The sequence below is a fragment of the Eretmochelys imbricata genome, chromosome 11 (assembly GCF_965152235.1).
Source record: "Eretmochelys imbricata isolate rEreImb1 chromosome 11, rEreImb1.hap1, whole genome shotgun sequence".
NCBI classification, from domain to species: Eukaryota; Metazoa; Chordata; order Testudines; family Cheloniidae; genus Eretmochelys; species Eretmochelys imbricata.
Genome location: NC_135582.1, coordinates 54,096,397 through 54,168,485, shown reverse-complemented (window position 1 = coordinate 54,168,485; position 72,089 = coordinate 54,096,397).

Genomic DNA, 72,089 nt, shown 5'->3' with positions numbered 1-72,089 from the left:
GTTGAAGAATAAAAGACCTTCAGGTTCATCAGATGTTGCTATTAAAAGCAAAGACTATTAGACACACAAACTTCCATGTAAGTAATGTAAATTTTGACACATGCCAATAAAGTAAGGAAATTCCAAGTTAAAGATCTTGTTCCATTGAATCAATGTATGTCTCAGACCATTGTCTGGGGGTCTGTCCATATTTTCTGGAATCAGTAGCAACATGTAACACGTCCAAATATGGCAGGAATGTCATCCTTAACTTTGAATGTTCTGCCTATGGTCACTGTATCTGACAAAAATACAGCTGAGACTATGGAAAAAAATTGTTTGAGTTCATTCTGAAGCTTTTCTATAGTTTTAAAATGTCTTTTTTTTAGCCTCATTAATGTGGAAATTGGCTTTTGAAATGACAGTAAAAGGAAGTTTTAGGAATTCAAAAAGAAAAGTGGGTATTTTTCTCAGATATAGGGAATAAAGAATGGTGGTGAATACTAATTCCTTGCAAGTACCTTTAAAACTATAAAAGCTATGTTTCTGTTTGGAAAAGCCTATGTGACCATGGTCTATCACTAATAACGTTTTCACTGAGACTACCTGAGGACTTTAGTCTTTTACTGTTCATCTGGTACCTGATACAATTACCTACTTAAAATCACTATTTTAAAGAAAAAATAAAACTTGTATAGCTTTAACAGCTGCAGGAATTCATTCCTCAAAAAAGAAGTGGGAACCAAAGGATTTCTTCAGTTAGCCTTATGGGTCCATTACCCTTTTCAACTGATAGCATTTCAGATGGTGTTTTGCCAAATAAGTGGTCACAGGTAACTTCCCCTGGATTTTAATAGTTGTCCTTTTGAAATGATAGCTTAGAAAAGCATGACAAGGGTCGGAAGTGAAGGTGAGTAACATGATTTTAGTGTATTAACTGCATTGTGCATGGATGGGTATAAAACATCATTTTAAATAAATGGTGCGCCTACTTTGAATGAAATTGACGGGCAATATGCCGGAATCAATATCCTTTCTCTGAAGGTTTATATATACTAAGATACAATGCAAGCTCCTAATGGAGAAATATTTATTTCAGACTCATGTAATATAAATTCCAATGAATAAAGTTTCTCAATGCAATACTGTACTCCACAACTTTCATGTACTGTAGTTCACTGAGAATAAATTTACTATTTTGCAGCCATACAGCTACTTAATCATCTATCCTATTAAATGCTTATTCTAATAATTGAAACCCAACAATAGCTCCTAATGATAATTAAGGGGTATTAAATAAGACTTTTTAAAGTATATTTTAATATGAAGTTAACATTCAAAAAAGGTGTTGGATTCATAACACTGTCTTTTACTGAGCCGCATAATGAGAAATCACATGGAGAGGGCAGTGCCATCTTCCTCACCATATATACTGTAGTTCTCGGACACCTATATTGCTAGGGAAGAGTGAGTGGGTAGCCTTCAAGCATATTCAATCCTTGGTTTCACTGCAGAGTATTTTAGGAAAAAAATAACCTATTTGGAGCCTGAATTTTTAAACAGCATAAGTATACCAATGCACCAAATTTCCACACCTTGTTGGCACAATAACTGGTAACTTGAGCATGCAATAATGGTAACTGTGTTCACAAATTAAACATCAATCTATGCACAATTAGTTGTATATACACACTTTAGAAAATCGTGTGCTTAATGTATATGTTTGCGTTCTATGTCCATTGCCTTAGAAAAAGTGCACTTACCCCCTTGTCAAATGTTTCGTGGTGTTGTGATATAGCCATAATTATTATTTACTGCATCATTGTTTTCTGCATCAAGTATAAGAGACATGATTGTAAAATTCTGGCAACTGCTGCTATCTGGGGATCCACACTCCTGGGACTGAGAATCACTGTGACAATACTATATTGCTACTGAAGGAGCATCTGCAGTGTCAGATACCCTGGTCCAGCTGAGCTGTGCTTAGTCCAAGACTGATAGAAGTGGAGGGGGGCGGGCACGTGGAGAGGACAAATGTGTCTTTTAAACTACTATTACACTCCCCCAATTCTGGAGCCTGCTAGGGTTTGGGCTGATCTCTGGTGTAAATTAAAGCAGTCTCAAGGCTTCTCAACTGATTGCTAGCAGCCAGGAATCACAGGGACATAGAGATGCCCATCCCATACTCCTTTTCCTCAGCTCCTTCCCCTATCACGGGGGTTAAGTAGGAACCCTACAGCAGCTCTACACCATCTGTCCCTCTATATCAAAGAAATCCCAGGGGGGCAGATCCTCCAGCTTTAACCTGACCAGAGCCTATGATCTGGCTCTTTATCTTTGTCAGTTTTTCTTTACTGATCAGTAGCTGTTCCATTTTAAATGGATTGAGCCTAAACCAGGAGCCATTCTGGATCTGGGGAGAGCTTAAGGGAATTTATCCCTCGAGTACTGAAAACTTCCATTTAAGTTCATTTTTTTTACTTGGCTCAGGACAAATAAATATAAGAAGGAATTTAAGTAACTAATTTCACTTATAAAATGAGCAGGAAAAAAATCTGTAATCAGTGTCCAACATTTAAATGAAAAAGGCACTCCTGAAGAGAATGACATGGGAAAGATTTGTTGACTTTAATGCAAATAATAACCAAGATTATGAAATTAAGTAAATCATACTCATTTCCTTATTCCTGCGCCTATTTCTGTGTATTCTGGAGAGCCTTAATTATCTCTCTAAATATTGGCCAGCACATCCAAAACAGCAGAAACGTAATAAACCAATAAAAGTTCTATAATTCTCCTCCTCCTTGTCTGGAGTGTAAAAGTGAAAAAATACAAATACAACTACAATACTTGTTCCCTAAGACCAAAGTGAAAATCAAATTTCTATTGCATCATGTTGGATATTAGCACTTAGACTACAAAAATACTTGTAAGAAGATAGCAAAACTATTAAGGAATTAAAAAAAAACCAAACAAAAAAACATTGATCAACCCAAGAAAACAGGAGAACCACCAAATAATAATACTGGGGATGTCTGATTTTCATTTTGCTTCAGGAAACTTTTACCCTTGATCAGATTTTCATGAAAGTCAAAAAAGAGAATATGTAGTTTTACTGGCAACAATAGCCCTAAAAATGAGGTAGAGCAGAAGGAAAATAGGATTTATGTATCATGGGTTTCAGTGAACTCCAAAAAGGTGTAATAGTTTAAAAGCAAAATCACAATGCATAGCATATAGGTAATGGCAGCAAAAGCTTTTTCAAGCAATTCCATTAAATGCTACTCAACCACCTGCCTCTACAATTGAGCTGCCAGAACAACTGCAGCTATGTATTTTTCCCATCTTGGTGCTTATCACTTAGATGCATCTGTTGTCAAAGCCAGAGAAACTGTAGGACTCTTGTGGAAAACTCTTGTTCCATTACAAGAAGAAACCAAAAACAATAAAGCCACTTGTGTTTTAGCCAGTGTCATGATCCAGAAGTGAATTAAAGAGACATTAGATAAGTTTGATAAGAGCTTAACTGAACTCCACAAGAGGAAAGGAAAGTCTGGGCTTCAACCAGAATTTCAAGAGGCTATCAAGTGACAGTATACTCAGCCAACAAGCCTCATCATCAGGAAAAATAAATAAATAAAAACTATTTTCACTGGCTGGTTTTACTCAGAAGGAAAGAGATTGTTTCTAGCAGCTGCAGAGAGCTGCCTCTTTCTGAATTAAAGCATCCATGAATGTGTCATACTGCACACAGGCCTTCACAAAGACATGTGCTGTTCTACATACAGAAGAACATTTGAAAAAGAATAGCACTCCGAGCAGTTGGCAGGACATATTTAACCCTAAGAATATATTTAATTGTAATGATATTCCAAGAACTGGACATATTTATTGTCCTAAAACCGGAAAGGTTGTCAGTACTTTTGCAGCAAGAAATCATCTTCCCAAAACAGTCCTGCAAACAGCAGCAGGATAAAAAAGTGTTTATAAGATTCTTGCGGTAATACAATAGAATGAGGAAGTTAGAGCGTTTTAGTTCTTGTCTCCAACAATACTTCATAACCCAAAGGACATGGTTTTAATCAGTAGGTCTGAAATGTAAATGAAGTGAAATTCTGACAGCCTTAGATCAAAGGCAGAGAGAAGGATGGAAAGTTTCAGTTAAGAGAGCAGTCAGAGTTAGAGAAACAGAACAAAAGTAAAATATATTCACATCACAAAGTTTACTAAATTTAGCTCTGATAGAACCCAGAGGTTGCCTTAAGCCAATGTAATTAACTGGTTAAGAACGTAGCAGTGGGCTAATGCATTTGACATTATGATAGCAGACTTTATGCCCACTGAAAACTTTGCTAATAAGGTGTGGGCTAAAGAGATGACACCATGAAAGGGATTTTGAACACTTTGATGGGCTCAAGAGATGTAGTTCCTAAATGATATTCAGTTACTTAGTGACTGGTAATTCAGAAGAAGCAGGTTAATACTTCTATCTCTGAAAAGACTGAATTAGAGATGGGTGACTTATGATTCATTAAAAAAGCAATGAGCTTGGATTCTGACTTTAGAACATTGATTATATGGAAAGCAAGGATAGGGATGTTAGGGTGCTAATTCCATTGCAGTTTTTTGCCCAGAAATGGATAGCAATTAATTTACCATTAAGTATCAGGTTAAATATGGTGTCTGAATCTCAATCTTAAAAAGGGTATTTAATAAAATTGCCTAGATCTGTGGGTCAGAGTAAAACAAACAACCAAATGGCATGGCCTGGCATACTCCATTCATTTCAACTAGTTTACATTAAGTATGAAATTGGAGCAAATTATTTAGTGACAATCAAGATCATTACTACTTCTCTCGGTTTATTGGGCCAGAAGGAAGGAAACATTTTGGAATTTACAAAACAGACTTAAGAAAATCAATTCTCAAATTTAAATTTTAAAATTGTCATTTACTATAGGTATAAAAGGAATTTCGATTAGACTCCAGAATATACTCCAGTTATAAAGTATATCCTTAGTGACTTTCTACCATACTGCATTTTTGTATCATGATCTTTAGTATCATAATGAAAATGTTTTAATTTCGTTAGGTACTCATACTCAATTTCTTATATTTATATCCACTGCACCCCTGTGATGTGAGTCTCAGTAGATCTCAGAAGCTAAGAAAGGGCAGCTTAGTCCAGTAGTTTGTAGAGAATCCCCTGCCCCAGCCCACTGTTGCTGAAGGTTCCAGCTCCAAGAGGGATATAAATCAAGGTCATTGTGGCTACTTTAGGTCATTAAAGATCCCATGGCACTCTCACGAGTTAAGAAACATTACCCATAGTTACATAGACACATTTAACTTAGGTATTATGGTTACAAGGCTGCTTGCTCTGTATACCCTTTCTGATCTCTCTGAGTGCAGCCCCTGACACGTCAGGCTTAATATCTTGCAGTGGAATTTCACAGTTCTCCCATTCTTGTCTACATTACCTGCTGGATCGACAGCCAGCGATCTATCCAGCAGGGGTCAATTTATCGCATCTAGTCTAGATGCGATAAATCAACCGCTGAGCGCTTTCCTGTCGACTCCTGTACTCCACTGGAGCAATAGGCGCAAGCGGAGTCAACGGGGGAGCATCAGCTGTTGACTTACCACAGTGAAGACACCGCAGTGAGTAGATCTATGTAAGTTGACTTCAGCTACGTTATTGCCCCCCACCCCACCTCCAGTGTAGACCAGGCCTCAGATTGGGATCTGTGTATAACACTAGTCTATGCCAACCACATATTACCATGCAGGTTCAAGAGTTTCTTCCCTTTAGAAGTCTGTGACCAGTGCTATCCAGTGATGAATAACATTCTTAAAACAAATATATTTATTTAGCAAAGAGAACAAAGTTTTTGATTTTTTTTTTTTAAATTAGATATTTAGACCCATCTAATCTTACACTTCACAATAAGCTAAGTTAAAAAGACTTCCCTTTCTAGTTACAGGAACAGAACAGGCCCAACTTACACTCTCTTTCTGTCAGCGGGGAAATGGCTAGTTTTTTTTAATTGTTTATTTCAGTGGTTGGATTTTTTAGAAGATATAAATTATTTTCCCAAGAAAGTTCAATATTGGTTTAAAGTGCCATTGAGAAAAACATTTTAAATCTTAAATCTTTTTAATGGATGGTTTTTGTTTGTGAATAAATTGTAGTTTACATATCAAATAGTAGAATACTTCCTTCAGGATGAAAGGTGATACATCAACAACATTATTAATTAATAATTTCAAAAACTCATTTGTGAGCCTCCCTGAACATTTGAAAATCCCATTATTTTTCAGATAAAGATGCATTTCTGTTTTTTTTAAAGAGTCACTGGATAATGCTGTATTGGAGCAAAATATGAAAAGCATTCGGATTTCAGACTGAGACTACTCCACGTGTTAAAATTGTTTGAGCTGAAGACACACCTTTTGCAGCATATCTGACTATTTTTACTGGGTTTATTAGAAAAGCAAAGGGCTCTCACAGAAATAACCCAAATAATCCATCATTAAACTAAATAGTGGATGATTAGTCTAGAAATTTTTTTAAATGTACATTTATGAGAAAACCGTCAAAAGAGTAACAATAATGGGATGCCTTCTCTTTGACCCTGGTCCAAAATCATTGAAGACAGTGGAAATCCCCATAGATTTCAGTGCGATTTGAATCAGGCCATACGTTACCTTATAGAGAATCCTGTTTAAACAATTGATAAGTTTTAAAGAGAGAAACATGTTTAAGTGTGTAATATAGTTTTACTGTGCCTTTAAAATGATTTTGGGAGGGGAGGTTTCTAAGCTATTGAGGGCTCCCATTGATGTTAGTGGAAGAATGAAGTGCCACTTTTATATCATAAGTACAGATATAGGCCCCAATGCTGCCACAGAATAAGCTGTCAATTTCAGTATGTGAGTAGTTCCATCAACTTCAATGGACCAGATGCACATTGCAAGTTAGGCATGTTCATAAATGTTTACAGATCAAGGCTTTAAGTTGTTAAGTGTAGGCACGCACACTTGAAGCTACATTCTACTTCTTTTGCGAGGTGGGCAGGGGAATCAATTTTGAGGCAACAAGTGTAATGTGATTTAAAATGTCTGGCCCAGAGTCTTCAGATTACCGTTGCTGTGCCATGGACAATAATTTCTCCATGGCAGCTGGATCACAATGTATATACATTTTCCCTTTGTATTTTAATCTGTTTAGCTGAGTCCTTTTCATAACTGATTCTGCATTTATCTGCTAGAAGGCATGTGTCATTAACATACCAGAGCCCACAACTGGGAATATTATATATATATATTTAGCTTTATATTTAAAATCCCTAGTACCCAGGCTATTTGCAGTGCTTTTTTGGTTTGGTGTGTTTGTTTGTTCAGTCTTGTAAATCCACTAATAGTTTTGCCCACCATAAAGACACTCGATCTTTCCTTATGACAGTTGCACTGTGTATGCCCTTTCAATATGTAAGGAAGGATCTTCTCTAGATCTTTTAGTCTTCAGCTTTGGCGAACTGGAAACTAATATATTATCTTTCAAAATAAATGGACTCGCCTTAATTTATGGAAGAAAGAAAACCCTATACGCCCAGCTTTTGCTTGCTCCTTCTCCAAGTGAAGAGAATGGAATATATAATTCACATCAAGGGGATAAAAACAGACAGAACAACCTGGTACAATCACAGGGTGATGATAACTTGAATCTCTTATTTAGAGCTAGATTTAGTCTTTAGCACAGGCAAATGCAAGGATAGCACATAGCTCTGTCTCCCCAGGAGGAATCCAGAGCCGCGCTGTTCCCCACTTGCTTCTGAGGGAAGTAATTTGTTCCTGCTTCTTACCAGTAACACATGTCTTCCCCACCTCAATCAATGGTTCAGCTACTCCCATATCACCTGCATGGAGCAACAGTGACTATGCAGAGTTTGCTCTTCTCCTAGCACCTGAAGCAACAACCTGGGGAGGCTCTGTGTGTGTGTGTGTGTGTGTGTATTTAAGCCCACATGTGGTGTAATAAGACTGGACCACCACGTAGCCCATTGTCTTCCTGCACAGTAGAGTGGTTCAAGTGAGATTCCACCTGGAAACAGATACTAATGTATCAAGCCCACCCAAGGGCAACTAAATAATCTGATTTACCAGAATCCATGCAACAAACAATGTGGCATGAATAGAGTCCATATATAATTCTTTGTAGCCCTTGTATATTAAGTTATTAAAAGACATGTTAAACTGTAGTTAACATCCTTGATCACTACTTCTTACCGTTCCAGACATGTCACGTTTTTTACTACAGTTTTATCTTAATTTACAATATGTTGAACTTTAGTTTGGTTAGTACTCAACTACAGAGCTAAAAGAAATATAAAAAAATCAGAGGCAAAGATTAAACTTGAGGATTTATTCCCAGTTTTATGTTGTGGAATGTTAAAAGCAGTAAACAGAAGGGAGGAAAAATAAAAACTATAAAGCATTCATGCTTCATCTTTACCATTTGTGAGCATCATATATTTCAGGCAAGTTCATAATATTAAACTGGGTCAGGAACTACAAATATACAGTTAGAAGGAAACCTGAATTTCCAGGGACTGGAGGGTACTTAATATAGGTCCTGTCCACCTCTCACTTCTATGAGTATAGCTATTCTAAAAATATTAGAATTGGGAGCAGCTTAGGATCAAAAAGTCATTTTTACATGAGTGAAAATATTTACTCTTTATTAAGCAATAGCACATTTCTCTTTTGTTTCTTTGTTTTTAGTATGCTCCAAATGTGTTTAGTTTTTAACTGAGAAAAATATCCAGCTGTCGTCAACATTTTTCCATTCTGAGCTGTTGTCTCATAAATGGTAAGAGAATGATTTTCCAGGATTTGGCTAATTAATTATTGTTAATTAAACATCACCCTACTAAAAAACAGCACTTTTTCCTCATTAGAGTTTTGTAGCAAAATGTTTCCCTGGATGTTGGTGGTAGAATCATGGCAGCTTAAACACACAGGATGGAAATTGAATGTGCAGCAACTGGAGAATTCATTAAATGCATTGTGAGAACTGCAATGCCTCTTGACAAGCGGGATGGCAACTAAAAATACTTTCCTCCTAGGCTGAGTTAATAGACTGTTCATATGAGATATTCTGTTGGTGGGCAAAGGTAACATCATGTGCCGAGCTGGAAAAACAATGTCACCACGTAACCCTGTTCTTCAACTTCTTACTGCTTCAATCTGTGAATTTTCTGATATTTGTTACATCAAACTGATGAACAAGTATAACCCACATGCCTCCTGGGTGTTCTGTCCCATCTAGTGGCACCAAGACCACTTAGAGAGATGAATGAGACTGCTCTACCTTAGCTAATAGTTGTATGGCCTTTAGCTCATGCAGTAGAGGCTCATGCACTAAGCTCCAGAGGTCCCAGGTTTGATCCCACCTGCCAAAGACTGGAGCCTGTCAGTGTTACACAAACAATTTGTTCCTTTTTCCCTTTTAAATCTAAAACTGCAGATAGGTGTGGGAAGCAGTTGAGAAGCAAAATTCCCTATCATCTCAGTCACTGGCAGCCCCCCATCCATGTGAAAAATATGCAGGTGGTGCCTTGGTCCATTTCTGGGGGGATGCACATGCATATGGGGAGGGAGGGGAGTTGGCAAGCAACCACTCTAAGGGTGTTAACTTCTATACCAAATTCCATGTATTTTATGGCAGAAAATATTGCATGTCTTAACGCTCTTTGCAGCATCAAAGGTTCCATGGTGTCTATTGTTTTTAGAGTACATAATGCACAGCTGTGGACCAAGGGATTAGCACTGTCAAATAATAACTATGCTTCCCGTGAGGAATGCAGAGCAGGACATTATTGAGAGAATCAGGCACCCTGCACTGATTCCTTGAGAACGGGAATGTTGAAGCCAGGATTTCCCATAAATCCTTGGGTTCAGTATAATTAGCCAGCCATACTGCCTCTGTGCTTTCCATGCTGTCATGAATTCTTCCCCTCACCATGTGATGATAAATTGTCTCTTTAAGTGTGTGTGTGTAGCTATAGATATATAGGTATAGTTTCGACTGGAATGTCATACCGATTACCTTTTTATTATTCAGGGAGCTGAGAACTGGGCCTACAAAGAAATGGCATAAGGAGTTGAAGAAGGCTTCCTGTTATAGGGCCAGTTCCAACTCCAACTGAGTCTTTCGATTGACTTTAATGAGGGTTGAATTGAGCCAATAAGGGAGAATTTTAATCAGTCGCAAACTAACCCTTGTTAACTGCTCAGATCGCTCACATGTACACAAGAGAGAGACTCGGATAGCCTAATTTTCCAAAGGAATACAGCCTCCATCCTATAAATAATCTCTCTCCTTGTCCCAGTCAATCCAAAGAAACCAATACAACTCCTTCCTTCTCCTCTTTATCCACAAATAATGAAAGGGCTTGCTGCTATTAGCTAGGATGGGCAGGGAGTGTCCCTAGTCTCTGTTTGCCCGTAGCTGGGAATGAGCGACAGAGGACGGAGCACTTGATGATTACCTGTTCTGTTCATTCCCTCGGGGGCACCTGACACTGGCCACTGTCGGAAGACAGGATACTGCGATAGATGAACCTTTGGTCTGACCCAGTAGGGATGTTCTTATGTTCTATTGACACAGGGGAGAGGATTTTAAAGAGTGTGTGTGTGAACGCACATGCACACACAGATCTCCATCCTGATTAGTCCATGAAACACCTATGCTGTATAACCTACATTTGCAAATAAGTGTTGTTTCTCAAACTTCCAAACTCTTTGAATATACAAAATTCTTCCAACCAGATCTTGCAACTGCTAATTCTGTATCTTCATATGTATTTCAGTTTTTGGTAATGTATGTATATAAGGGCTCCCTTGCCTGTCTTTTTAATAGTAAAGAGCTTTCACTTGCTGTTTGAGTGATATAAACGCTTGATGTTTTCCAATTCCAGAGAACGTGTGAGAAAGGCAGGAGAGATGATATAAGTATATAATAAAAGTTAATCTAAAATATATATTTAGTAATTATTGATGTTTAGTAAAACAGAATAATTAATTGAGTATAATTTATTCTGTCTGGTTTCAAATGAACTTTTGAATTCTAATGTGCATTCAAGCCTCCTGCTGTTGACTAATGTACATCTGTTGAGTTTGGTTGGTGCAGTTTTTTGGTTTTTTTTCTAAATGTGCTTTAGATTTTAATAGAAGTGTATAGGGCACTGTGCAGATTTTGCTACAGTTTGGTGAGCTGTATTGCTGGATGAAGACTTTTCTGTTAGTGGGCCCTCTGTGACACCACTAGAAATGTTCTCTCTGTGCTTTACTGACACATTGCAGAGCAGAAATGCTAAACCTGGAGCCCACTCAATATAAAAGCAATTAAACACACAATTAACTTTCTACATGTGTTTAATCCATTCCTATTCAGCAGAGCTCTTCAACATATGCTTAATTCTCACTGAATTAAGGTAATCCATAGGCTGAAATTTGTTCACATGGCTTATATTGTGAATAAAGAATGAATATGTTCATGGAAATCAAGGATGGTTGTTCACAAACAGAAAAAAAAGGACACCCCCCCCCCAAAAAAAAACCGTATTTATAACCAGTATGTCAACCAGCTATAAAAATGTGATGTAAGAATAATGAGAGCAGGAAAGGAAATTTGGAGGATAAACATCAGGAAGATGATAAAATCGCATTAAATAAATATGCCAAGAAAGGGAAGGCAGGAAAGAAAAAGTCATAGACATATAGAACAGATCCAGACAAAGTAATAAATATATAGAGTTGCATGAAGGAAGGAACCTGGCAGACTAAATCAAGAAACAGCTGGATAAGCCTCACACATTACTGGATCTCAGTCATGACTTTGGTAATATAATAATAGTCGGGCGGGGGGTGGGGGGGGAGAGGAGGGAAGAGTGCATCTCTTCTCCTAAACTGGTATCTGGATTATAGCCACAATATCACTGTAAAATTGCTGAGAAATAAACTGAAGACTGCACCGTGTTAAACTAATCTTCTTTCTCTGCCAAAACTGAACAGTCAGTGCAGTAATAGCAGGAATAATAATACTAATAATGAATAATACCACTTCCCTCAGCTCCTGACATGGGTATGCTAGGAATATTTGAACAGCACTATGTCCAAACTACTCCAATTTAACTAATTCTTTAGTGAATGTAACCATTTCAGACAACCCAGCTTGTAAAACAGGGTTCAAAATTAAGTTGGCCTTGCTGGATAGGTAAAGGACGCATAATCTGCTCTCTGTAAAGGGGTGTTGCCAATTACTCCCCTTCCCTCCATCAATAGGGGAGCAAGGAAGTCAATGGCACCAGTGACAAGCTGGATTTATCCATTGATCCACAGCCAAATGGGGACAAACTGAGTTCCACATGAATGACAATTGCAAGATAAGTACAGTCATCTCTCATATTCCTCACTGCTAGATCTTTTAGGTATTATACAAAATAGATTTTTCATCTTGATATGGTATATATTGTGCCCCTCTATTGATATATAACATATGCAGCAGGTTTAAGCTAATTTCTGCAAGGTTCCAAGAGCCAGAAGTCATTCTGTATCCTACAGCATCAGGTTCTAACTGAAGAAAGCTTGTAGCAGGGAGCAGAGTAGCAGCCATGTTAGTCTGTATCCACAAAAAGAAAAGGAGTACTTGTGGCATCTTAGAGACTAACCAATTTATTTGAGCATAAGCTTTCGTGAGTTACAGCTCACTTCATCAGATGCATGCAGTGGAAAATACAGGGGGGTTACTTATAGGGACATCACAGTAACTGAAAGGGATAGTGCAAAATATGAAGTAAATCAAAGCAAGATTAAAGGTTAAACATATATATATGCAGCAGGCTATCATTTTAGGGCTTTTTGTACATTGGCCAAATTGAAGAAAACTGAAACACACAATGAGATTATGTGAAGGGAAGTGGAAAGAATACTACACGTTAAGGCCATGTGCTAATGTTCATTCCATCTGGGGAAAATAGGAAATAAATTAAAGATGACACCCTGGCCTATGACATTCTTAGGGAGCCAAAAATTCTAATATTGGGGGATATGAGGGATGTTGTAAATTTAAATAGTGCACTGGTGGGGGGGGAGCCTTTCAAGGGGCACTGCAAATGGTAAAAGGATTATAGTAAAAATTGGACTTGGCAATAAGACAAAAGGTAAACTCTGAGAGAGCTAGTGAGTTTTGGAAAAAAAAGTGGTTTTGGTTTAAGTGAGACTGGAAAAGACTTTCAGCAGATATGATCAGTACAGAGACAGTCCTATGAGGTTCTAAACCAGCCTTCTGCCAGGTGCTGGAGACACTGAAATTCCTTTCAAGTCAATTGCAGTCAAAGGTACTCATCGTCTAGTAGGTTCTTGGCATCTCAGAAGTCAGAGCTTATGTGATTAATATAACAGCAAATATAGAACTATTACTACACCACAAAATCTGAAATATCTGTTATTTCCTGTTCAAAGTACGGATAAACAGGGACATGGGGTGCCAAAATAATAGGCTGGAGCTTGTCCAAAACTTCTTCGGACAAATCCACATCACCCATTAAAATAAGGGCTGAGGTTGGATAAAACATCTGACATCGTCTCTGACAGGAAGGTCCAGAGGGTGAAGGAGTGAGGGCACATACTCTCTGTTCTCGTCCATCCTCCTGGTTGAGGGTCAGGGCTCAGGCAAGGGCGCGTGCATCCTAGAAATGACTGAGTGGCTGTGCAGCTGGTGTCAACAGGAGGGTTTGGCTTCCTGGACTGTGGGATGCTGTCCGAGGAAAGAGGTCTGCTCGGTAGAGATGGGGCACCTCATCTAGAATGGGAAGAGCATTTTCACATACCAAATTACCTGCCTAGGTAGGAGGGCTTTAGATTACATTCAAAGGGGGCAGGTGACCAAAGCCTGGAGGTAAGCATGAAAAAGGTGACCTTAACAAAGAGCTAGATGTGGTGGGGGACATGGGATATTACAATAGGGTCATAGGAGCGACAAGAAGAAAATTAGTGAGGGAAGACTTAATTGGCATCACAGATTGACTGGAATAATGGTATAGAGGGGTATAGCTTGGTCAGCAAAGACCGGATGAAAAAGGAAGAGCTACTGCACTATACATCAAGAATATATACATTGTTCTGAGATCCAGAAGGAGAGGATAGAGCAGTTGAAAGTCTCTGGGTAGACAAAGGGGATGGGGACGAAGTAGGGATGACATGGTGGTAGGGGTCTACTCTAGACCACCAAATCAGGAAGAGAGGGTGGATAAGGTATTACTAGAAGACATAATAAGTATCTAAAACACAAGACCTAGTAGTAATGAGGAACTTTAATTACCCAGATATCTTTTGGAAAAGTAACATAGCAAAACACAAAATGTTTAATAAATTCTTAGAATGTATTGGGAACACCTTTTTGTTTTAGAAAGTGGCAGAAATACCCAGGGTGGCAGTCATTTTAGACTTGATTCTGTGGAATTGGTAGCAATTTGTGTGAAAATGATCATGAAATTATAGCTTTAAGGAAAGTAAGGCGTGAGAGCAGCAGAAATCAGACTTTAACAAATGCAGAGAACTGCCAGGTAAGTTCCCCTGGGAAGAAAATTTAAGGGAAAAAGAGTTCAGGAGAGCTCGCAGTTTCTCCGGGAGACAATATAGAAGACACAACAGCAAACTATCACAAAGGATAAGGATAGGAAAGGAAAGATAGGAAGAATAGTAAGAGGCTGATATGGCTCCATCAGGAGCTCTTTAATGACCTGCAAATCGAAGAGGAATCCTACAAAAAGTGGAAACATGGACCAATTGCTAAGGAGGAGTACAAAAGAATAGCACAGGCATGTAGGAACAAAATGAAACTAACTAAGGCACAAAATAAGTTATACTTAGCACAGGACATAAAAGGGAATAAGAAGAGGTTCTTTAAATACATTAGGAGCAAGAGCGAGATAAAGGAAAGTGTAAGTCCTCTACTTGGAAGGGAAGGAGAGCTAATAACTGATGACAACAAGAAGGCTGATGGGTTTAATGCCTATTTTGCTTCAGCCTTCACTAAAAAGGTTAATGGTGACCAGATATTCAACACAATATTAATAACAAGGAGGAAGGAATGCAAGCCAAAATAGGAAAGAACAAATTAAAGATTATTTAAACGTATTCATGTCTATGGGAGCTGATAAATTTTATCTTAGGTTACTTCGTGAACTAGCTGAAGCAATTTTGGAACCATTATATTTTAGAACTCATGGAGGACAGGTATTGTCTCAGAGGACTGGAGAAGAGCAAATATACTACCTATCTTTAATAAGGGGAACAAATAAGACCTAGGGAATTATAGACCAGTCACCCTATCTCCAATACCTGCAAAGATACTGGAATAAATTATTAAACAATCAGTTTGTAGGCACCTAGAGAATGATAGGGTTATAAGGAACAAATCATGCTGAACCAACCTAATTTCCTTCTTTGACAGGTTTACTGGCCTAGTGATGTAGGAGAAGCAATAGATTTTAGTAAAGCTTTTGATACAGTTCCACATGGCATTCTCATAAGAAAACTAGGGGAATGTGATTTAGGTGAAAGTACTATAAGATGGGTGCAAACGGCTTCAAAAAACGTACTCAAAACATAGTTGTAAATGGTTCACTGTCAAACTGGGAGGATGTATTTAGTCGGGTACCACAGGGGTCATCCTGGGTATGGTACTATTCAATATCTCTTTTAATGACTTGGATAAGAGTGAGGAGAGTATGCCTATAAAATCTTCAGATGACACCAAGATGGGAGGGGCTGGGAGCACTCTGGAGGACAGGATTAAAATTCAAAATGACCTTGACAAATTGGAGAATTGGTCTGAAATCAACAAGATTTCAGTACAACAACAACAGTAAAGATAAGTGCTAAGTACTTCATTTAGGAAGGAAAAATCAAATGCATAACTATAAAATAGGGAATATCTGGATAGGTAGTGCTATTGAAAATGATCTTGGAGTTACACTGGATCAGACGTTGAATAGGAGTCAAAAACATGATACAGTTGAGAAAAAAGCTAATGTTATTCTGGGGTATATTAACAGGAGTGTTGCATATAAGACGTGGAAGGTAATTGTTCCACTCTGCTTGGCACTGGTGAGGCCTCAGCTGGAGTACAGTGTCCAATTCTGTATACCACACTTTAGGAAAGATGTGGACAAACTGGGGAGAGTCCAGAGGAGAGCAACAAAAATGATAAAAGGTTTAGAAAACTTGACAAAGTTAAAAAGAAACTAGGTCCTATTTAGTCTTAAGAAAAGAAGACAAAGGGGAGGACCTGATACAGTCTTCAAATATGTTAAGGGCTGTTATTTTGAAGACACTAATCAATTGTTCTCCATGGCCACTGACGACAGGTCAAGAATTAATGGGTTTAATCTACAGCAAGGGATTTAGGTGAAATATTAGGAAAAACGTTCTAACTATAAGCATAGGTAATAGGCTTCCAAGGGAGCTTGTAGAATTTCTATCATTAGATGCTTTTAAGAACAAGTTGGACAAATACATGTTACAGATGGTCCATGTTTACTTAGTCTTGCCTCAGCACAGGGGCTCGATTTGACATCTCAAGGTCCCCTCCGGACCTACGTTTCTATGATTTCATGACATGCCAGAGAAAAAGCAAAACTCCTGAGCCAGAGCCAGCAGAGAAATGTACAGGTATTTGCAAGCTCAAGTTCTCTTTTGTGAAGGTCCTGGAACAGCAGAGAAATAAAAGGGAATGAGCCAGGGCAATGTTGTCTTATTTTATGGAAGAAACATCCACCAGGCCTGTAGCTACTGTGCCCACATACAAATCAGGGAAAAGGGAAACATTACATATTTTCATACCTCCCATTTTTATTTATTATCAGGGTTTGGTTTTTTTTTTTTTTTTACCATCAGAGGATCTATCCACTTCAAATTAAGGTCCCAGTCATACAGAAATGTATGCACATATGTAACTGTGACAGAACTTTTGGGGGGGAATTTCTATGGCCTGTGTTATGCAGGAGGGCATATTAAATAACCACAGTAGACCCTTTTGGCCTTGGAATCTATGAACTTTACTGAGTGGTCTCGTTGAATTCAGTAGGACTACTCATGCGAGTAAAGTTGTGCACATGCATATGTCAGGGGTCTAAGGGAGCGTGGTTATATATTGGTATTAAGTGAAAATACACCTGACAATATGCTAAGATCTCTCATCAGGGTGTGCCACCTGATTAGCAATCACTCCTTCAAGAATAGACCTCCTCAAGCTAGACGTTAAAATCATGTTATTGGTTATCGACCAAATTTTACAAAAGTTTATGTTCAAGCCAAACACAATAAACTACATATTTTGTAAAGAGTTCCCATCTTGAACAAAATTGTTCTATTTGTGTGAGGAAAGTTATTTACGTATGTGAGTGTTTGCAGGATTTGGACCTAGCACCTGAGGCCTGGGATTTTCAGAATCTCTTAACCTGGGCCTGACTCTGCTCCCATTGAAGTCCATGTCTGGCCAACTCAGAGTTCTTTTGATTTACCCGAGAACTATGATTTAACAGAATGCCTAAATACCTAAAAGAGAAACTGTTTCATCTGGATGGATCTGATGTAATGTTACATTCTTCATTTTTCAACATCTTTAACAAAGTGTATATAAACATGATTAAGAAGTGAAATTGGACATTGTGATTTGCAATCCTATCTGTATTTCCTTGCATTTAGAAAAAGCTGAACAATTAAAATACTTAGTTGGAGACCCACCATTTCACAACAACTTGAAATCCTAAATCAGGCGTGGAATTTTTTTTTTTTTTCATTTAAGGTTTTAAAAAATTCTCTATTTCAGACCATCCAGTCCTGGGTAGTTTTGTTTCTTTCAAAGCTGTTGATGCTAGAAGGAGTTTTTGTTCTTCATATCTGTGTCTCACATGGAATATTTAGCATCTGAAAGGCATGATAGACTCATTTTCAAGATCTTTTTCAAGTTCTAGTCTATCTGCCATAAAAATCTTTAAAATCCTTGGAATATTGGTTGGTTTTTATACTCTCATCTACTTTCTGGAATGAGTCTCTTCTTTCCTGAGCTGACAAGCAAACTATTTAATACATTTATCATTATGTTCACATATCTTTGCTCTTGAGTTCAGAAACTGTATTTGGGATTTATGCTACAAAAGCTTAGTAAATTTTAGGGCTGTCAATTAATTGCAGTTAACTCACACAATTAACTCAAAAATTAATCGTGATTAATCGCAGTTTTAATCGCACCTTTAAACAACAGAATACTAATTTAACTGTATTACATATTTTGAATGTTTTTCTACATTTTCATATATATTGTATTCTGTGTTGTAATTGAAATCAAAATGTATATTTTTGATTATAAATATTTGCACTGTAAAAATGATAAACAAAAAAAGTATTTTTCAATTCACTTTATTCAAGTACTATAGTGCAATCTTTTATCGTAAAAGTGCAACTTACAAATGTAGATTTTTTTTTTATTACATAACTGCACTCAAAAACAAAACAATGTAAAACTTCAGAGCCTACAAGTCCACTCAGTCCCTACTTCTTGTTCAGCCAATCGCTAAGACAAACAAATTTGTTTATGTTTACAGGAGATAATACTGCCCTCTTCTTGTTTATAGTGTCACCAGAAAGTGAGAACAGGCATTTCAATGGCACTTTTGTAGCCAGCATTGCAAGGTATTTATGTGCCAGATATGCTAAACATTCGTATGCCCCTTCAAGCTTCGGCCACCATTCCAGAAGATATGCTTTCATGCTGATAACGCTCATTAAAAAAATGTGTTAATTAAATTTGTGACTGAACTCCTTGGGGGAGAATTATATGTCCCCTGCTCTGTTTTACCTGCATTCTGCCACATATTTCATGTTATAGCAATCTCGGATGATGACCCAGCACATGTTGTTCATTTTAAGAACACTTTCACTGCAGATTTGACAAAACACAAAGAAGGTACCAATATGAGATTTTTAAAGATAGCTACAGCACTCGATGCAAGGTTTAAGAATCTGAAGTGCCTTCCAAAATCTGAGAGGGACAAGATGTGGAGCATGCTTTCAGAAGTCTTAAAAGAGTAACACTCCGATGTGGAAACTACAGAACCCGAAATACCAAAAAGGAAAATCAACCTTCTGCTGGTGGCATCTGACTCAGATAATAAAAATGAACATGTGTCTGTCTGCACTGCTTTGGATTTTTATCAAGCAGAACCCGTCATCAGCATGGATGCATGTCCCCTGGAATGGTGGTTGAAGCACGAAGGGACATGTGAATCATTAATGTATCTGGCACATAAATATCTTGCGACGCCGACTACAACAGTGCCATGAGAACACTTGTTCTCACTTTCAGGTGACATTGTAAACAAGAAGTGGGCAGCATTATCTCCTGCAAATGTAAACAAACTTATTTGTTTGAGAGACTGACTGTCAACAAGAAGTAGGACTGAAAAATTTTACATTATTTTATTTTTGAATGCAGTATTTTTGTACATAATTCTACATTTGTAAGTTCAATGTTCATGATAAACAGATTGCACTACAGTTCTTGTATTAGGTGATTTGAAAAATACGATTTCTTTTGTTTTTTTACAGTGCAAGTACTTGTAATAAAAATAAATATAAAATGAGCACTGTACACTTTGTATTCTGTGTTGTAATTGAAATCAATATATTTGAAAATGTAGAAAACATCCAAAACCATTTAAATAAATGGTATTCTATTATTGCTTAACAGAGCGATTAATTGCGATTATTTTTTTAAATCGCTTGACAGCCCTCGTAAATTTGTATCATTTTCCTCAATACCCTGGAAACATTTTAGCTAACACACATCGCTCTTCTGCTTCCTTAATGTTTCACTGTATTATTCTGTTTCGTTTGTAGTATTTAAGGCTTCTGTAAATACTTACTGTAGCGAGGCGGTATGGCTCCCTCCTGCCCCGGAGAGGGTCGAGCCCCTCCAGACACCAGAGTGGGCGGAGCCAGGAAGCTCTGAGCTCACCCCTCAGAGGGACAGGTGGCGACCCGGAAGTAGAAAGGTGTGACCCAGAAGTATAAAGGCGGGCCCTCAGAGCTCACTAGAGGACCAGTCGCTGGGGAGGCCAGACATAGCCAGCCTAGCCCGTGACTGGGAAAACCCCGCACCCCAGATCCACGCCAAAACTGGCCAGACCTGGCCTGCGCCAGCGATCCAGAGGAGTTACCAGGCCTGCCGCTTGTCCACTGCCCCGAGGTACCCAGGGTGCTGGGCTCCCTGGAGAACACCGTCGTGACCTAGGTACCAGAAGGAGGGGAGTTAGGAAGTAGCCCGGGGGCAGCCGACCCTAGTCTGGCTGCAGCACTGCCAGAACCCATGTCAATGTGTTGCGGCCAGGATCCCCACTGACCCAGCAGCGGGTCGTTTGCCGCTGCTAGGGCCCCGGGCTGGGACGCAGTGGAGTGGGTGGGCCTGCGTCCCCCCTGCCACCCAACTCGTGGGTGGCAGTCTATCCCTCTCCCAGGTCCTTGGAGGCCTGAGCTAATTCACACATGCTGTGTTGCTCAGCCTGGCCTGCTAACATTGGGCTATTTGCTGAGCCCCTGCCTGAGGGCCTGAGCTACTGACTGTTTAGTGCCCTGCCCTGACTCGGGGCCTGGGCCTACGGTGCTCGTTCTAGTTACCGCAAGGGCTGCCAAGGGAGCCTCCGGTGGCTGGACAAATTCCTCCAAAGTCAACTGTGTGTAGCGAGCCGGTGTGGCTCTCTGCCGCCCCAGAGAAGGTCAAGCCCCGGCCTAGCCCCTTTACACTTAAACACATGAGGATACTCATTAAGTTCAGTGGTACTACATGTCAGTGCTTTCCAGGTTGATGCCCATTGAATAATTACATTGCACCAATCACACAGAAAGGATTCCATGATGTAGCACTAAAAGCTAAGAGCTGCCTGCAGGCGCTCTCTGTGAAGGCAATTCCTTAACACACAATTATTAAGCACACCTTTGCCCACAGTTAGGTAACAACATGCCAATGGGGCTTAACCCCAAATGGTCAACCACAGGGTGTACAATGTCTTTTCCACATGGAGAAAAGGCAAAAGAAATAGGCTGTGAAACTAATAGATCTATCTGTATACCACCCCTCACTGAGCAGGGCATAGGCAAATATAAGAACACAGAATAACGGTCATATCTCTTTTAGACACAGTCATCACAAGACAAAAGTGTATTGGCATGGTGGGCTACATTGCTGTCAGGGCCGGAGTCCATAAGTGCTTGTTAGCAGAATTCAGTCCAGCATAAAAATCCTATGTTTCAATTTAAAATCACTCCACTGCAAGGGTTTTGTCAGTCTGCCTCTTTCCCATGTGTCAACGTCATTGATCTTTCTAAACTTGCCCAGTAAAATCAAAATTATGTTAAGTATGGTTCTGCTTCTATGTATGAGTGGAGGGTGGTGAGAGAGAAGAAATCTACACATGGCCTTTTGCTCAAATGTTTATTGGCTTGTTGCCAATGCCCAATTAAATGTGTGTGTATAAATTCAGTGTAAACTACTTTTTAACATTTTTACTATGATTGTGAAACTAAGGGAAGCCCCTAACCACCACCTTCCCATCTGTCATTATTGGCTAAATTCATCTGAGAGATCTTGTTACCAGAAGTAAAACTATGACAATTAATGTGTGGCAAAGTGTAATCCATGTTTGTAATCTGATAAACTTAATGATCCAAATCCTAATATTTAAAATAAAACTAGGTTTGATATCTGTCTATCACTATTTTTTAAAGAAAATAGCCACATAGCTAGAGTTAGGAGTAAGATGTTTTGTCCTTTTTACATTATAAACACAATGTACCATGTATTTAGCTGAGAACCCTTTCCCGTGTGTCAACATCCTTGATCTTTCTAAACTTGCTCAGTTCTCCAAAGAGAATTTTGTTCGTCAGAATGTGGGAAATGTAAAATATTTTTGTTAATGAAAGTAGGGTCTGTTTTTTTATTTTGTTTAAAGATGTTTAGTTACACTATACATTTTTATTGCCAATATAAGGAAGATTCAACAAAAAGATGAATTGTGACACAAACATAAGCAAACGAGGTGAAATCCTGGACCTATTGACGACAATGGGAGATTTGCCATTAAATTGAATGTGGCCAAGATTTCATCCATAGTACTTTCACTATGAACACATAGACCTAATTCTATGAGTTTCCTTCATTATGTCCATCTACAAGTAGACCAGGCTTCCACAGGTATTTCAGTTGGTGTTATCAATTTCAGTTATTGTGAAATTTCATAGCAATTAACCAAAGACACTTTGGAGTAAATAGATTGAAAGTTGTACTTTCACTAATTTCAAAAAAGCAGACAGGAAATCAATAATAAATTCTGGCTCTTGAATTAAGTTTAGTAAATAACTGTTGATACCTTAGTCGGTTTTCTATTGAAATAATTGAGCTGCAGCACTTGTGTAGAGTCAAATCCTCAGTGAACACTATGTGTGATGTTTTGCATACAAAGTATCTTCTACTACTTGACCATATTCAGGTTATTAAAGCATATCAAAACAAATTATGCACCTCAGTTTAGTTGTATTTAACATTTTATACTGAAAAGTAATTTTCCTTTTACACATTCACCACAAATATGTTTATGATAGAGATGTCTTGTTTTGTTCATCTTTCCACTATCCATTAAAGTCATGTACTGTTTATTCCTAAGGAAGATCTCATAGAAATGAGAGAAGCTGCAGAGAATTTAGGGAGGGCTCAAGCTAGGAAACTAGTACAAAAAAAAATTGTGAACATTTTAGGGATTTTGAACATACCCACGCCCCCTTTTATTCATTTTTATGAACACTCATGAGAATGAAGTCTGGTTCATAACAGTGATCATAGAAGGTGAATTGGGTCCCATTGCTATAATTACTTTAATCACCAAAGTTTCTTTTGTGATGAGGAAAGAAAAAATCCCTTCAGAAATGAGTAGTTTATAAAGATTATTCTATCCCTTCAAGGAATAGAAACAATACCTCATTGGTCAGGTGACCAGTCACACAGATCTGACATCATGTATTCAAAGGCATGCTAGCAGTAAACAGTTCGTGAGCCACTCATAGTCTGAAATACCTTCACCAAAATAACACCTCATATACTGAACAAATTCATGAAAACTGCAATCTTATCATGGACGATTCATGAACTGGATCAGGGCAGGATTCTCTAGATACGTTGTTTGTTGACAATTGTTTGCCCATTTCTAAGAGGAGTAGTGGGGCTGGTCAGGAAATCATCAAGAAAATATCAGTGAGGGTTCCCTAGCATATTGAAGTGTCTTCCCGAGTTCGAAATGCAGGTTTGAAATGTGTTCAGAGTGGCTGCTTTTACTTCAACAAACAGTTCACAACTATAGAACTCTCAGTATTTTGCTTTATCCCTTCCTATTAGGTCTCCACCAGCTAGAATGGCCAAAGAAATTTCACATTTGTGAAACTAAAAAGTGAGTGAATTCTACAAGCCAATTTGTGGAACGTTGGGGACCTTTAAATTTCACAAAAGTGGAAGAAGAGCGAGAGCCAAAGTGAAAATGTTAGAGCAAAATTGTGTGGAAAAATATTCATGAGTTTCAGTCGGCCCTGAAAAGGGCTCTTCGAAAGTGATTGTTATGTGCTCTGACACATTGCATTACCTGTTGAGAATGGGTACATCTTAAAACTACAGTAATAAACAGATCAATAAAATCTAATTAATACATAAAGTAAATAACAGCTGACAAAATATTCAAAGGAAAGCAAGGACAAAATTCATAAATCAAGAGAGTTAGTTATTATTTCCACTACTTGTTACGATGAAAGATGACGCTATCTAGGCTATTTCTCAGCATGATCTGTCATAAACAGATGTCCACTGCCTTGGGTGAACATGTGCAAACTGAGAAGTGTCTACTGAGTGCATCATTAGTTTCCTTCTGTTTTTAAGCCAATGAGGCTGAAGAACAAATTAGTCACCTGGTCCTTGCCAAACTCTAGTTTTATTAACCAAAAGTGGTACAGTACTTAATCAATGAGGGGCGAGGAAATGCTAGAGCTGAGGTGAATTTGGATAACAAACTCAGATTAAGAAGAAATTTGGCAATTTCAGATTGAAATAGGTATTTGCAAATTTCAGAGTTTTCCCCCGTATGTAGTGTAAATTAGTGTATCCACTAAATACATATACTTTGGATATATTCAAAATGTGAATATAGCTGAGATTCAAACAGATAATAGTCAGGTAAGAACCAAATAGGAACAATGAAAAATTCTAAACTATCGCCAAACTTACTGAGAATGAAATTCTGTCTATATGGGCATTTGAACTGTGCTCACACTTTTTCTTCTTGGTCATATCTAAAAAATGCAGTGGGCCAAATTCTGAGGTCCTTTCTAAAATAAAGCCTGAAAGTAATAGGAGATATTTCACTGCAATATCGCAGCAGAAGAGACCAATGTAGGTTGAGGTTGACCAATATACAGAGATGCCTAACAGCACAAATGTGAGAGGCCCGCTCTACACACCTCAATATTGAAATGATCCTTTCAGTCTTGGACACCTGTCATTAGTTTATTTTGCAGTCCCTTCAAACCTGTGCCCGTTTAGGCTTCATCCCTATGACACAGCCTTAATCCTTGGTCTCTTTACAACAGTGCTGACTTCCTATCTGGACATAAACATAAAACAGGGATACCCCATTGGTGATGAGTCTGCAATTTAAACATATTCTTATTGTCCCCACGTGATAAAGATTCAGTTATTGAACCATAATGGATATATTATTGTAACATTCCTTCACCGGGCACACTAAACATTTCCCTTACACAATTCAGACAAAGGGGATGTGTAGATAATGGCCTTATATGTGAGTATATCAGTCCATATTCTCATCAGGTATAACTCCTTTTAAGTCACTAGAGTTATACTAGCAGAGAAACTGATCAACTCTGTACATGTGTAAAACAAACAAAAAATCATAACCTAACACAAAACCTCAAAACAGAAAGATAATGAGTAGAATATTGGTCCATGGGAAATTCCAAAATTTCATTTTATTTCCAAATTGGAAAGAAAAGCCAAAATTTCCGATGCAACAAAAATTTGAAACTATTAAACATTTAATTTTGATAATTCTGAAATGCTTTCTTTTGACTTTTATACTATATATAAAATATGTAATTCATGTGTTATGTATAATATATATTATTAAAATTGATGTTTTAATAGACAAGTCAAAATTAAATAAATTTGGAAGGATAAAGTCAATATGAAATATTTTGAGATTTTCAAAATATGAGAAAGCTGAAACAAAACATTTTTAATTTTTTTCCAATGGAAACAGGATGTTTTGATTCTTCCGCCTCCCTCCCCCATCAAAAATTTTATCAAAATCACCTCTTTCCTCCAAACCCCTTCAATGTTGACAAAAAAAGACATTTTTGAATAGAAAACTGTTTTGTCAGAATTTTTTTTTTGACCAGCTTTAATAATGATAAAATGGAGAGGAGTCAAAGACAAGCAACAAAAATTATTTGTGGGCCTAGAGGAGTTGATTTATAATGATAGAGGAAGTAACCAAAATATGTATAGTGTAATGTAGCTACATTGCATCATAACCATCTATAAGTACTTTCTTTGAAAAATATACTCTCAATATCAACAAGAAAGAGGAACTGTTTAGGATACAGTATAATAAAAGAAGAAGTAATGGGATGAATTATTATTATTACGATAAAAGAAAATGAGTACTTGTGGCACCAGCTTTCATGAGCTACAGCTCACTTCATGCATCCGATGAAGTGAGCTGTAGCTCACGAAAGCTTATGCTCAAATAAATTGGTTAGTCTCTAAGGTGCCAAAAGTATTCCTTTTCTTTTTGCAGATTCAGACTAACACGGTTGCTACTCTGAAACCTATTAGGATAGAAAACCAATAAATTACAAACTGTACTTACCAAGGAATGCTGTGTTATGGTCATAGAATGAACAGACCATCTTAAGAATCCAGATAGAGAGTATGTTCCAGGTGGCACTTGATTTGCAGGGAGGCTACACCTCTTTAGGATTTGCCATGATGATGATGAATGGGATGAAATTAAGAAAGAGATAATTTAGCGTGGATATCAGAACGAACTTTCTGACAGTGGAAGCTATTAGACTGTGAAAGAATCTTGCGAATCAAGTAATGGAAGATATTTAGACAGCTATTTTTGTTTTTAAAAATAGTCTGGATAAAGTCATAGCAAATGAATTACAAGGAATAATCCTGCATTGGGGGCAGATGAATATATGACACATGATAGGTCTTTTACATCTCTACTTTCTATGAGTCAATGCTTAGTTTGTGGGATCACAGCACAGTGTTGCAGGGCCAAAAACTAATCATCTAAAACACAAATGTTCTTAAGAGAGATTTTCAGTTAGAGGATTCCCCCCACACACACACACACACATTTGACTTTAAAGTGAATAACATTAAAACATTCTGGGGTTAAATGGAAAGACATGAAAACATGTATATAAAAGCATGAAGCCAAATTCTCTCCTCACTTATTCTTGTGAAATCACGCTGAAGCTAATGGAATAGCAAGATATAAGTGAGCAAATTATGGCACATGGGATAGTATTACAGAATGTTTCTTCCACTACATCAGAAATGAAATTAAACAGAACCTGCTTACATCTGCAGACATTTTGCTCTAATGGCTTTAATGGGAGTTTGCCTGAGTGGAGAATGCATACAACCTGAGTAAGAGCCTGGGGATATAGAGCCCTAATGAAGAATGCTGTCCTAATGCTGTAGAAAGATTTTTGCCATTGCCTTCTATAGCAGAAGGATTGAGCCTTAAGCATCTTGCTGCTGAATAAAACTGGAAAATGTACTGTGCTCAGATTCAGGCTTCTCAAACTGTTTTCTTAGTCTAGTGTGATACAGCTCCCCAGTTCTCTTCATCCCGTGAGTCTTCTCCATTTGACCACTTACTGTCTTAGAATTTCTCTTTTTCCACAGTGCTCAATTTCCGAATTCATCAACTTGAATTTCAGGCTACACAATACACTAAGCATGTAAAGTGTGCCTCACATTTTTTTAAATGACATCCTGAATTAAAAAATTCCTTTATTCTTCTTTGTCTTATGGTTGTGCATTGTAGGTAGACATGCTTCTGAAGACAATATGTGCTTTCTAAACTCTGTAGCATTATAAATATTAATGAAGCATGTTTAGAAATGGATTTGATTAGCAATTTCATTAGCTTTGAATAGACAGCAAAATAATGTCAACATTAAATTTAACTTTATCTTGCAAGCTATCCTAGTTAAAATAACATCAAGCATTTTAATTACAAAAAGCCAACACTCATTAGATGAAAATTAAAGTATTAGGTATTTCTTTTCCTATTTCATATTTCTCAGAAACAAAACAGGACTAATTGGATAACAAGATAACATATCTTGTTAGAGTCTTTTGAAATATATTGAGGAGTTTTGAAAAAACTATATTTAAGAATAAGGAAAGTGTAAGAAATGTAATTTTAGCCAATTAATATATAGTCTATTTTGGAAACAGGTGGGATAAAACAGATCAGTAAGATATTTTCTAGCATCCATCACATACAACCAATTTCGTACCAAATGCTGCACATGAAGTGAAAAAATAAATATTAAAAATATGTAATTAATAGGTTATAATAGCAACTTGTTAGATTTTTTGAAATAAGGCTGCTTTTAGCTTGCATTGTCACTATTGTGGCAACCACTTGAAGTTTTATCGCACCACGCATCACTTTTTATCCAAGATAACTCTCAGCTGTTTTTATTCTAAGATATGTTTTCTACTGAAAATAAATCTCAAATCCACTGAATATTAGCTCTTCAGATCCAATCTAAACCGAATGCTTGAACTCAGATTTTTTTCTACAATATCTTTACAACTTCTGAAAATATATTTGTTAATGTATCTTAGCTATTACAATACAATAACCAGATATAATAAATATATAAGCCACCACAATGTGTTAACAGTTTCAGATCAGAGAAAATGTCAAATGAATGTTTAAAAAGAACTGAAGACTTTGAATTTTACTGAGTAAAAAAACCTATAATTTACCAGGTTCTTAGAAGATTAGTGTATTAAAATATGCACATACTTAACATTTTTAAATATTTTTATCATTACTATTATTATCTAAAGCTCAGCAAGTATATATTTTTCAGAGTAATAGAGTAATTATTTCAAATGATATTTCACGTAACTGAGCTCCAGAGTGAATCTCAACTCCAAGAATAATCTCTCTGCCTCTTCCGCTATAGCTCTAGTGCTATATAATTATTCCAATACAGAATAAACCCACCAGTTCTACATTTCATACCTTTGGTAATTCAAGGCCTTTCTGAATTCCAGGCTCACAACTAGAACTATGAGAGAGGGCTTCTTATGAAAATATGGACCTTCTAATAGTAATTTCAGGACCTGATTTTTTTTTTAAAAAAAAACCCTGAAATTAAGGACTGTATACAACAATGCAAGCAAGATTTGTGTGTCTAATTGTATATGCTGTCATAAATATAAAGGGAAGGGTAAACCCCTTTGAAATCCCTCCTGGCCAGGGGAAAGCTCCTCTCACCTGTAAAGGGTTAGGAAGCTAAAGGTAACCTCGCTGGCACCTGACCAAAATGACCAGTGAGGAGACAAGATACTTTCAAAAGCTGGGAGGAGGGAGAGAAACAAAGGGTCTGTGTCTGTCTGTATGCTGGTCTTTGCCAGGGATAGACCAGGAATGGAGTCTTAGAACTTTTAGTAAGTAATCTAGCTAGGTATGTGTTAGATTATGATTTCTTTAAATGGCTGAGAAAAGAATTGTGCTGAATAGAATAACTATTTCTGTCTGTGTATCTTTTTTGTAACTTAAGGTTTTGCCTAGAGGGGTTCTCTATGTTTTTAATCTAATTACCCTGTAAGATATCTACCATCCTGATTTTACAGGGGGGATTTCTTTATTTCTATTTACTTCTATTTTCTATTAAAAGTCTTCTTGTAAAAAAAACTGAATGCTTTTTCATTGTTCTCAGATCCAAGGGTTTGGGTCTGTGGTCACCTATGCAAATTGGTGAGGCTTTTTATCCAACATTTCCCAGGAAAAGGGGGGTGCAAGTGTTGGGAGGATTGTTCATTGTTCTTAAGATCCAAGGGTCTGGGTCTGTAGTCACCTAGGCAAATTGGTGAGGCTTTTTACCAAACCTTGTCCAGGAAGTGGGGTGCAGGGTTTTGGGAAGTATTTTGGGGGGAAAGACGTGTCCAAACAGCTCTTCCCCAGTAACCAGTATTAGTTTGGTGGTGGTAGCGGCCAGTCCAAGGACAACGGGGGGGAATATTTTGTACCTTGGGGAAGTTTTGACCTAAGCTGGTAAAGATAAGCTTAGGAGGTTTTTCATGCAGGTCCCCACATCTGTACCCTAGAGTTCAGAGTGGGGGAGGAACCTTGACATATGCAAGTTCTTTCATGGCACATAAAGGTACCTCCATTGCCATGCTTCTGGACAGCATGACAAAACTCTCAGCTGAGTATTATATTAGAATGATTCTGGCAATAACCTCATTAAACTTTTAACCTCAGTACTACTTAACACAAAAGAGAAAACCAGTAGCTCTAATTTCTTATGTGCAGAGACTCTGAGGAAGTTGTACAGCTATAAATGCCTCCTGGACCTATTTCCGCTAGAGAATCAGGCTTATCAGAGAGCACCTTATATTTGGAATTTACAGATTGCACAACCGCTATTTTTGGTATAGCCTCCCTGGATTCCCAAATCCAACTTCAAAGTTTGAGACAATAAGTGTGAAGGTTCAACCTAAGGTCCTATTCTGATCTTCATATGGAGATCCGCTCAAATTAACTCAAAGTTATTCCACAGATCAGGATCCTATTTTATGCATAGGCATAATTTGACTTCTATATTTTGGAGAGAGGGGGAGCAGCTCCAGTCAACCCAACGGTGCCATGTGTGTGGGGGGGGGGAAGAAATTCCATGCCTGTCCAAGGCTTGCAGATGGGGGGCAAAGCACCCTGCCCCCCACCAAACTAGACCCATGGCTGTAAGTCTTTAATTGTCCTATGAAATGATAATATTGCTAATCCCAAAGCACTCAAAAATCAAGGGTCAGGACTCCTTCAGTTCCCCAAAATCAGGAGATTAACTTAAAAATTATTATCTTCAAAATAATAAATGTTTGGTTACATTTATGAATCTTCTGCTTTTTTTTTTTTTTTTTTAAAGCCTTTCCGGTTCACATTCTCCAGTTTTTCTTTGCAATCATGAAACTTAAAATTAAATCTGAAATTCCCTTATAGTCACAGGATTCTAGCAGCCAATCATTAAAGAATGATACCAAACATTGTGAGACTCATGAGAAAATCATCAAAAATGGCAACACAAAGAGGTGTTGCTACCTGAATCGGTTAGTTGCAACAGCAAGATGGAAGCAAAAGCCCCTGTGTAGACCAAGGACCAGGCAAACAAATTTCAGAGCTTACATAGCAACTGAACCTGACTTAGGTTTCCATATGGTACTCCTTTTCAGTGCCTGGAGTCCTACCACCTTTTCCTTTGAAACCTGGACAAGTTTACACTAAATATAGCAGAAGTTTCCCCCACAGATCAAGCATAATTTCAAATTAAAAGTCATATACCACAGATTTATTTTTTTGTTCCCTTTCTTTCTACAACCTGGAGAAAGTGCAAAAGCTGTTGTCAAAAGAAAATTTAAAAAATACTAGGGAAATTGCAGGTGTTGGGTGGGAGAACCTGAACATTTATGCTAAAATCGCCCACATTCATGCTTACTGTTTACAAAGCAGGACAGAAAATGTGACAGCTGCCTAAACTAGGGATGGAAAATGATGATTCTAATAGAAAAAAAGAAGGAAGTAGTAAGAGACAACAGATTCTCAAAGTACCTACCATATGCAGAGGAGTTTGTCATCTGGCACCAGTCAGGACATAAACCCAGGCAAGAAATTTAAAATACAATTCAATAAATCCTGGGGAAGATATCCAGTACTTCAAAGAGACCCAAAGTAAGTTAACGTGTTTAGTTGGTGGTGGGCAGCCCTTCCAAAGTTTCAGCATAGAAATATTGGACTTACTCTATGTGAATAATTATCCAAAGAATTTAGCCATTTTTTTCTGTTAGAGAATACATTTGTAAAAATATAATCCTAATTGCTAATGATTTGCAATTATTTCCTGATGAACAGTTTATGCAATACATTTTAGCCTATGAGTCACTCATGAACCATTCAATATGAGTGAGTGTGCGTGCGTGCACGCACAACCTGAATCACATGCTATTTCTGATTCCTGACTGAAATGTTTTATTTATCAAAAATCAGAGAAAAATAAATAAGGAATGATTTTGTTTATCCATGAATGCATATCTCTTTATCAAGTGCATATAGGTATTTGGATATACTACAGCAATTCCCCAAACATTCATGCAAACAGAATGATGATAGTCCAGATGTGCACGAATAGTAAATAAAAAGCAGCTGCAAAACGTGAACTGAACAGCTGTTCAAAATGCAAACAAATGTTTGCAAACACTATTTTGCAGTACTCCATCAGCCCTAGTTCAGAGGAACAACTTGGATAACCAGCCAGAAATTTGAGTAAGTATCCAAACATATCAGTAGCATTATCTAGTTCAGTCAACTTTGAGACTGTACAACTAATCTAGAAACCTCATACTCTCTTGAAATAGCCACTATTTCTTTCTTTCAGCTGGACCAGAAAAAGAGAGAGAGCAACACTGGAAGGTGTATGCATATGTGACCTATACGAACACTTACCCCATACAATACACACAAAAATGGCCCAAAGTGGCCTAGTGTGGTTCTATCTGACTCCAGCAGCAACAGATTGCCACAGAGAATAAATTTCCTCACTGCTTTTCCTGTATTTCCTGTTTGCAAAATTTGCTTTGTCGATATCTGTGTGACTAGTCACGTTAATAAGCTGATTGGATTTAATCAAGTAAAAGACAGATGGTGGAAAATGAAAAATAGCACAGAGAAGGTAGGAGGATTATTATTTTACTTCTCATTAATAGCTTCTTATACCCACCACTTTACTGTGGGTGTTTTTCTTTATATTATGGCAGCAATAGTACTAATGATGAGGAAACCTGAAGTCTGTTGCTAAACCCAGGCTTGTGAGTTCAATCCTTGAGGGGGCCATTTAGGGATCTGGGGCAAAAATTGGGGATTGGTCCTACTTTGAGCAGGGGGTTGGACTAGATGACCTCCTGAGGTCCCTTCCAACCCAGATATTCTACAATTCTATGATTCTTACTTACACTGCTTTAAACCAGGTGCCTTCCCACTGAAGTCAAAGGAGATTCAGTGGTGTCAAACCTGTGAGAGAAGATAATCAATCCGGTGTTGCACGTAGCAGTCATTTGGGAAGACAGTGAATACTCTACCCACATACTCTTCTGGTACTAAATGTATCTGGATATCTGTAGACACTTTGTTGGTATCTGAATTTTACTAGTTGAGTTGCATACTGCAGTTTCAAACTTTTTCTAATTGTGAGCCTAATATAAAGCCAATTGAAGCCAACAGTGAGATTTCCATTAAACTTCAGTGAATTCTGGATCAGACACTGTCATTTTAATTAAACCATAAATGGAGAGAGTACTGCTCTTCATAAACATTGGTAGAATACATCATAATAGCTCTCAAGAATGGATTAAACAGAATGAGACGCCCACTACCACCTACCATGGATAAATACCCATCCCTGCAGACCCAGGGAAACTTATAAAAGGTTTTATAACTTTATAAAAAGAAAAGGAGTACTTGTGGCACCTTAGAGACTAACCAATTTATTTGAGCATAAGCATAGGCCCTGTGATGGTGTCCCCTGAATAGATATGTGGGCACAGTTGGCAACGGGCTTTGTTGCAAGGATAGGTTCCTGGGTTAGTGGTTCTGTTGTGTGGTATGTGGTTGCTGCTGAGTATTTGCTTCAGGTTGGGGGGCTGTCTGTAGGCAAGGACTGGCCTGTCTCCCAAGATTTGTGAGAGTGTTGGGTCATCCTTCAGGATAGGTTGTAGATCCTTAATAATGCGTTGGAGAGGTTTTAGTTGGGGGCTGAAGGTGACGGCTAGTAGCATTCTGTTATTTTCTTTGTTAGGCCTGTCCTGTAGTAGGTGACTTCTGGGAACTCTTCTGGCTCTATCAATTTGTTTCTTCACTTCTGCAGGTGGGTATTGTAGTTGTAAGAATGCTTGATAGAGATCTTGTAGGTGTTTGTCCCTGTCTGAGTGGTTGGAGCAAATGCGGTTGTATCGCAGAGCTTGGCTGTGGACAATGGATCATGTGGTGTGGTCTGGATGAAAGCTGGAGGCATGTAGGTAGGAATAGCGGTCAGTAGATTTCCGGTATAGGGTGGTGTTTATGTGTCCATCGTTTATTAGCACTGTAGTGTCCAGGAAATGGATCTCTTGTGTGGACTGGACCAGGCTGAGGTTGATGGTGGGATGGAAATTGTTGAAATCATGGTGGAATTCCTCAAGTGCTTCTTTTCCATGGATCCAGATGATGAAGATGTCATCAATGTAGCGCAAGTAGAGTAGGGGCGTTAAGGGACGAGAGCTGAGGAAGCATTGTTCTAAGTCAGCCATAAAAATGTAGGCATACTGTGGGGCCATGCGGGTACCCATGGCAGTGCTGCTGATTTGAAGGTATACATTGTCCTCAAACGTAAAATAGTTATGGGTAAGGACAAAGTCACAAAGTTCAGCCACCAGGTTAGCCGTGACATTATCGGGGATAGTGTTCTTGACGGCTTGTAGTCCATCTTTCTTTTTGCGAATACAGATTAACACGGCTGTTACTCTGAAACCTATAACTTTATAGTAATTCTCATTTTATAGTCTCGGGGTGAAAGCTGGGTCCCACTGAAATCCATGTCAAAACTCTCATAGAATTCCTTTCAATATAGACTGTCACGAACATTATACTCAGCTGATACCCAAATGTTATCAGATTGTAATATTTAGTGTTGGCATTACCATTTTGGGTTAGATACAAACTTTAATTCAAGCCCTAATGCAGCTGTTTTTACTTAGTAACAACACAGAAATTTTCCAGCTGTCTATGGGAAGTAAGTAGGCTTATCTGCTATCCTCTCTGTTATTTTCATTAGCCTTTGTAACTCTGGCAAATTCTCTCTGTCAAAATAAAAATATACAAAGTGTTTGATTTGGCTCTGCAGTATCAAAAATTCTGTTAGCTTAATGTTTTCCAGCTGATATCTCATTTATTCTTGTAGATTTCACATCATCTGTCTCTTTCATCCTCTCTAAAATTTGGCTGAACAACTTGTACACTTCCAGAAAGAGATTTTTAAAAATCCTTTTTTCACTAACATGAAACATTTATACAAAAATAAACAAAGGGACCGACTTTATGTTCAGAAAAGCAAGGAAATCCAGAGCAATAAGAGAAACTTTGTTTCTCAAATGATCACAGCTGATGAACCTTCCCTTCCACTGGAATTAGGCCACTCAGATCATTTAGCCTAAATTTACTCCTTATGCAAGTTCACCAAAGTTGGTAGAATTATACCAATGATGAATTTGGTCAGTTGACTTCAATGGCATTGCATCAGTGTAAGTGAAAGCAGAATTTGGCAACACATAGTCAAGTCAAGGGGAGAAAGGATGATGATGTAGGTAAAACAAAGGACTTAGAGTCAGGAGAGTTACATTTTATTCCTGGATCTTCCACAGATGAGATATTAGCCACAGATAAGCAAAGGCATTTAGATAACTAACTCTCCTCAAAATCTATGGGAGTTAGGCACTTACATACCTTTTGAGGATCTGGACTTTAGTCAATTCACTTAGTCCAAAATGTTCAAATTAAGAGTTAACAGCACTACTTGTTGGCCTAACTGCTCCTATTGACAAACAGTAAAATCCCCATTGAATTCAGTAGGAGCAGAATTAAGACAGCACCAAGTGGCTTTCAAAATCCCATCCCAGGTGTTTTAAGACAGGCATCTAAATCTATATGTAGGCAAGAAAATGGAAGTGGCCTGATGTACAGAGCTGCTGAGCGTCCATAATTCCCAGTGAAGCCAATGGCAATGAGGGTACATTAGTGCCTTTGAAAATCAGACCTTTTTTATTTATGTGAAGCATGATAGAACTACATTGCATCATTCTTAGATTATTAAGAAACATCAGAACAATGATCTGTAAAAACAATGGTAAAGTTTCTTATTTTTCCATTTCCTTCCTTCTTGTGTGTGTGCCTAACCCACATTGTTTTAAGCCCACACACTTTTGTGACTATTTTAAATAGTGCACTACACACTTCAGCATCAGTTAAACCACATTACGCTTTTGCTGAAAGTACCCTGAGTTTACTTAAAACAGCATGCGTTTTGCAACAATTTCCTTTGAATTCATGCTTTGCAGGTCTAATGCCTTTGCTTCCACAACTTAATTAGAGGATGCTGAATATTATAACAATGAGTAGTCAAAGGAGCTTGTCGTTTTCTCACATTTGGGATCCCACATTGTGTACTTTCTACATGAAAATGGATGATTGAAATATGATTGGTAATAAAGCTTTTTTCTTTCTCTCTCTGAGTACACTGGCCTAAAAGGGTATACGTGTGGAGCTAACTGTTTAAAATGAGACCTATATGGCCAGCTTCAAAACTGAGAACAATGGACTGAAAGTGGTCACTAATGGCATTGCTAATGATGGATACCATTACCTTAGAACAGATGTCAAACTGAAATAGCATTATAGCCTTCGAGATACAGTGCATTGTCCTTCTCAGAAGATCTATTGAAGTACCATATGAAGAAGGAAACAGTGGTATTTTTTCTGAAATGTGAAACACATTGTTCTCTAGATGTATCACATTCACCTGCCACAATCACATTTCAAAAAGCTCAAATCGAAAGTCTTAATGCAGGCCCAAATTTTGAGAGTGGAAAAATGGGTTGGAATATAATATTATAAAGAATAGAGACAAAAAAAACCCCATACCTAGTGCAGATATATTTTAAATCAGTATAATTCTGACCAAATTTTAGCACAAATCCAGTTAATCTAATCTAAAATGAACTGTTAGAACATTGTCCTACTGATTGAGTAGTAGTAGTCAGTATTTTGCTTTGAAATGTCAGCTATACATACAGACTGTGGATAACTCTGAACAGAGGTAGGAATTGGGGTTGCCTTCTAGCAAGGTGTAATTTTAGGTGTGAGGATTCCCAGATCAGTATGGCAAGAAATATCAGATAAAGTGCTTATATGCATAAACACAGTCATAATTTTTTCTAATATACCAGTGAATTCTCTAACATGCCAGTGATACATGCCAGTGCTGATAAAAATTCAACAGAGAGAGAGAGATTAAGTCTGAATCTCATTTTATTTCATTATTTGCATTTAGTCACTATAACGGTCAAGATGAAGTAGGTTTATAGCTTCTAATTGAATTATATGTAAATACCAAAAATAATGTGCAGGGTAAAAGAAAAATATTCCAAAGCACACATGAGAACAGTGATGCAAGGAAAGCTTTGAATCTGTTTCATATTCATCCATACTTCGATAAAACGTATTGCCTCCATATGCCAGATGTACCCTCCTCAAACAGGTGAATCAAATCAAATGCATTACAATGGAATTGCAGGCTCACTAGTTACTTGGCTCTCCGACAGAAGTATTACCTTGTCATTACAATCTGCAAGAGCAAGTTACTTAAAGGACAAAATTATTGTTCACCTCATATGTCCACTAATTAGGATAGCAGATCACACTCTGAAAATAAAATAAAAACATTTAGTTGCAAAGATTTGTAATATGAGACATTATTAAGTTGATTTCTAATTCCTTCAGACTTGAAACAGTAAACTGTACTTACCCTATTCAGATAAGTTAAGCACTGGCTAGTGTTTTAACATCATTTTTGTCCCTTTTGGGGTTGAAGGGGAGGGGAGAAATCAAATGTAACTAAGTTATAGACAGATAAATATCTTTTTGGAAATATTCCTTCCCTGTATCTGCAGGTTTTATCTACTACAATATTTATGTCTATGTATGTTTGCAGCCTCGGTTGGTGTAGTAAAAATGGTAAGTAAGCGTGTAGAAGCTTGTGAACTGATTTTAAATTACCATCAGCTAAATTGAGCTACCTTCATAAAGCAATACATGAAATACTCATGTCATCATGCATATGTTTTATCTGAATGATGTTCTGGCTGGACATTAGGAACATAATTTCATTTTGTAGATCAACTTTCATCCTTGTGGGCTTGCAAAGCACTTTACAAAGTCATTTGTGTGATTGCTGATATTAGGAGGATGATACAGGCAAAGGTAGTAACTAGTATGTTCTTTGAAATTGTTCTCCATACTTAAGGGCCTGATCCAGAGCCCGCTGATGTCAAGACTCTTAAATATGAGAAACTTATTTTTTGAGTGTTGGTTATAAGGGTTTGACCCAAAGGCCAGTAAATACAATGGGAGTCTTTCCGTTGACCTCAGCAAGCTTTGGATCAAGTTCACAGAAGTAGGATCAAACAAAAATCCTGGATCTTAATATGCCCATTCCTATGCGTGGAGCTGAGTATGGATCACAATCTGAACTTGGATCCAAATTTTACAGCATTCCTGCCACATGAATCAAAGGAATATGTAGCTACTCTAGGTTGCTTCATACAGTATTTAATAAAGAGGAAGAAATACCTCACTCCCACTTTTGTCCCATGTACCAGTTACACTGTCTTTGATGGACCATTTTCCCCTTCTGCTGGTGTACAGGTGCTGTAAAGGAAATCAGCAGAGGAGAGGTAAATTAAAGCCACTATTCTTGCGTTCAACAATGCCTGCACTAGTTTGACATGGGGTCTAGCTGAGGTTGCCTGAAACTAGATGTGGGAACTTGGAGCCTATATGAAGAAACACTGGATTGGTCTGAGCATGTTCTTCCAAGTTCCAAATCTGTTTTCAGGAAGAACAAAAGCATTCAGCACAGTATTGAAGAGGGATCTAAGGCTAGTCACAGCATCAGGGAGACAGCCAGTGCAGCTCAAAGTAACAGCAAGGTATAAGCAAATTGAATGAGAGCCTAATGAGTGAATAGCTGGGTAAGCCAGTGATTTCCTGCAGCCCTATGGGAGCCTGTTTGCTAGAGTCTGAATCTCTGATGAACAGCTTACTGCAGCTATGTTTATTGTTAGCATCTCTATCAGAGGTTGCTTATTTGGATTTCAATTCAAACTACACCAAGAAAGGGGATTTGGCTTTGGACTTGAAGTTTTACATTTTTTTTTTCTCATAGGTTGTGACACTGCACCAACCATGTTTGCCAAGTAACAAGGGTTTCATCAGAGTTACAGTCCCCAGGGACAGAGAACTTCCATGAAAGCAAATGTATTTATATCCTCCAACAAACAGTGGAGCACATGCCAAAGTAACAGACTTTTATAGACTTTTTTTAGAAATAACAAAAAAGAAATAAAGTCCTGTTTGATGCTTCACAGCATACAACAGAGAAGTTAGATAAAAAAATAAAATACTCTTCCTGGAAGGTTGCAATGTAACATTACTTTATTTCTTCAATTCAGAATAATAGTGCACAAAAGGCTTTCTGCCTTTTAATTAAAACGATTGCTGTGTTTTAGCTATACCTTGCACATGACTAACAAAGAGGTAATCACCCCAATTTTGCAACCTAATTAGAATGATACTCAATATCATCAAGATGACCAGAGCAAGAGAACTTGAGTTTGTGGGACATGTGTGTCAGATGAGCTGAGGAAGATTGTTGAAATGAGTTTTGCAGATACTAATGCCAGGTGCTAGGGCTAGGGGCACCCACCATGAGTGTGGTTCAGTGATGCAGCTGACAAGATGGAATGTGGGATGACATGCTTCTCATGGCTGTCTGAACACCCCAAAAGGGAGAGGAAGATTCCTGGCTAACGAATCCCATGTGTTGTGTTTATCGTTCATTGTGATGTGAATTTATGGTGCTTTGCACTGGTGAGAATAAATAATAACACAGAAGAACCCAAACAGAGAGAGAAAGCAGGCTACTCCCAAAACCAGAGAGGAGTGGCATAGCTAGGTGGTGCGAACAGGGGCAGTGGACATAAAAAAAGGTGCCACCCACTTGTACTCACCGGGTGCTCGGCGGCACTGAAGGCCTCCGCCGGTGAAATGCCACCAAGGACCCAGAGCGAATGAAGGCCCCTGCCGATCTGGAGAGTGTTAAGGCCCCCGCCGCCGAAGAGCCGGAGCGCGTGAAGGCCCACGCTCTTCCTCCCCCCTTTCCCCCCCACGGCTACGCTACTGCCAGAGAGCACTGTCACTCCAGTCTACTCTAGACTAGCTGGCTGCAGACTGACTCTGAATGCACACTTCCCTACAGAGCATCCCCACTGCAAGCAGGAGCAGGAAATTCCCTGGGAATTTGAAGTGATAGGTCACAATTTTAAGAGTTTTCAAAATACCACAAAGTTTCCCCAAAGTAGCAAATACTTAAGCAGCCTGTGTAGGCCTGTGCCAATTATGATTGCTCGTCCTTAATTTAAAAAAAATAGTTTATATTAACAGCATGAGCATAATAAAGAATGGGATTTATAACCAGCATTATCCCAGTGCAAAAATAGCAACAGAATGAAGAAATGAAATAAACACAGCCTGCTGTAAACAGATCAAGCACAGATGGTTCTGATAGTGCTTGGCACAAATAAACCTGACCACAAGCGAGGGAGATTGGGCCTGACTAGTCGTTAAAGAAAGAGTAAAGGAGGTAGTATGGCTTGGGGACATAATATGTGGTCTGGCATGGCACAACTTTTCAGTGGGGACAACACCATGCCAGGGGAGCCTGGATGGACTTTGCCTGAAGCTCATGTCTCTGACTCAGGCTAGGACCCTTGCCCTATGGCAAGAATATAACAAAGGATCTGACAGACAACAGTGAAAGGGAGTCACTGGTACCAATCTCTTTGCGCCCATCCCTCCCTTATTCATTAACACCACTAATTTAGTACACAGGAAAATGGAACTAGTGGTGCCCATTGCCCAGTTAGTAGCTGAGCAACAGGAAATTGGGGAAAATACTGTACAGGCAGTGGAAAAACCCTTGTAGGCTGTAATGAAAAAGGTCATGCTGTAAACCTAATATTAACAGTAGTTCAAATAATTACAACGACTAGAGTCTTATCAATGGATTGCAAAAAAATAAACTTTTTTTAAAAAGCACAAAATCCCAAAAATATTATGCAAATAAAACAAATACAAATATAAAAAAAGAAAAGCAAAGGCAGTGGAATGTAGGCCTGGCATGACATATGCAATTAAACGTGCGAGAGACCTCTTTTCTTAGAAGACAGGCATGGGGGAGGTAAATAGTTCACCAGACTGGAAACAGAATGTTTGTGCTATCTAAGATAGGCAAATGGGTCAGTGAGCTAAGAGACTGAATGTCTGAACTACCTAAGATAAGAGGAGGAAACACCCAGGAACAAGATAACAATGGACAAAATAAGTTGGGTACATACAGCTGAGGTAAAGAGTAGGTCAAACATGGAAAGTGCATGACATGCTGTACGGGGATTGATTCCTATAAAGTAACCATGCCAATCCCAAAATGCGTAATGCAATGAGTAGCAAATGCAATGAGATGTGTAAATGTATATAAAGGGAGAGGGTTTCTGTTTAACTTTGGATATGTGATATATCTTGCATCTATCCCCTGCATTTGAGTCCGATCAACTCTGTATTGTTGCTACGTGCCAAATAAAAATACTTGAGTGACAAAAGTCTGGATTTGAACTGAGGTTTTGGAAAGCCAAGTGGAAAGACATCTCGGAGGACATCCCAACACCCTGACAACCGTGTAGATTATACAAACCCTTAACTCTTTACCAGAGATAATGAGAAGCAGTATTACCGGACCCCAAGTTCTGCCCCTTTTCCCAGTCATTGAAGGACAAAGGTTTAGAGGATGACTTGAACCCCTTATTCCCCCATATTAATATATAAAACATTGGCTGGGCCTCTTACAAGCCTGATACTACTTTTCCCTGAACTAGAGGGGAGGGATTCCTAAAACTGTACCCTTCCCTTCTTTACACATAAATACTATGATAGGGTGTACCTGGCCCTTTGATGACTCCTGCTAGAGGCCCTATGGTCCTACCCCAGGAAAGAAGCAGTGAAGAGGGTCCTTCAGGCCTGCCCAGCGAGGCTGCATAGAGGCAGCCAATCAGAACCCAGCTGGATCAGATAAAAGAAGCTGATGGGCCTGAACAGCTCAGTTCTTGTCTAGGATCAGAGGGGTAAGGAAGGGTGCTCTGGTCAATGGAGCGTGATGAGCTTCATTTGCTGGACCTGAGAGAGAGGCCCTGAGAAGTGTAACATTAAAGTAATTGGTGAAAGGAAAGGGGCTATGTGGGAAAAAGCCCAGGGAATAGCAGCAGCAAAATGGAGGTAGCAGTATGTGGCTGTTGGTTAGAGCATTGCTTCTCAACCAGGGGTACACGAACCCTGGGGATATGCAGAGGTCTTCTGGGGGTACATCAACTTATCTAGATATTTGCTTAGTTTTACAACAGGCTACGTAAAAAGCACTGTCAAAGTCAGTACAAACTAAATTTTCATAAAAAGAAAAGGAGTACTTGTGGCACCTTAGAGACTAACCAATTTATTTGAGCATAAGCTTTCGTGAGCTACAGCTCACTTCATCGGATGCATACTGTGGAAACTGCAGAAGACATTATATACACAGAGACCATGAAACAATACCTCCTCCCACCCCACTCTCCTGCTGGTAATAGCGTATCTAAAGTGATCACTCTCCTTACAATGTGTATGATAATCAAGTTGGGCCATTTCCAGCACAAATCCAGGTTTTCTCCTCCCTCCCCTCCCCCGCTTTTTTTTTTTTTTCCAAAAACCACACACACAAACTCACTCTCCTACTGGTAATAGCTTATCCAAAGTGACCACTCTCCTTACAATGTGTATGAAAATCAAGGTGGGCCATTTCCAGCACAAATCCAGGTTTTCTCACCCTCCACCCCCACGCACACACAAACTCACTCTCCTGCTGGTAATAGCCCATCCAAAGTGACCACTCTCTTTACAATGTGCATGATAATCAAGGTGGGCCATTTCTAGCACAAATCCAGGTTTTCTCACCCCCCCCCCCTTTTTTCCAAAAACCACACACACAAACTCACTCTCCTGCTGGCAATAGTTCATCCAAAGTGACCACTCTCCCTACAATGTGCATGGTAATCAAGGTGGGCCATTTCCAGCACAAATCCAAGTTTAACCAGAACGTCTGGGGGTCGGGGGGGTAGGAAAAAAACAAGGGGAAATAGGCTACTTTGCATAATGACTTAGCCACTCCCAGTCTCTATTTAAGCCTAAATTAATAGTATCCAATTTGCAAATGAATTCCAATTCAGCAGTTTCTCGCTGGAGTCTGGATTTGAAGTTTTTTTGTTTTAAGATAGCGACCTTCATGTCTGTAATTGCGTGACCAGAGAGATTGAAGTGTTCTCCGACTGGTTTTTGAATGTTATAATTCTTGACATCTGATTTGTGTCCATTTATTCTTTTACGTAGAGACTGTCCAGTTTGACCAATGTACATGGCAGAGGGACATTGCTGGCACATGATGGCATATATCACATTGGTGGATGTGCAGGTGAACGAGCCTCTGATAGTGTGACTGATGTTATTAGGCCCTGTGATGGTGTCCCCTGAATAGATATGTGGGCACAGTTGGCAACGGGCTTTGTTGCAAGGATAGGTTCCTGGGTTAGTGGTTCTGTTGTGTGGTATGTGGTTGTTGGTGAGTATTTGCTTCAGGTTGCGGGGCTGTCTGTAGGCAAGGACTGGCCTGTCTCCCAAGATTTGTGAGAGTGTTGGGTCATCCTTGTTTATACTGCTCTATACATTGAAATGTAAGTACAATATTTATATTCCAGTTGATTTATTTTATAATTATATGGTAAGGCTAAGAAGGTAAGCAATTTTTCAGTAAGAATGTGCTGTGACATCTTTGTCTGATTTTGTAGTCAGGTATTTTTAAGTGGGGTAAAACTTGGGGATATGCAAGACTAATCAGATTCCTGAAAGGAGTATAGTAATCTGGAAAAGTTGAGAGCCACTGGTTTAGAGGATCCATGGGTTGGGACCTGGAGTAGTGGATGGACTGGGGTTCCCCCACTGGCCACTAGCATAGTGGCCTAAGCCCCAAGAAGGGAATACGTTTCCTTTAGAAGCCTGAGCCAAGGACTGGATTTAAAGGAGCCCAGGAGGAGCTGAAGAGAGAAGGCACCCTTAAGAAGGAGAGACTGAATCCAGCTTGAGGCTGACATTGAAAGACATTTGTTTTGTTTGTTTTTGGACTTGTATACCCTGGAAAGGGTTCATTCATATTGACCTTATGACTTGGCTGAAGTGCTGAGCCACTGAAGGCCTGCCTAGTGAGGTTGGCAACCTACTAAGGTGGTGGAAATGGGGGAGGAAATTGCAGGACTACACCCAGCCTAGAGGAGGCACTCAAGAGGTGTATTCTCTGTCACATATATATGAAATGTAGGCTCTCAGCTGGTCCATCCTACTTGTGGATGTTCAGATCAGGGGGGTTGACTCAGACTTACCTCCAGCCATCCTTCAATACGTTGCCTTGGAAGACTGAGTTTTCTTCTCAGCTGCTTTCCACGAAATTAAAATAAAATGGCTGACAGCCAGTTGATGCTCACAGATCATACTTGAGTGTCCTTTACCAAACTGGCTGTCTAAGAAACCTGACTATCCTAATCATAAATTTTCTTGCAAAATTCAGCTCAGCCTTAACAATAGAGCCTTTAGCGGTGTCTCGGATAATACTGATATGCTCTTGTTTCTCCTAAAAGATAATCTCCCAGGGAACCTGGTAGAGCATCACCTGTCACTACAAAGTTATTTTTGAGGTACCAAAATAATCCAGCCTGCCTTTTGATTCATCCAAATTTGTCATCATGCTGAATTACTTGTCTCCCTAATTCCTACTAACAGTTCTTTCCAAAATGATATACTTGCCTGGGCTGCTGTGAACACAAAACCAAAGCAGAGGCAAGGATTTAACCCTTTTACCATCCAAAAGGAACCACATCTAACATAGGAGGAAAAGAGATAAAAGATAAAGGGAGGCCTACCCTGAAGGTTCCAATTTTTAGCCCCAAAAACGTTCTAGGAAGGAAAGTTACTGGGTTGCTCAGGATTAAAGAGGCTACTTCCTTTCCCTTGATGAAACCAACACATCGGCACTATCTGTCAGAATAATGTACATAGTAGATGTATAGAGGTAGCATCACATAAGGAGGTTATTCATTGAGACGGGTAACTAAAAAAAATTAAATTAAAGAACAAAACAATTGCATACCTGTGTCACAAGCAGAGATGTGCTCAAAAGAGATTTGAACCTCTGTAAAATAGTCAATGGTGCGGGGGCAGGAGGTTGATTCAGGCTTATCTCTAATAATAATAATAATTAATAATATATATTGGATCTCCTAAATAGAAGCACTTACCTTTTTGAAAAATAATATCTCGAGAATGTATCTTTTCCTTCCACCACCTCTGTCTTGTTTTGCATATTTCTAGTGAAACTATGGAATCAGATCATTATGACCAAAGCTCTCTTGAGTTGCTGCTCACATCTGTCAGATCAATCCATATCTATTCTCTGAAATTCACATTGTCTTTAAATCAATACAGCAATATAAAGAGTTTTATTCCCCCTGCCAGCATTGGATACTAAACTCAATTTAAATATTTTTTCCAATTTGATAAAATTTGGTCTTGACATTTTTCTCCATTCAGTGATATGGCAACTATGCATATTTGAAGAAGGCCACTCAGAAGCAGTCAGAAATGGGAGACCTTGGTATTTTTCATGGGAATAGAGAGGGTGTAATTCTCACGATAGACACCAGGGCTTTAATTCTGGCCACGTTCAAGAGAATGGCAAAACTCCCAGGATGTCTTACGAAGAGTTGGATTTTCAAAAGCAACTGTATGACTCAGGCATATCATTTTCATTGACTTTTGTTAGGACTTCTGCTGCACTAATTTGCACAACCAATTATACATGTAGCAGGGTATGATTTGCGAATCTGTAGAAATGTACGAATTCTGTTTTATATTGGGGACTCTGATTGTATCTGTACAGGCTGCAAACTCCATTTTGAATGTGGGGTTAGTTGACTTCCCTGTTGTGATGTTGCCCCATAGTGTAGCTATGGTAAAGGCAGGTAAATCCACTTCTCTTCTGGGCACTGTTGAGGTTAGTTCACCCACTTCTTCTTTTACCACTACACCACTAATTGTGCCTCCATATTGGAAAGAAGTTCCAAGACAAAGTAATACGGGGCTTTTACTGAGAAATCGCCCTCTATTTAAATGTAATTGCTCTAGACAATAGACTAGCTCCTACCCAAGGGAACTGGTTTGTCAGGGGGGCAGTTGTTTTGGCAATTAAGTCACCTGTCCAGGGTATAGTCTCCCATAGGAAGCTTGCAAGGGTACCACCTGACAGAGGGAGCTAAAAGTTATAAATAGGAAGGAGCTGATTTATCCGGATCTTTGGCCATTTTCTCCAGCCCATGACGGGGAAGCAGCCCAGCATGTAGCACCTCCTGAGGCACGGGAGCCTGCCTTCCTATCTGAACCCACAACTGGTTTTACAAGCACTGACAAGGGAAGGGTGAGCTAGTGGAGGGCACTGCAGTTTGATGCATGCTGTTTTTGTATGTTCTGTACACTTTTGTGCTGTATGTGATTAAGTAGAAGAGCAAATGTGTTCAGCTCTCTGGGCAAAGTGCCTCTCTGCATGTACAATGACTTGTTAGCTACTGGAGAGAGTTAAACTGTAAACCAAAAGTGTGTCACCTTTGGAGTGGAGTTCTGGGAGAGGAGTGTGTTTTTAGTACAGGGGGATCTGAAGGATCAGCAGGGCAGCCAGGGTCAAGATGGCTGGACAGTGCATTCCAGCTCTCAGAAGGCGGTGCCAGACAGAAGGTCTGAACCCCGAGCATGTGCTGAAGGCACCCAAGATGGGGGAAGTGGCTGGACTCCATTCACGCTCTAAGTTTAAAACACCCAGGTAACCAGAGACACACAAGCTTGTATTCCCCTCGCAGCAATCTGGTGGGTGGCCAGAAGGGGGGTGGGAGATGTGTGACATGGGGCAAATAGAATCCTCAAATATTTTTATTGGGCAGTTTCTCTTTCAGTTCTCATCTGGCCACTCCTTACCGGAGTGTTTTTATTATATGAAGGACCAAATTCACCTTTCTTTGAAGTCAGTTGGGTTACACTAGTGCTGAGTTTGGCTCCCTATCTCCAGGCTCCCTTTCTCTACTTTTTCACCTTGTGTGACTAGTGTATTAAGAGATTTAGTATGTTTAATTATTTTTTAAAATGAAACAAACAGTGTATACAGTATGCATGAAAAATAGGCTACTCAGGGAGTATTATATACATCTGGCATATTTAAACATATGTTTCCACTTGTCTTTGTCTTTTTTCAAATCAGTCCGTAATAATAATGCACCATATATTTTGGATGAGCGGTTCTGGGAATGTTTCTCATCCAGGGTAAGCATGCCATTTCCAATCACATCTTCTTTTCACTTAGGAGGAAAGAAATGTTTCTGTTGTAGCAGGTTTGTCATTTGAAGGCTCAGTCAGTTAATTGTATGGGTTCACTCTCTGATCCTTAGCACTGAGAAGAATGCCCTGCGTTCTAAATATTAGGCATGGCTTTCTACTGCAAGTTTATAACAAAAGAACATCTCTCATGATTGCTGCCTCTCTCCCCTCAGGGCCTTTTCAGCTCATCTGCACTATAGGTTTTTATTGTTTGTTGGTTTGGTTTTTCACAATGCTTTATTCTTCCCTTCCCCTCTTCATGGGTGTTTTGGCTACGCTGTTCTGCACTCAGCTGGTTGTCTTAATTGCACCTCTGCTCTCTTCATACCTTGGAAGAAATTCTCTTCCCCAACCTGACACCACTGTACTATTCAGGAGGTGCAAAGGGGTTGAATACTGGCTGCCTCTGGCTAGCTGAGAAATCTTCCCAGGTGCTGTAGCCCGCACCATTTCTCCAGCTCTGGCATGGCAGCATGCTAAAGGGTGGTAAAGGGCACAGCCAGAGTGCTGCTGTGCTCTGCTAGTTCTCAGCTGGTGAACTTTGCCCTGGAGAGGATTGCCAGCTAGCATAGCTCAGAGCAGACAAGGCCAGAACCAGAGGAGCGTGATGCCTTGCTCCCATCATCTTTACCAAACATTGATGGTACATTATTGTTTAGACAGTTCATTAACCAAAACAAAGCTATTCTCATCATGACTAGTTTCCCCAGTTCTAATAAGAGCTACTATTTTTATTTTATTACTATTGCAAGTGAACATACAACAGACAGGAGAAGAGGAGAGTCCTCATTCCATAGGCACAATGAGGGCATCTAAAATGTAGTCTCTTTCTGCAGGGAAGGTTTGCAGCTCTTGATTTCAATGCATTGTCTGCTCCATTGGGCCTTTAAATCCCTTTATAACCTACAGGAGCTGTGAACAAAGTTGTAGCCATACCTAGTGTAGTTTGCAAGGTAAGGACACAAGTGTGTCCATTGCAATTATACTTGGGCCAAATTCCATAAAGTTGCTCTTGATTTACACCAGTATACATCAGGTAGGACCAGTGTGTACAGAACTTGAAAATATCTGTTTCATTTATGAGGCACAAAGTGTCATTTTAATGTATTCCAGGAGAGAGAATATAAGAAAATTAAACTGTAAGAATTTAACATAGCGGAGGTAGTGCTGTGTGAATTCCTGCAAGTAAATATTTTTGTACAGGATTGGATGGTTTAATAAAGTCATTGGAAGCCTAATGAAGGTTGATAGTAAGCAAGTTCCTCTTAAATGTTTGTTTATGGCAAATAGCATCTCTTGTCTGTCTCTTAATCAAAAGGAAGTAATGTCAACCACTGATCCAACTGAGCTGGGTAAGCATACACAACACTGCTCAAATCTCAAACCTGTATATAGTGAATTACACGCTATGTAAATGCCGATATATATATGGGGAATGGTAGCAAGCTGACTATCCCAAACCAAAAGGTTCAGATGAGAACATTAGAGAGCCAGAAATCTTATCACTTTTGGGGTGATTGAAAACCAGAAAAAACATAGATAAGGCACTTTATAATCATAATAATATAATAGTGTGATGTTCCCCTCTGGTGTTATCTGGACCGGTGATCTGCTAAGTCACTCCAATCCTTGATTCTAGGAGCCAGCCTTACCCTGCCCTGCTGTGAGCACCCCCACTCCTGGGCAGTTCACGCACAGCTTGTGGCATGTAAGTTGCTCCTTGGATTGTGCAACCGAATGACACTAGCCAATATCTCCGGTCCCAAACACAACCCTAGGAACCTCTGTCTTACAGTGTCCAGTTATGCTTTCTGGATGCTGCAAGTTTATGTGAGTTCGCCAGTTTAACAAAGAAATTGATCTGCACCAGGCTTGTTATCCCAAGGGGAGTCTCTGACACACTTCAAACCAAACCTACTGCTTCAGGTAGAATAAACAAACACAGTTATTAACTACAAAGATTTTAAGTGATTATAAATCAAAGCACAAGTCGTATTTGGTGAAATGAAATAAAAGCAAAATGCATTCTAAGCTGATTTTAACACCTTCAGTGCCCTTGCAAACTCAGATGCTTTTCACCACAGGCTGGCTGGTTGCCCTTCAGCCAGGCTCTCGCCTTTAATCAGCACTTCAGTCGCTCGGTGGTGGTGGTGGTGTCTGTAGATGGAGGTGGAAGAGAGAGGAAGAGCATGGCAAATGTCTCTCCCTTTTATCATGTGATTTGCCCTCCCACTCCCCACCCCCCCTTCAGAGTCAGGTGAACATTACCTCATCGCAGTCTCAAACTGACCAAAGGAAGAGGGGTGACTCACTCAAGAGCCCAGCAGATCCTTTGTTGCTACCTAAGCCAGTGTCCTTTGTTCCTGTGAGGCTGGGATGGGTTTGTCTCATACATGCCATGATGAGGTGTGAACTACCCCTCTGCTCTTGGAGAGTTTTGCCTGGGCCTGTTTTAAGCCATGAGGACACATTTTCAGCCTCATAACTATATACATGAAATTATAACCTATAACATTACTGTAACAATAATTATTATAACAATGCTTAGTGCATCATGAGCTTTCTGAAGACACTTGTCATGACACAATCATATTATGAGGATAAACACGGGGGTGTAGGGTGTTCCCGCAAGGTACAGAGCAGCACAAATACCTACCTGTAATGAGGCAGCTGCCCCTCAATGGCAGAAAAGGTGTTAAAAGCAGCCCTAGGGAGCAAATTAGAAAGGGGCTGAGAGGAGTAGCCAATCATGGCCCAGCAGGCTCCTATAAGAAGGCGTGCAGGGCAGGGCAGAGCAGAATAGTGTTCAGTGGTTGACTGGAGCTTGACCAGGAGAAGACTAGTCTCCCAGCAGGAGGAAGGAGCACCAGCGCCTGGGACAAAGCACTGCTGCAAGCAGGGACAGGGGGAGCTAAAGAGAGCTCCCGGCTGACTGCTAAGACTTGCAGGCTGAGGCCCTGAGGCAAGGGGAGAAGAGGGAGCTGGAGCCACATGTGAAGCAGCCATGGGACAATGGATTTCAGTTGCCACTGAGGGAAGTTGCAGGTCCACCAGAAGCAGGGAATACAGAGTGTGGCACAGCCGGAGGGCAGTGTCACTGAAGAGGATGCCACAATCCTGGGAGTAGCGCAGGTCCTGGAGCAGAAGTGACAGTGGCAAGGCACCACCAGAGGAGGGTGCCCTGGTGAACAGAGCTAACCCCCAGGACAGCCAGCAGGAGGCACCACAGTGGTGAGTGAACCCCGTCACACTCCCTAATAATAAACTAGGAATTTGGGGGAGATGGTTGGGAGATGTCCAGGTAATCTCCACGCCGGATTTTAGCATCGAGAGGAAAGAAAACGAAGTAAGAGAGATACAGCAGTGGGTAGGAGGAAGGGCTGTGTAGATACCAGTTTAATAGGTTATACTGGCTGTAGAATGACCATGCCTAATAGGGTACAGAATGTGAGTGAGGCCAAACAGCAAAAATTAAGATGTTTGTACACCAATGCGAGGAGCCTAAGTAACAAAATGGAGGAACTAGAGTTACTGGTGCAGGAAGTGAAACCAGATACTATAGGGATAACAGAAACATGGTGGAATAGTAGTCATGACTGGAGCAAAGGTATGGAAGGGTATGTGCTGTTTAGGAAAGACCAAAATAAAGGTAAAGGTGGTGGAGTAGCATTATATATCAATGATGAGGTAGAATGTAAAGAAATAAGAAGTGATGAAATGGATAAGACAGAGTCCGTCTGGGCAAAAATTACATTGGGGAAGAAAACTATTAGAGCATCCCCTGGGATAGTGCTTGGGGTGTGCTATAGACCGCCGGGATCTAATTTGGATATGGATAGGTCCTTTTTAATGTTTTTAATAAAGTAAATACTAATGGAAACTGTGTGATCATGGGAGACTTTAACTTCCCAGATGATTGGAGGACAAGTGCTAGTAATAATAATAGGGCTCAGATTTTCCTAGATGTGATAGCTGATGGATCCCTTCATCAAGTAGTTGCTGAACCGACTAGAGGGGATGCCATTTTAGATTTGGTTTTGGTGAGTAGTGAGGACCTCATAGAAGAAATGGTTTTAGGGGATAATCTTTGCTCAAGTGATCATGAGCTAATTCAGTTCAAACTGAATGGAAGGATTAACAAAAATAAATCTGCAACTAGGGTTTTTGATCTGAAAAGGGCTGATTTTCAAAAATTAAGGAAATTAGTTAGGGAAGTGGATTGGACTGAGGAATTTATGGATCTAAAGGTAGAGGAGGCCTGGGATTATTTTAAGTCAAAGCTGCAGAAGCTATCGGAAGCCTGCATCCCAAGAAAGGGGAAAAAATTCATAGGCAGGAGTTGTAGACCAAGTTGGATGAGCAAGCATCTCAGAGAGGTGATTAAGAAAAAGCAGAAAGCATATAGGGAGTGGAAGATGGGAGGGATCAGCAAGGAAAGCTACCTTATTGAGGTCAGAACATGTAGGGATAAACTGAGACAGGCTAAATGTCAAGTAGAGTTGGACCTTGCAAAGAGAATTAAAACCAATAGTAAAAGGTTCTATAGCCATATAAATAAGAAGAAAACAAAGAAAGAAGAAGTGGGACCACTAAACACTGAGGATGGAGTGGAGGTCAAGGATAATCTAGGCATGGCCCAATATCTAAACAAATACTTTGCCTCAGTCTTTAATAAGACTAAAGAGGATCTTAGGAATAATGGTAGTATGACAAATGGGAATGAGGATATGGAGGTAGATATTACCATATCTGAGGTAGAAGCCAAACTCAAACAGCTTAATGGGACTAAATCAGGGGGCCCAGATAATCTTCATCCAAGAATATTAAAGGAATTGGCACATGAAATTGCAAGCCCATTAGCAAGAATTTTTAATGAATCTGTAAACTGTACCATATGATTGGAGAATTGCTAACACAGTTCCTATTTTTAAGAGAGGGAAAAAAAGTGATCTGGGTAACTATAGGCCTGTTAGTTTGACATCTGTAGTACGCAAGGTCTTGGAAAAAATTTTGAAGGAGAAGGTAGTTAAGGACATTGAAGTCAATGGTAAATGGGACAAAATACAACATGGTTTTACAAAAGGTAGATCGTGCCAAACCAACCTGATCTCCTTCTTTGAGAAAGTAATAGATTTTTTAGACAAAGGAAATGCAGTGGATCTAATTTACCTAGATTTCAGTAAGGCGTTTGATACTGTGCCATATGGGGAATTATTAGTTAAATTGGAAAAGATGGGGATCAATAGGAAAATTGAAAGGTAGATAAGGAATTGGTTAAAGGGGAGACTACAACGGGTCCTACAGAAAGGTGAACTATCAGGCTGGAGGGGGGTTACCAGTGGAGTTCCTCAAGGATCGGTTTTGGGACCGATCTTATTTAATCTTTTTATTACTGACCTCAGCACAAAAATTGGGAGTGTGCTGATAAAGTTTGCGGAGCATACAAAGCTGGGAGGTATTGCCGATTTAGAGAAGGACAGGGATATCCTACAGGAGGATCTGGATGACCTTGTAAACTGGAGTAATAGTAATAGGATGAAATTTAATAGTGAAAAGTGTAAGGTCATGCATTTAGGGATTAATAACAAGAATTTTAGTTATAAGCTGGAGACACATCAATTAGAAGTAACGGAGGAGGAGAGGGACCTTGTAGTATTGGTTAATCATAGGATGACTGAGCCGCCAATGCGATATGGCCGTGAAAAAAGCTAATGCGGTCTTGGGGTGCATCAGGAGAGGTATTTCTAGTAGGGATAAGGAGGTTTTAGTACCGTTATACAAGGCACTGGTGAGACCTCACCTGGAATACTGTGTGCAGTTCTGGTCTCCCATGTTTAAGAAGGATGAATTGAAACTGGAACAGGTACAGAGAAGGGCTACCAGGATGATCCGAGAAATGGAAAACTTGTCTTATGAAAGGAGACTCAAGGAGCTTGGCTTGTTTAGCCTAACTAAAAGAAGGTTGAGGGGAGATATGATTGCTCTCTATAAATATATCAGAGGGATAAATACCGGAGAGGGAGAGGAATTATTCAAGCTCAGTACCAATGTGGACACAAGAACAAATGGATATAAACTGGCCACTAGGAAATTTAGACTAGAAATTAGATGAAGGTTTCTAACCATCAGAGGAGTGAAGTTTTGGAACAGCCTTCCAAGGGAAGCAGTGGGGGCAAAAGATCTATCTGGCTTTAAGATTAAACTTGATAAGTTTATGGAGGAGATGGTATGATGGGATAGCATGGTTTTTGGTAATTAAATATTCATGGTAAATAGGCCCAATGGCCTGTGATGGGATATTAGATGGGGTAGGATCTGAGTTACCCAGGAAAGAATTTTCTGTAGTATCTGGCTGATGAATCTTGCCCATATGCTCAGGGTTTAGCTGATCGCCATATTTGGGGTCGGGAAGGAATTTTCTTCCAGGGCAGATTGGAAGAGGCCCTGTAGGTTTTTCGCCTTCCTCTGTAGCATGGGGCACGGGTCACTTGCTGGAGGATTCTCTGCTCTTTGAAGTCTTTAAACCACGATTTGAGGACTTCAATGGCACAGACAGAGGTGAGAGGTTTTTCGCAGGAGTGGTGGATGAAATTCTGTGGCCTGCGTTGTGCAGGAGGTCAGACTAGATGACCATAATGGTCCCTTCCGAGCTAAATATCTATGAATCTATGAAACGTAGATCTTCAGAAAAGTTAAGGTTTCTTACATCAGCTGCCATCAATTTCAATAAGAGGCAAATTCATTTGAATTTTGTCTATTTGTGAATGAACCACATTAAGATCTTTTTAAGGATAGTTTCTGTGAGATGTTATATATCTTGCAAAGGTTATTTTCAAACCAATATCTTTCTTTTGTTGTAATGGCACTAATTTAAATAGACTGTCAGCTTACCTCGAATTTGATTTAAACATTACTCTGCATTGATGTGTGTATTATACAGTGATAATGTGTTAGAAATGGATAGCAGAAACTTACTAAAAACTGAAGTGGAACTGATCAATCTAGCTGAATTCTGCAAGATTTGTGCAATGGAGACGACCAGCATAAATGGTATCAAGTGAATTGATGCTTAACATTATTTCCAATTTCATAACCAAAAGCATCATTCATACAAGTAAGGAATTTTTTAATAAGATTTTCATTCTTAGTGTGTCCTTTAAACAAAAAGTGTGCCTTTTGAAACTGAAGGGACAGATCCTTGGCTGGTGTAAATTGGCATAACTATTGATTTTTAAGGAGCTGCACTGGTTTACACCACCTATCTGCAGTAGGGAGTTACGGTAATGGTATGCTCTTCTTACTTCCTCATTTCACACATGCCTTTCAGTATGTAGCCATCCCAGGTGTGTTCAAGGAGCAAATTGTACAGAGCTCAGAGTAAGGGAATGCCAAAGCAGGAGGGACATGAGGTCCATCTCTGGGGCAATTTTTTGTGGCCCCATTGCTACCGCTCTGAGTGGTGAGCTAGTTACTACCCCCTCCACAGCCAGCTATTTCCCTGGTCTGAGTGTCCGGGCAGCAGAGCCTGCCTCTTCCTCACAGTCTTTCAGGTGCTCTGTTCCTCCACAAAAGTACAGACGGGAAGGCTTCTTACTCCTTTTTCCCTTTCCCCCATCACTGCATAAGTGCCAGAGAGAATCTGTCCCTAGATGATTTAAATGGACTGCTGGATTGGGAGCAATATGAAATCCCACCACTGTTATGAGCATTTTGTAAATAAACTGAGACATTTAGTATAATTAGATGCCATCTTAGGAAATTGAAAAAAAAGTAAAAAACTAATTTAGAAAACCATTTGTTAGAGCACATAAAACATGCTGCTCTAGTGTGTTTCATCGTGATTTCACCGCAGAAGTACACGTGCCAAGACATTCACGAACAATTGCAATTATTCAACAAATGATCACAGAATCTGTTTGTTCCTCACTCAGGGCTGTTCAAATGGCATTTTGTCATTGACATTGTTTTAAGAGTTTCACTGCATCAGAAAAACCACTTAACAGGAAATCACATATTATGAATCTCCACTTGTAATCGTAGTCCGTTTCATGTGTCCCAAGTGGCTAAGCATTTCCAGCCTTATATCAAGAAGTGAGCATCTCCTGAGAAGGGAAGGGAGGTCAAGTACTATAATAAACCAGATTCCATCAGGAATGTGAAAAAATGCAACTCCAACCAACGCTAAATAGAAGTGTAGCTGGCTGGAAATGTGACTTGAAAGTATAATGAATAAGATGAAGCAATTTCTAGAGTTTATGTCCACTGCTGTTGATTCTACCTCATTCTCTCTGACACTGTTATTTACTCTGAACAGCACTGAAAACTGTTTACTCGGTACATGATGTATTCAGAAAATCAGGACCACAGCACTTCAAATGCCATAATTTCACGACACAGCTGTTTCTTTAGACTGTATATCTTAAAAATGATAAACTCTAGGAAAGCATTCAGATAAAGAACAAACAAGGAACAGGCATTGTGGCAGGGTGTTTACCCCCACACAATTCCTGAAGGGGTTAAGATAGGCTAAATAGGCCAATTAACTGCATAGGTTGCACCTGGAGGAGAGCCAGGGATCAATAATCCTTAATGAAGGATGAAGCTCACCTCGGCAGAAACAGGCAGGCTTCTATAAAGCTAAGAAGCTGAGAACAAAAGTGGGCTGCAGGGTAAATAGTCTTCAGTCACTCCCTCACAGGAGGGAGATTTGTTAGAAATGACAGGATCTGGCAAAAAGCCAAAGGGGGAAGTAGCCACGGGCAGTGGAGGAAGCTCAGACAGGTGGTAAACCCAGAGGTGGAGGAGGAAGAAGAAGAGGAAGTAGGACATAGCCCAGGGAAGTGGCAACTTGGAGTAAGTACTCAATAGTTTCAGAGTAACAGCCGTGTTAGTCTGTATTCGCAAAAAGAAAAGGAGTACTTGTGGCACCTTAGAGACTAACCAATTTATTTGAGCATGAGCTTTCGTGAGCTACAGCTCACTTCATCGGATGCATACCGTGGAAACTGCAGCAGACTTTATATATACACAGAGAATATGAAACAATACCTCCTCCCACCCCACTGTCCTGCTGGTAATAGCTTATCTAAAGTGATCATCAGGTTAGGCCATTTCCAGCACAAAACCTGGATTTGAGACTGCAGGAAGGGGTGTCTGATCAGTGATGAGCCACAAGGAGGCATGCCAGTGGTGAGTAGTAAACCCTGTTACAGACCCCAAAAAAGCAGATGAGGAACAAGATGACGGTTTGAATGGATTTTTGGTCTACCACTCTGGTCAGGAAGGAAAGGCAAAAATGCACCTGGTCTTCCCTGAAGCTAGATAGGTGAAATGTAACTCCATTGAAATCATTGGAAAAACTCCCATTGATTTCTGTGGAGCCCGGTTTTCACCCATAGCTTATAGTATTTCAGAAGGTATCTATTTTTTTTATTTTGAGGAATCACTACCAGAGTAGAAGAGGAAGTGTTTGACTTACCCACCACAGCAGGCTACATTGGCTTGCTAAAATCTAGGGCTGATCAAAAACTTAATAAATCTTTTGTATGATAAATGTCAAACAACCCTTGTGTGCAATTCAAATATTTTTCACAATTTTTCTGTTTTTTGTGTGTGTGCGCGTGCGTGTGCATGCAATAACTTGCAACAATCTGTTTAAAATCAACTGAAAGTGAAAAATTGTTCTGCTTCAGATCAAATGGAATAAAAATAATTTTTGCCCCTTTAGTATTTTTTCCTTTATTAGTCTCTCTGGTGGAAAAATTTCAACTAGCCCTACGAAAGCCTTCCCTTGGAGCTAGACAGGCAAATGTATCCTCTCCACTCAAACTGCATCTCAACTGGGGCGGGGGGGGTAAGATGGAGGGTGATCATTCTCCCACTGAATGATGAGAAGGGGATGAGATAAGGCATGTACTGTAATTTAATGGGAGGCTTTCTTAGAAACTATTGATCAAGCTATGGAGGGAACATCAGACTGATAATGAAGAGGACAATTTGGAATTGCTGATTATTGTTGAGACACTGTTCTGAAATATTATGGTACACCAGACCCGTAGATGTACTATATTCTATAATGGAGAAAGAAACTAATTAAAAGTATTATACTAGACATTAACATGAGTTTCTTAGAGTGTCCTAAATGCATTGGGGCTGATTCTGAGGCTACATTTTAATAACAATATGCACAAAAAAAGATGAGTCTAGATTGCAGGCTCCTTAAGACAGAGTTCATAATTCCTCTTGCCTGTACAATGCTATGAACAGCTATATTACTAGATCACGGAGCTGGGTTTAAAAAAAATTTCTCCTCAGTTTTGAAGATATGCTGGAAAGTCAAACTTTCAAAAATGTTTGTGGACTGAGAATTTGAAAACATTTTTTCACAATTGGGTCAATAGAAAATTTTCATTACAATAATTTCAAAATGTGTTGATTTCAATCTTTCAGAAAAATAACTTTTTTTAGCAAAAATGAACAAAACTTTTGACAAGAAAAGTTGGATTGGACTGGGGGGAGGGGAAGACCTTTCATATTGACAATTTTCAACCCCCCCCCACCCCCAAATCTGAAGATTCCTATAACCATCCATTGCTCGTGAACTGTTTCACTTGCAACGAATTGATATTTGCTGATTTAAAAGTTTCACTGGAAAATTCCTGACCAGCTTTCTTATATATAAATAAATACAAAGTTTTCCTCTTCTGGAACTGGAATATATTTTCCCAGGTAAATATAGAACAAAACCAGCTGTGGATATGAGTTAAATAGGAGAATTATGAGGTGATGTGGATAATTCTGTTTGTAAAGCTCTAGAGGTTTCTGAATCAGGCCAGATATCTGAAGACTCCTGCTATACTTCTCCCCCCCGCACCCCCAACCCCGATTATAAAGATCACTTTTCTAAATATTTCTTCAGTACAGAAATAAACATAGTGAAGAAATATTCGCCTTTTCCCTCATCTTCCAACTGGCACAGCCTTATCAATAATTCCTGCTTCTTATTCAATAGTTTTTGTATCTTAGGGCTCAGTTTTTACTTTTGTCTCCCAGCAAATAATAAATGAAATTCCAAAGGAGTAATATTTACACCTTGGAAATGGATCAATTTACAGCATTTATTAGAAGAAATGCCAAGGTAGAAGCGATTGGATTTGTAATATTTCTCCACTGGAGTTCATATGGAACTTTTTTAGTATAGCTTTGATGACAATTAGAAAAGAATGTTTCAGAGCTTTATAGACTTCAGCACAGATGAAATCTTGAACAGCATAACCAAGTATTGTGAAACTTAATGTTATCTGCATGTGCCCTTTTAATTTACAAAACTGTGAACTAATGAATATTTAAAGATGTGTGCCTGTTTATTTTAAGTTATGATTAATAACCATCAACTAATTAGGATTTATCAAAAACATTTGAAACTTTTTCCAACTGGAAAATGGGCTCCAGTTAACCAAAATTTTCCATTTGAAAAGATCAATTTCAGTGGGATTTTCTGTTAGGAAAGTGAAACAATGTTTAGTTTGACCTGAATGGAAATGTTTTGTTAACTGGAAACAAAGCATGTTGTGGGGTTTTTTGTTTTGTTTTTTTCCTTTTGAGTCAGTGTTAACCTTTGTGCTCCTGAGCTACCATAGTGCCTTATGGGAGCTGCCGTTCTGGGTCCTTCATTGACCATAGGAGAGAATCAGGACATCTCCCATTTTGCACTCCACCTGTGGCTGAATCATTGCAGTGTCTCATGGATGCCCACTGACTAAGGCCAATTTATGCCATTCTGGCAGTGTAAATGAGGAGGTATACCTCCTCAACCATACGGGACAGACCAGAGTGGAAAGGCTGTGTGGCCAGAGCGCATTGTACTATTATTATTCTGTGTTCCCAGAACACAAATGAGACCAAGGAACCAAATTCGGAGACTGTACTAGCCTATACTAGGATCCAGGCAGGCACCAGAAAATGGAAAAGTCAAAGGTGATTTAAACTACATAGATAGCATTGCTAATAGGAATTGGAGTAAGGATGACCCAGACCTAGAGAAGTGTGTGGGAAGTTATTCCCGTTTTTCTATAAAAGGACTGACTATGCCTACCTGCCCTTACTGCAGGAATCTTTAAGGGAATGCAACAGAGTAATCTTCGTGTTACCCCTGACTCCTTTCAGTGCTCTTAAAAATGGAGCAGAGAGACAGACTCAGAAGGAATTGAAGGATGCTCCTGGAGTTAGTGCCCTAAGATGGAGCAATCTGAGATAAACCTAGCTTTTTCCCTTTGTATATGAAAACCTTAGAGTCAGGATTCTCTTCTGATTTTGTTAGTTGCTTGAAATAAATAACCTCTGCCCCAAAGAATGCTATTCAGTTTTATGTTTATTTCCAGAACTTGTATATTCATATGCCCTACCCTTTAGGTCAGGGTGGGATGGACAATGGAGATAATTCTTGCAGGCCTAATAATGGAGTTGAAGCAGCAGCATCACTGGTTCCAGTGGCAGCTGGTGGGCCACCAGGAACAGATGGCCCTGAACGAACATCACACACAGCTGGAACAACTTATGGCTGGTGGGCATTCTTGTCCATGGTCTGGCTGGGCCACCCTCCCTGTTCTAGAATCAAGACCTTTGGTAACGTTAATTTCTTTAGTCAAGATGGCCTAGGAGGATGAATAGTTTACTGAGTAAACACCTCAGCATTGGACCCATTGTTGTTAAATGCATGAGTAAGATGTCTTCATTCCAAGTTTCTTAGTGTATCTCTTCAGGTTTTTATATATAAATAAATAAATTCCTCATGGAGTTATGGTGACCAGAACTAAACTCAGTATTCCAGGTGAAAGCATACCATTGATTTGTTTAATGGTATCATATCATATCTTTTTATCATGGTTTGGCACAGAAATAGGTCTTTGAGCTTGTTCAAAGTTTGTAAGAAATACAGAAATAGTTATGGTTTGTTCTCCAGTAGAACAACAAAAGTAAGTCTCAATATCAGGAGAAAACTAGACTCATGGAGCTACATTTTTTTAATACATCAATGCCTGCACAAAATTCCTACTCTTACATATCTTACACTTATTAGGCCAAATTCCTATTGCCTTACTCACACAAATAGCTCCATTGATATTAGTAAGGCAAGAAACATTTGGTCCATTATATAAATATGTACATATGAAGAAACAGACATAGCCTACTGTATATCTGACTAGCTGAAAAAAACACTTTTATTCTGTTTTGCTATTTAAAATCTTATCCTCATGAGATTCAACATATTTCCTTCAAAACCTTTAACACCTTCAGGCCCGTTGAGCTGTTTCCTCGTATTTGTTAAACTGGTGGCCAAAATCCTCTTCCAGATTCTCCCAGAGGTAAACTAGTGACAAAAGCAGTAGACAATGCTAGGTATAAATAGGCAGAATATTTGCATATGAAAATTCCACAAAGAATTATCAGACTGGCCTGAAAGATTAAAATACTGATTTCAAGAGATGAATGCCATAAATAAGTCTTTCTGGTTTCAGAATTTACAAGATCATCTCTCTTAAGGAACAAGAGTTGGCATAGACACCTCGGCATTACTTATAATAATGTCAGTGACCTGTGTAGTTTACTAACTGCCATTGTCATTGTTTCCTATGATTATAATGGTTCTAATTAGGGCCTTAATATCCAAAATGCCAAGCTCCCACAGGTCCCATTTCTTTCAAATGGAGTTGTAGATGTTCCACACCTCTGAATATCAGCTCTTTCGGGCTGTTTGGCCAGGCATACAAAAATTATGTACCACATCATAGTAGCAAGGAAAATAAAACACATTACCAGTCCTTTTGAAAGTAATATCTAAGATCTGAAAGATAGTGTATAGGGTCCTCCATATGCAAGTAATTGTGCTGTAAGCCTGTGCACACATCGAGAGGACCCAGCGATTTCATATTACCTATGAGTGTGAACCTGAAGTAGTAGCGATGTCATCAGAAGCTAGAGAGGTACATCACATTCCAAACAAAAGACACGTAGCTTAAAACACAAACAGCCAAATTCTGCTTCCTATTACATCCGTGAGACACAGTACACCCCCTCCATTTCACTTCAAAGTTGCCTCATAGATTCATAGATATTTAGGTCAGAAGGGACCATTATGATCATTTAGTCTGAACTCCTGCACAACGCAGGCCACAGAATTTCACCCACCACTCCTGCTAAAAACCTCATGAGTGGAGGGCACAACTGGCCTAACAGTATTGCATGCTTGAATTATATGATTAGCAGCAGAAAAATAGCAGAGCAATGCCTGTTTAGGGCTAAAATTGTGACATGTAACTACTGCCTTGCAGTGAGTGCACTGGGGAGATGCACTGCCCAGGGATGGAGCTTGGGGAGAGCTGCTGCCTCAGGGGTACCTATCCAAGTGTCTTGGTAGGAACTGTGCAAGGTATGCTGGCCTTTAAGTTGCTTCACCCTGGTGGACACAGCTCATGTCTCGTACCAGCCATGTGACAGACTGGGGATATGTTTGTGTCAAATTGTGAACTCCATTTTGCTTCAGAGACTTGATTTTTGTATTGTAAACTTTACTTAGACTGCAACCTTCATGTTGTTTTATAGCATCTTGTGGATTGCATCATCCTTATTGGTGGTGGAGATTTGACACCTAGTGGTAATCCTGTCTCTGAGAAGCTATGACAGAACAATGAGGAGCTATCCGTGTTGAATGACTCTTCCCGACTGGAACAATTCGTTCTTTTGCCCATAGGTCCATTTACTTTGAATGGCTCTCTACACAGAAGCAAGAAAGTCTTATGCATAGCATAAGAATGCTTCCCAAACTCAGGACTCACAGTAGGGTGAAGAAAAGACCTGGGCATACTGCATTCATAATTTTTTATTTTGTAAAGATTTTATAACTCCCTAGTATGCTTTGTTAAATGCAAAGAATCTGTAGTCCGTATTGCCAACCTCGTATATTCAAAAATCACGAGCTCACCAAAAATCATGAGATTGGCTTTAAAATCATGAAATTTTGTCAAAATAGATTTGCCTTCTACTTTTTGCGCATTTAGGGTGCACCGGGATCACATTTCTTCACAGCCATGAAGGCTAGAAACATACTTTTTCTTTAAGAATGAAGGCTAAAATCATCACATATCCACTTGACTCCAAGAGCTGAGTCTTTAAGGAAAACAATAATTATCTTAAGACTCATGACAATCATCAGAGTTGGCAACACTGAGTAGTTAAATTCCTTTGCTAAGCTTTGCTTTCCTGAAATGTTATCCCTGAAGGTGTTGACTGAGATGCTCAGCGTGCCGACGCTGAGGTGGAACTTTGGAGGGAGTGCTGTGGGGTCCCACTGCTGAGGAAGAATGTCAGAGATTGGTTCTGTACCTTGGAGTGTGCCTGACAGACCCAGAGCTAGGAACCATGACCAGTCATTACCCAGATCTAGGGGACTTAGATGCACATTAGATCCAGCAGTTGGGTTCACTCACAACAGACTGGGGTCCATCCTGAGGGGAGAATTAGGCCAAAGGAGCCATGTCTTCAACACACACACCCCCCATCCTCTTTGGCATGATGAGGATCTCCAAAGTACAAGGAATGAGCAGTCCCTGCGCTCTATCAAGTGCGGGGACTACGAATCCAAGTGAACCTTGAGCTGAACATCAAACATGAAGGGAAAGCTCCTTACACACTCCTCCCACCCATGCCGTTGTGTACGTGCTGGTCACAGACTTGTCCTGAATAGTTCAAAAATATGTTCTGCCTTCTGTTTCACCATGCAGCCCCACTGACATGAATGGGATTGCACAGCATGTTACTGAGGGCAAAACGAGGACAAACTACAAGGGAGTCCTAGACCTGAGACTGCAGATAGCTGACTGAACACAAAAATGACTGTGCGTAACAGCCAACATCCCACTGCCAGTGACTACTTTGGTTACTTTATTTCATTCATTACTTTTTAAAATAGCATAAATACACTCAAAATTTGTGTCTGCAATCTGGAGTCTGTTACAGCTGATGATTTTTCAGACCGCATGGGCTATTAGCATGAATTGTTTTGGGGAGTGTATATTATGTTTTCCATATATCAGCAATATTCTGAAAAATATAAAGCATTGGCCTAATATTATAAATGTTAATGTTAAGTGGTGTGTGTACTACAAACACATTTTTTTTCTAGCAGCATCATTCTGAAATCTTTACATAATTGTGTTCTCCTGTGCCTTTTAAAAATCCAGAAATTTTAACAAGTATATTAAGAGCTAAAATATTGTTATCATTAACACCTGATACATGTACAAACCTTTTCTCTCTTCTTTTCTGATTTAAGGCAGTGCTTAAGGCCAATGTACTAAATAAAAGCTACCATACAATCCTTTTAAGTACAATGTGTTAAATATGCAAAAATTGTTAAATTAAAATCACATATATCATGCGTTGGCCATGTTAATTTCCTTTCAGAATAATGTTATCCCCAAAGGCAAATTGCATTACCTTCTCTCTGCTACATCTAAACAAGGTATTAGAAAGATTGCACTGAAAAGCTAGTGTAATGGAGCAGTATTTTATTTATATCAATTCCAGTACAGACATAGAAAAAGAAGACTTATGCAAGACTCCAGGTAATCTACTTCATGATTTAAAATACAACAAAACTCACGGCAGGAGTAAGTGTTAAAAAGTCGACAGCCTTGTTCCACACAAATCCGCACATCCTCAAAAATTAAATTCCCCACACATGTTCCTTTAAATTGCTAGTCCCTCTCTGTAAAAAAAAGTCACAACTATCCCAAATGCAAACCTCAGCTGCAAAATGCAAATCCTCTTGATTTATGCAGAGCATCATTTAAATTGTTTTTGCTATATAATTTAACTGCAAATTTTAATGTACTTTTTAATAATTGTCATTGAATTGCCTTCTGGAAGGTACATAAATAGGTTGTTATACCTTACTCTGCCACAGATTTACTACTTAAAACATCTCCTTCATTTCAGAATGGTCATTTATAAGGCTGCCACAACCCCAAGGTCAGGATATCTTTCTAAGGATGGCACTGGGGAAAGTGGGAAACTCATATGGGAGGAGAAAAGGAGTACTTGTGGCACCTTAGAGACTAACAAAATTATTTGAGCATAAGCTTTCGTGAGCTACAGCTCACTGGCTGTAGCTCATGAAAGCTTATGCTCAAATAAGTTTGTTAGTCTAAGGTGCCACAAGTACTCCTTTTCTTTTTTCGGATACAGACTAACATGGCTGCTACTCTAAAACTTTTCATATGGGAGGGATTTTGTTACCTGGGATAGGAGACCCTGATATCAGGTGATCTTGAGAGGATTTTTGGTAGGTTAGAAGTTGGCTTTTTTGGAGGAGGGTGAAAAAGGACAGTTTTAGGAGAAGATGTGAGTCAGTAGGGGCATTTCCTGATCACCTCTACCAACTCATCCAGCCTCCATCATGCTTTTAATAGCAGTTTTCTAGTACAGTGAGAGACCTGGGTTGGAGACTGGACTTCTCTGTTCCCCCACCAGGAAAGAGAATGGAAAGATGATTTTCAGTATGCCTGATAACTGACTTCCAGAGGAAGCCACTGATGCCTTGTCTTCCATCATTCAGGTATGGCTTGTTCCATGAAAGGACTTTTGTGGACGATGATTGGCATTTTTTTAACCTATTCTGTTAACTGACCAGGAAGACAAGCAGTCATTGCAGTGGTTGCCATTAAGAACTCAACATCTGTCAACAGCTACCTCATAATGGTTTTTATATTACCATAATTTTCCATAAATTTGGAAAAGGAAACAACTGTGGTGTCTCAGATATTGTGATGTGTTAACTTAAATGTGGCCAACTTCTTTGCTGTTTCTCAGCTCCTGCTTCAACAGGGATTTATTCCACTAACTTTTCATTGAAATCTAGGCATCACAACACTATTATGGACTTGGTACTGGTACATTCAGCGTCCCAGAGGTGCATTCTGCAGAATGGCTGGACGTACCAGATACAATATGTTTGGTAGCAGTCAAGCAATTTATTCATGAAGTCTTTTGAACTGGGAATTCTGGCATAATTGCATTGTTGTAAATACTTAGAAACATGTAAGCCTAAATGCAAAGGGAATTACATACAGTACTTAGTGACAAATGTTCCATGCAATATACTAGATTTAGCTGCCCCACTTCCCTGATGCTCTGTGGAATTGAGTGGTTACATTTATGTGCATAGCAATGAAAATATTACATGCAGTGGCAAGCTACAGACTAATATCTTCCAAGTTTTATAATAAAAATATATTTAAGAGATAATCCTGTTGGAAAGCTGCCCACAGTCCTCCTCATGGTGGAGGACTGTTTGGCACACTGAGAGCAAAGAAAGAGCTCTAGTCCTCATGACCAAGCTTGCTGTACCACTTCACATTGTGACAGTCCAGGAGACCCAGCCATCACGTTCATTGGTTGAGTGGGTCACAATTTGCCCTGCTCTTTTTTTAACAAAAGGCAAGAGCAGTTTGGGGCGTGAAGCATGTTGACTCCTGTTTTCCTGCATGATCTACTGAGGCTGCTTCTATTAACTGCTGTAATTGATTAGAAGTAGGGAAAATGATTCTCATGGACTTGTCTATCCCCTATGACATCTCATAATAGCCACTTCACCTCTTTCTTTGTTTGGTGTTCTCTTAATCTCCTGTGAATAGATCTGCTTGCAGTTTCTAGGAGAAGTATAATATTGTGAAATATACAATTAGTCTACTCCATATTCTGCAACTTGTAAAAGAGCTATTACTTGGTTGCTTAAACCAGTGGTGGCAGGGAAAACACTAGGAAAAAGTCCAGTTGTTTATGGGATTGATCATTTCTACATGCATATGTTGCACAGAGAACTAGTCAAAGGTCCTGCATTGGCCTCTGCCAAACTCCTCTAGCCCTAAACCAGAGTGTTGCATAGCATGCTAAGTCCCAGATCTTCAATAAGATGCACACAGGCTAATGCAGTACCCATGACTTCATCACTTCAAAGGATTGTGGCCTTAGAAAGCTAGTATAAGCCTAGTACCCTCTATATAAACTATATAAACGTATATATCCCATAAACCTATATATCCTTCTGTGGTATTCCAGTATTGTGGTTCCAATGTAGTGCTGTCAGACTAATAATAGTAGTTTTTATATATGATAAGATCGTTAAGAGATGTATAAGATTACAATATCAAACACAATAATATATCCCCCCCGCAAAAAGGAGGATACAGTCCTACAGTATTTAAAGTGAATTTAGAAAGTATATGAAAAGGGAACCCTGACTATTTAACTTGTGTATTTCACAAGAGATAATGTACACTATTACAATCTAATATATTCAATAACATAATCTACAGTCTGTATAATAAATAATATTACTTAGCTCTTGTGTAGCACTTTAATCTGAAGATAGCAAAGCACTTTACGAAGAAAGGTGGAGGTTATTTGTTATCCTCAGTTTACAAATGAGGAAAATGAGGCTCAGATAGTTGAAGTGACTTGCCCAAGGGTGTCCAGGAAATTGGCAGAGCCAAGAATACAATCTCCTAGTATAACGTTGCAGATTTATTGGGGAGAAAATACTGGGTACTAAAGGGCTCTCTAAACTAGCAGAGAAGAGCATAACATGAAGCCAAGGGCTAGAAGCTGAAACCACACAAATACAAATTAGAAAGAAGACACCAATTTTTAACAGTAAGGTGATTAACCATTAGCACTAACTACTAGGGGGGAAGTGATAGATTCTTCATCTCTTGATGTCTTCAGATCCAGACTAGATGCATTTCTGGAAGATATGCTTTAGGAAAACACAAGTTATGCTTTCATCAATCTGAAATTTAATGGCCTGTGATATACAGGAGGTCAGACTAGATGATCTAATTGTCCCTTCTGCTCATAAACTGTATGAATCTATGAATTTCCTATGTCACCCTGAGCAAGTTATTTAGGGACAATGGGTCTGTCCTACTGCCTTACTCCAAAAACAGTCTCACTGGAGGCAATGGGCTAGTCAAGGGCTCAAGTACTACTCACTGTGAATAGCTGTTTACTTCCCCATAACTCTGTACCACTGTATAAAATTACAATAGTACTTCCCTGCTTCAAAGGGAGGTTGTGAGGATGCATTAATGCTTTTGAGGTTCTCACTTACTACACTGATGGAGGCTATGTAAGCACATAGGCCCCAATTCAGGAGAGCATTTAAGCATGAGTTTAAGTACCTTCCTGAATTAAGGCCCTAGAAAAACCAGACAGACACACAGGCAGAGATTAGGTTATGTGAAGATGAAGGATCAGACAAGAGCTCTGTGGCAAGGCCAACAATAGAAACCAGATCACTTGACTCCCCTAGGTGCGCTCGTATTTATATACAAGTATTCTGAACATACCCTGGAAGTGATCTGAAATCCTGTGTAAAACATATGTGCAGATTCACAATTGTCATTTATCTTGCAGTACTTCAAATTATGTTTCAGAGCAGTGGGTAAAGGAGGGTTTGCAGCTAGCAAATATTTTATTACCATGCGTCCAGCACCAAGTTCATAATTGGCATAAGGAAGTACAACTCTCACTGACTTCAGTGGATGGCTTGCCTGCTTATCGGGGGTCTGAATTTGTCCTCTAGAGTTCCAGAAACTCACTTTTACAATATTCCATTTTACTGGCTTCAGTGGAACTTGTGCACTAATTACTGTAAGAGACAAAAACAGAGTTAGACTTGCATTATTTAAAATACCAACTGATAGTTTCATGAGTGTTTTTGTGTGGGTGGGGCCCTAGGGATCTTTCTAGTCTCCAGCCAAAAGCCTGAGAGATGATGAAACATCAGAATGAACAGCAGTCTCCCTTTCAGACTTCCTCGGAAACAGTGACTTGTTCTCAATGCCTGTCTTGCTATGTCTATTTCTATCTCTTTCAACTGGGTCATGTTGAACACCGAAAAAAAATCATGTAGACATTTCTAGCACTTTGGTTTATTAACACTGCTTGCTGTGAAGAACCTGTTTCTCATTTGATCAGGGCAGTCTCTTTATATCTTGCATCTTTCAGAACCCAAATGTCTGACACAAAGCATTTTAACCTTTTTCTACCCAAAACGGGCACAAAATTCTGTTTGCTAAGTTCTTTGTGATACTGTCACTAGATTTAAGACCGTGAAATCCTAGCCCCATTTAAATCAATGGCAAAACTCACATTGACTTCAGTGAATTCAGGATTTCAACCCTAGTGCGCTAAGCTTGCTCTCTGCTCTGACTGCAAGTACTAGTGCTGAGAAATATCAAAATTTCTGTCCCATGGGAAATTCTGATAGTTCAACATTTCTTTTCCTCTCAAATAGGGATGAAACAATGGAATATTTTAATTTTTCATAGAATGAAATATTCTGAACAATTTTGATTCCGAAAAGTCAAAACATTTAGTTTCGACACTTTCGATAAAACAAAGCATTTCAACATTCCTAATAGAAACTATTCACTTCTGTTTGTTGAACTGACTTGAAATGCTTCATTTGAGTCAGTTCAGCATTAATCTACATTTCCCTTTTAACACATCCCCATGAGAGTTGAAGTTCAGGAACTTAACACACACACACTACCACCATTCTATGGACTGAGTCCGAGCAGGACGATATGTCCCATGATGCACCACCTAAGCTTGGTTTGGGGGGAGTTTGCATTGAATTATGAGAGATGTAGTCCTCCAGGAAGCCCAGCCTATAGAAGAGAATGGGGACCAGAATTACAACTTCTGTGAGGCAATGTACCACAATAGGAAGTGCAGTTTAATATTGATCTGACTTGAAACAAATGTTTCATCTCAGTTGAACAAAACAAAATATTCCAAGTTAGGTTGAACCAAGCAAAAGCAAAAAATTTATTTTGTTTTTTTTTCTGAAAGAAAATCAAAAATATGCAGCAAAATTGAAATTTTGCACACATTGCATTTTCTATCAGAAAATCATTCTCATGAAAAATTCCCACCAACTCTAGAAGTAATGTTTGTATAAAAAGGAAATGCTTTAACAGTACATGCTACTCCTGATTTGTGACATTATGCTAATATAGGGCCTTATTCTAGAAAGTGCTGAGCTTCTTTCACAATATAATTCCAAAAATAAAGTTTAATTATTTTAATTAGAATAAAAAAACATGATCATTTTAAAATCGTGCTTCAGGGATCTGATCCAAAGCTTACTGAAGTCAAAATAAAATCTCCAGGTAATTTCAGCAGCTGTTGGATCATGCACAAAGTCAGCAGAAATGGCCAGGCTCTAGTAAATGAATAGGAGTGTGTGTGGGGGCGGAGGGGTGCATATCATGACTCCTGTTTCTTTTTGGTTGAGATTAGGGAGAAAGTTCGAGAATTATACACTCTTTGTAAATCACATGATTAATCCCATCACTGTTCACTCAACACTCAGACACCCTTAGCAGACTCTACTCACATGAAGTTCAATGGCATTACATGTGCCTAATTTTAAGCATATTAGTGTAACTGCTTTGGTGAACTGGAGCCTAACTGAGAATATAGGGCTGGCATTATGAACAAACTATAAGATATTTTCTGCTATCCAAAACTAAAAGACCTCCATTGTAGCCTGACAGCTGTAAGTTCCTTTATTCATGTGTATACATGGAACTGTATAACAGCCCTTTGTGCACAGAGGAAAAATAAAATAGCAGAAAAGGAGAAATATGACAGCTAGAGCACTATATGGGTATTTTGTCTAGCTTGTAAACAAACGGCGAGATCCTGAGATTCATTTTGAGTGCAGAACTCCTACTAAAATTCAAGTTTTGGAGTCTCATCCTCTTCTTAAAAAGAAAAGGAGTACTTGTGGCACCTTAGAAACTAACAAATTTATTTGAGCACAAGCTTTCGTCCGAATGAAGTGAGCTGTAACTCACGAAAGCTTATGCTCAAATAAATTTGTTAGTCTCTAAGGTGCCACAAGTACTCTTTTTCTTTTTTCGAATACAGACTAACACGGCTGCTACTCTGATATCTACTTTAATAGAAAGTGTTAGTGACAAGTACACCTGTATACCATTTTAGGTAATGCTATTAAATGCAGCAGTGACAAGTTAGCAAGCATGTAATATCCTAAGGCAAATAGATTTGTATGTTCTTTTTCAGACTGGATGATTATGTTGCACTCTGTAAAGACATTTTAGATCAGTAAGAATGTCTCCTCAGGGAATCATAGTGATAACTACTTTTGACAAGTAGTAATAACAGAAGTTTAGACCAACCATGAAATGAGACTCATGCTGCAGCCAGACTTACTGGTAGTGGACTGAAGGGGCACTATAATTATACATCATTCCTCTTAGTGATGGCACATCTGCCTTCACTCAGTGTGTACTTGTGAATTCAAAATTGGCTGTTGCATAGTGTCATGCAAAAAAGCAGGGTACTGATTTGAAAGATTCAAGCAAGAGGATTCTTTTAACCTACTATAGCTAAGATTAAAGTCACACCTAAAAATAATTACATTTACTGTACAGGCGCTGTCAGAAATATAAAAAAGATGTTCACAAATCCTGTGTTTGACTGTATTGATTTACATCATTGGTATCCAAGTGCTAGTACATAGCAATCAACGTGGTCATTAAAAGGAGTTGTAGAGAGCCAGAAAATAAACACATTGTGATATTCAGTATGAGCCTTTGCTATCATTATAGCATGCTTTTGGTAGGTGATGACACTTAATCATCAAAAGTAATCATTATATATTGACATAACACTATGGTGTGGCAATGTGCTTCCTTCTACGGAATGACTTTGTCCATCAGGTATTACAGTGGCCACCATTAAAAGTGAACGCTTATCAACAGTTACCCTATAGCAATGGCTGAGACAGTGAAATTATGTCTTGTTCTAACAACAGGCAGTAAAGGCCTGCCCCAAAGCTCACTGAGGTCAATGAAAAGACTTGCATTGATCCTTAGCTTTGGAGCATAGATTCATAGAATATTGGGGTTGGAAGAGACCTCAGGAGGTCATCTAGTCCAACTCCTTGCTCAAAGCAGGACCAACACCAATTAAGTCATCCCAGCCAAGGCTTTGTCAAGCCGGGTCTTAAAAACCTATAAGGGTGGAGATTCCACCACCTCCCTAGGTAACCCATTCCAGTGCTTCACCACTCTCCTAGTGAAATAGTCTTTCCTAATATCCAACCTAGACCCCACTGCAACTTGAGACCATTGCTTCTTGTTCTGTCATCTGCCACCACTGAGAACAGCCAAGCTCCATCCTCTTTGGAACACCTCTTCAGGTAGTTGAAGGCTAGAAGGTCATTTTAGATTAGTGTTACAGCATAAATGTTGTCTCTTAAATGGTGAAACTTGCATATCTGGCTCACACAAGCTCAGTTAGTCATTTGCTTTCCTGAGCAGCCCCTAATTAATGCATATTTTTGTTTTTAAAAAAATAGTCTACAATTCAATTAATACCCTGTAGTATAAGGAACTAAACAGTTTTTGATATATATCCTTAATTTTTGCAATGATTAAATATGTTCTAATGGAAAAATACAATTATTATGAATGTATTATTCAAATTACATGTTTGAGGAAAATGTTTGTTTGGAGGAGAGTCTGAAAAGAGCTCTTAAGTGCTTGAATTAATTCAACCAGAATTGCAAAATGGAGGCTACTGCAGTCCTCACACCCATTGTCTGCCTTCCCCCACCAATATGTTATGCTGACAATACACTCAATCAATGAGGTAAAAGATAAAAACGTTGATTATCAGAACACGCTTATGGGCTCAAAATATCTTCAGGGCAGGGCACTGTCACCTAGCAATTAGAGAGAGATTAATTCTCAGACCAGAGTATCTGCCAAATAGTTGAGTTCAATAATAAAAGTAATTTATTGAGAGTGCCTATTCATTGAAATGAAGGTTGTTACTATTTTAGTGCCTAAATTTTACTCCTGTATTGTACCCAATAACTTGGGTTTATTTGGGTTAAGTGGAAATCTTTTAGTTCCAGAATGGCCTCCAATCTTTATCTAAAGACATTAAGAAATGCAGAATCCACCATTTCCCTTTGTAGTTAGTTCCAATGGTTAATCATTCATGGTTGATAACATAGTGACTAATTTCGAATTTGAATTTGTCTGAAAGGGTGATTTTTCTAGGCAATGAGTCTGTGTTATACACAGGCTGGTGTGCCATGTTAAACAACATCTTACAAGGAATCCTACTTCAGAAGTAAACGTCTTGAGGTTTGTCCAG